Here is a 72,089-nt window from a genome sequence, read left to right on the forward strand (position 1 = left end):
AGCTTGAACGAGCCAATTTCGAGAGCAAATGGATCACAAGACCAAGTTCTTGAAAAAATGGCCTATTAAGATGTCTATAAGCCCACCCTAAAGTTTGGAAATTAATTTAATTGAATATCAAGCCAAATTATCAAATTGGCCTAAATTGTAAAATATTTAAACTATAGGGTCCAAATTGATTTTAATAGGTGGATCCTCATGTAAGAATTCAACCCAAGGAGCGCATTTAATTCCTTTGGCCGAATTCCCATTAAAAGTCTACACTTAGAATTATTTTATTTTTTATTTGATGAGTTGTCATATTAGTTATTTCATTTAGGTTAGGAAAACTTATTTTGGGGGCCTATATCTTGCTGTTTCAAATATTCTTGCACAAAATATTTTGCTTTTCTCTTTAAAATCACTTCTAACAAATCTGTTTTGTGTTTTGTTTTCTAGACCTAGTTAGAGCATTTTCTTGAGGTCCATGGATGATTTCTTTCCATCCAAGAAACCCTAATTTGCTCTCTATTGGACTCCTTATCAGCTGGTTTATCTTTCTTTTATTTTAATTTCATTTGATTCTCCTTTGTGAAAGCTAATCTATTTTAAATGTTTCTCATTTCTATTTATGTTCGTCTAGAGATCTAGGATACATCCGCAATTCAGACAAGCTACGATCCTGTTATACATATGTGCTGTATCAGAAAGAGTGCACTTTCCCTTCTTCTTTTAATGCCCACCAATAAACTTTACCATAATTGGTAGATTCTTACAAAATAACAGTGGAAGAATGTGGACTTTTTGGCTAGGCCTCCAAAGACATTTAAGTGGAAGTGAAGCTAAACGGGCTGAGCTCGAGAAGGGCCTTAATTATAGTGAACAAGCACTTGCCCAACTTTGCCAAACCCACAAGGTCATAGTCTGCCAGAACCAAGAGCTCACCAAATTCGTCTCCAACTAGGAGACTAAATACAATTCCATTAAGAATGAATTTGAAGAGAGAATACCTGAACTAGAGAGGCAAATCAATTCCTTAGAGGAACAACATTTAGCGACCTTAGAGTGGGTGCAGAAGAAAAAAAATGAGGGCCTTGAATGTTACAAGGTTGAAACCACAGCAGGGATACATGATTATATTCCCAAGCTGAGATCCAGCTACAGACTACATGCCCAAGTCACCATGCGACCATTTGATGTGAGCCAAGTAAAATTTAGCTGTATGTGCAAGCTTACCAATATTAATTTGGGCTTCGATGTGCTCAATCTTTCTAGGGCTGAATGGGAAGCATTTCAAAAGAAATGGAAGGGATTTGAAAACCTCTTCTTCTCCCCAGAACTAGAGCCAGGCACTCTCACTCCAATTGAGGAAGCCAATAATGAGAGTGAAGAAGAAATAGAGGAGGTGTAATAGCCTTCTAGGTAGAGACTCAATATTCTATTATTGTTTGACGTATAAGTGGTAAATTAAGTATGTAATTGAGTAAGTAAAGTATTAGTTTCGGCTAAGTAAAGAAATTTGTAGGTGTTGCCATTTGGCGAACTCTATGTTTTGGCAAATATTAGGGCTTGGCAAACTCTTCTATTGAGTATTCGCCCATCTCAGATGTTTTGTGTAATATCTCGTTTTTTAGTGGTGTCAGAAATTGTGGTTTCGGGTCCACAATTTCTACAAGTGAGTTCTTATTTTATCATTTAATTAATGTTTATGGAGTTACATTAGAGTTGTTTTAAATTTTGGTTAATAAATTTTAATGCTTGTTAGTTAATTAATTAAAAAGGACTAATTTGTAAAATACGCAAAGTCTAATAGTTATTGAATTCTAAGGACTAAATGGATTAATTAGTAGATGTAGAGGGACTCTTGGGGTAATTAGACTTTGGTAAAGTTGTGTGGGTGGTTACTGCTTCAATTTTTTTAAATAAATTAATTAGTTTTAATTAAAATAATATAACAAATGATAAATCATAAAATAAGTAAAAAAAATAAAAGAAACATTTTTTTTATTCTTATCATCTTCTTCAAACCACTGAAACTCCATGGGAGAAAAATCTTGAGCATTCGATCACTTCTCAAGCTTTGCATGTAAGTGAAATTTATTTCATTTTTAGAAATTTCTATATTTTTAGTATTGTAAATTATTTAATTGGAGGATTAATTTGAAAATTTGTCTTATATTTTGGGTTTTTCCATGGTTGAGTTAAATATTTTTTGAATTTTTATGGTAGATTTATAAGTTTTGTTGATGATTAAGACTACTTTGAAAAGGAATTTTTGTTAGTTTTGAGTTTAGGGACTACTGTGTTAATAATAAAAATTTTAAACGTGAAAATTTTTATTTAATTAAGTCTTTAGGGACTATTTTGTAGTCCCGTAAATTCGGTTTAAAGATGTGAGGTAAATTGTGAAATTTTTAATAGTTTTGGTTTAAAGGATTAAATTGAATAAGGTGTAAAAGTTTGGGGAAAAGTTTTCAAAGTGAAAATTAAGGGTCTCATGCATTGAATTGAAATTTTAATGAATTTAAATTTAATAAATTGAATTTAATTAATATATAGGTCAAGAAATGATTCAAAAAGAATTTAATTGAATTTAATTAATATATAGGAAAAGCAGAAAGTTACTGGAGTAGTCCCTACGAAGAAACCGATAGTGGATAGTAGGTAAGTTCATAGTATAGATGAATAAAATTATATACATTTATAAATTTATGTTGTTTTGTAGTTGTTTAAATTAGAAATATGATTGGATATGTGATATTGATATTTTGATTTTAACTTGGTTACAATTATGTATAATGTGAATGTATATTTATTTGGAAGATGTGAAAATGAGTTGTTTTATCTCAGAATGATCGTAATCAAAATTTCAGTATGTGTACGGATTTTGTGGAAGTGTTTCTAATTCTTTAATGTGATGATGTTGGTGAAATACCCATTTGAACATAGTAAACGATTAGGATACTATTGGCATGCCAATAGGGTTAGAACGTGCGCTTGTACGAGGTTTCACTTCGGTGCCTTTGTTTGCACTTCGATGCCTCTGTTTGTACGTTGGTGCCTCTGATTGCACATTGTGCCTCTATTTGCACCTCAGTTCTTCTGTTATGCATCTTTTATACTTTTGGTATGGTGTAGTTACCCGAGTATCCGAGTCAAGTTACTATCGTTCACCGAGCTATGAATAAAATGTAGTAAAACTTATTTATTTGCTCAATTCTATTGTATATTTAAATTACTACTATGTGATAAATGACATTATGAATTTCTTGTTTATAAAAGGTAATATTTACATTGAGATATGGTGATTGATAGAATTTGATTAATTCCTTTAGAAGTATCATTTACGTTATATATGAATAGATGCTAATGTGGTATGATCTTGCATTTGCTTATAAGAAATTAGAAACTTTATCTTCTTATTTATCTATTTGAGTAAGGTAAGTTTAATGTTATTTAAACTATGAACTCGTTAAGCCTCTTAAGCTTATTTGTTTGTTTGTTGTTATTTTGTAGTTAACTTTTTGTGGACTGACCGGACGTATCAAGTTGGAGCTCACACTATCTAGCCTTCGACAGTAGTGTTTATTTATCGTTTTGGGATGTGGCATGTATATAGATGTTAAGTTGCTGATACACAAAGTATTAAGTTAACATGTTATAACTAGTTAATGTGGTTGATTTTGGATGTATGCTTGCCTTAATTTTGGTTAGGTTTATCCATAATGCCATATATATTATGTAGTGATGCATTGGAATGGTAATTTGGTTGTGAATGAACTTAAATTTGGTCAACTTTTGATTGATGGTTTTAGACATGAATGGTTAACTAATGATAAAGCTTATTTGTTAATTGTATTGTTGGTTGAATGGTTTTTAATTGTGGTACCAATGAGGGCACATTGGTTGTGTTAAGTGGTGTATTTTGACATGCTTTAGATGTCTTTATATGTGATTTTGGGTGGTTAATGTTTTGGTAAACGGTTTGGCTGGGTGTCTAAGATAGGATTGAAAATTTGGCTTGAAAATAAAGTCATTTAGCTGTACACGGCCGTGTGGTGACACACGGTCACACCACACGGCTGTGTTTAAATTTGATTTTAGGTGCAGGTTTCACACAGCCCGGCACATGGCCTGCGACACAACCGTGTGACCATATTTCGATTGTTACATGGTCTAGCACACATCCTGTGACATGGCCGTGTAAGGGTATTTAGAATGTTACACGGCCTGTGACACAACCGTGTAACCCTATTTCGAAAGTTACATGGTCTATCACATGGTTGGCGACACAAACATGTCCCTCGGCCACACGGCCTGATCTTTGTCATACGGCCTAACTACACGGCCGTGTGACCCTTGTTTTTAAAATTTTCTAGTTTTCTATTTTGATTCAGAATGATTCCTGGTAGCTTCTAAAGTTATTTTTAGGTCTCGTATAGTCAATATAAGGCTCGTAAATAGTTGCAGGATATGGATAATGTTTGTTTTGCATTTTTTTAATTTTGGTAATTTAGTGAATGTATGTATAAATGGTGTTATATGTGTCCAATTTGTATCGTAACACTTTATAACCCTAATTCGGCAACAAACATACGATAGGGGTGTTACATTTTGGGCGAACTTGTTAAGTCCACAGTATGGATTAACTTCTTTTATTTAATGTTTGTTGATTTAGTTAGTTATGTTGGGATTTAGTTGAGGTTTAGTTAGAACTCAACTAGACTACTATAGAATGATTAGACTTAAAACTTGATAAGTGCGTTTAATCAGGAGAATCAAGGGTGTTAGTGGGATTATTTGATTTCTCCACTAAACCTTGTCTCTATTGCTTATATCAGTGGCTTTCATAAGACACCTTTAGATCTTTTTATTTCTTGAATTCCTCTGTAAATATTTAAAAAACCTAAGTTTAGAAGAACTTATTCGAAGAGAAGGTTTGCAGTGTTTAGATAACACCTACGTTAGTACCAGCTTATTGGTAATTTCTGGTCAACCCTTAAGTTATTATCGAAGTAATCTATGTGTTTATCGTACTGTATGCATAAATGTTAGAATTGCTTGAGGAAGGAAACTTCCTAATTCTGGATTTTGTGATATTGATTCTTGCATGCATTTTAAGTATCAATAAATTAATGAACAGATAAGCATGATTATCTTTCTTTTAACTTAAAAAGCTAACGAGGGTCTCAATTATAAAGGTAAAGGACTTGCTGTGTAGATTTGTACTAGAATTTCTGGTGAGTTCCTTCTTACTTCCATGTGTTGTAAATTCCATTATTATTATATAAATTGTGTTAGGTAAGTAATCTTCCTTAGTAATGTATGATCGATATATGTGTGGGTAATGGTTGTCCGGTGTAATCAATCAATCTATGTTATGAAGTGAACACCATCTTTCATGCTTAAGCCAGTACCAACAATTTGTTACATGTGAGAAGGGGAGAGATGTTTGTGATGCCTCTGATAGGGCAGCTATATTGCAAACTGTACTGGCAGATCACAATGAAACATCTATTTGGAATGAGAGCGATACGAGGAGCTAAGCGGGAGTATGTATGTGAATGAGACTGTATAATATGCTTCTGACTCTGAATTTTGGGTACATGGCTGGTATGAGGATGGGTTGTCTATATCTTGTTAAGTTGGTGTACAATATTTGCCCATTTTTTATGTTAATTGACGTATTAAGTCTGTCTATGTTCTGTGAACACCATTGGGCATATTATGATCATTATGTGAAACTCTTTCTGGAGGGTTGGATAATATTGTAAGAATTGGTGTGTATGATGTAACGACCCTATAGTCAGGGGTGTTAAAAAGTGCATTCTTGAGACTCCATTCCCGTAAATAGGACTCGTAAATATTTAATAAAAATATTTACGAAGTTAGTTAATGTATTTAATTAGATTTTGATTAAGTCAATTTTGTGAAATTAAAAGTTATTAAGTATAAGGACTAAATCGCATATAAGGTAGAAGTTGAATTATGATAAAAAATAATTAAACGGACTAAATAAGCAATTATACCTTTGTTTCTTTAAATGGATGTAAATGGGTTAAAATAATTAATGATATGAGATATATATATTATAATAGTCAATAAATTTAAAGTATGTAAACATATATTATATAATATATAATATATGATAAAAACAAAATAAATGAAATAATAAAAGAGATAAAAAGAAAGTAAGTGGAAAAGGTGAAGAGAAAGACATGCAAAATAAAAGAAAGAAAAAAGAAAGAAGAAAAGAAGGAAGGACGCACTGCACTTAAGGGTTTATAAGTTTCAACTTCAATTGGTTAGTCAATTTAGTCCATTTTCTTGTAATTTTTATATTTTTGGAATCTCGGTGTTAAGAAATACTCGACCCATGTTGAAATTTTAACATTGATTAATATTTTAAATGTTGTTAATGTTGAATAGTTTTAGTATTAGGGATTAAATTAATAGATTTTAAGCTAGAAATGGAAAAAGGATTAAATTGTAGAACAAATTGTAAATTTTGAGTAATAGGAATAAATTGTGAAAAATTCAAAATTTAAGGATTTAATTGAAAAGAGGGAGCTAAATTTAGGTTAAAGTGAAATTAGTATAAAAATATGAGATTAAATGTGAAGAATAAAAATTAGCATCGGTTTAGGGACTAAATTAGAATTTAAGCAAATATTAAGTAAAAATTGAAATATTCAAGGTGGAATTGAATTGTGTTGTATTGATGTATTTTAATTGTTTTAATTCCATAGCTAACGTCATACCGGAATCCTTGACTAAAAAGGGGAAGGATAAAATCAACGTCGAATAGCTCAGAATCTACGATTTGTATTTCTATAAATCTGAACCTAGTTGTTAATTGTTGTATTTCAATTTAATGCATATGGTAAGTGGTTGAGGTGAGTATTTTTTGGCACTTTGATAGTTGATTGCAATGGAATGAATTGGTATATACATTATGAATGTATTGATTATTTGAATTGAAATGAATATATGTGTAAATGTGATGATGTGCAAATATAAGAATTGGATATTGGTTCTATTTGAAAAGTGAAATGAAAACCTATTAACTGTATTAGGCTGAGTCGGATATAGATGGAATGCCATAGGATAGGAAAAGTTAATGGATTTCTTCGACTTCGAGTCAATTAGGCACTGGGTGCCAATTTGCTTCGGTTTAACCGATGAGACACTGGGTGTCAATTTATATAGCTATTGGCAGCGATTATTACCATTTACGATGAGGCCTTTGGGTGCCAAACTGATGTGTTGGTTGTATCCGTGTATCTGTCTGAGTCCGAGTCGTGTTAATAGGGGTAATTAAATAATAAATTTCTATGATCGATATTGAAATGGAAAAATATGTGAATTGGAAATAGAAAAGTGGATTGATATATGAAGGGTGAAAATGTTGTGATCATAAATGAGATATATGAGTAATTTACTCATGGATTGAATATAGTTGGTTTATGCCATTGTTAAAATGAAATGTTGAATGGTCTATGAAAAGCTATTTTTATATCAAGTGATATTAATTGAGTTATATGTTAAACCAACTAATAGAAGAATATTTGTGAAGTTGAGCTGATCATGATATAATGTGGTATTATGCATGAAATTGAGATGGTGATAAATAACAATTGCTTGTTAGATAGTAATGTGATTTTAAAATTCAAATTGAGCATTCATGTATATTTATGTCTTTAAATGTTTGGATTATAGAAATATCACTAAGTTTTACTCAGCGTACGGTTTTGTTTTCCGTGCGCAGGTTAGGTACTTCTCTTTTGATCACCAACTTAGCATCAAACAACGATCCTGATCTAAAATGTGGTGAAGTTTACCTTTTGTGATGTCATGTACCTAGGATGTCTTAAATTGATTGTTATTTTGTGAATGGTTTGTAATAGAGTTATAAGTATAATGTTGGTTTGAGCATATGTTTGTGTTTGGAGCCATAATTTAGCGTGTTGTTTTGAACCAATGCTTCTTAGGTGTATGTGAATTTAAGTTGATGTTTTTGGTAGTTATAAGCTAGGCTAAAATGATTTATTTTGACATGTTTAAATATTTGATTTGAATGATGCATGGATGAAATGTTTTAATGGTATAACTTGCGGTACCAATAAGGGTGCATTGGTTAGGCACCTAGGACGATTGTTTTGGGATATTTTGAGCATGTTTGATCGTGTTTTAAATAGGTTAAATGATTGGTAATTGATTTACTTAGTGCCCAAGTAAGTAGGAAATGGTAAACTTGAGTTTTAAGGTACTTTTGGGAGCACACGGCCTGGCCACACAGGCGTGTGTCACACAAGGGCAACACGCATGGGCGTGTGACCCAAGTCAGTGAGTTACATGGCTTGAGACACGAGCGTGTGTCTCAACCGTGTGAGGCACACGGCCTGGCCACAAGGGTGTGTGACCCTTACAGTTAAAATTTTTCTAACTTTTTCTTAAAATTTTCAAATGTTCTCGATTTATTCTCGAATTATTTCTAAAGTGATTCTAAGGCCTCGAGGGCTTGAAAAAAAAAGGACGATATGCATTTTTAATGATGGATTATGTTGTGATTATGGAAATGTTCTGAATTGAAAGATTTAGGTAGTGTTTATTTGGTAATGCTCTGAAACCCTATTTCAGTGACGGATACGGGTTAGGGGTGTTATATATGATTTCTCTTTGCTTTTGGGAACTCACTAAGTTTGTATGAACTTACTCTGTTATCTTATCCTTCTCAGATGTGCTATTTAAAGGAAAGCTTTCTATTGAAGGGACTACGCCAGAGCACTGTTGCTATTGTGAGCTGTCTATTTCCTCCTTTATCATGCATGACCTTCGGGTGTGGTGTGTAAATGTATTTTTGAAACTAATCTGTGTAATGGTCTTTTACTCTGTTAAGATGTTTTTATAAGAATCTTCTTAATTTTAATGCTTGGATTTGAATTAATATAATTTGTTCGTGAATCTATTTATTTGAACTTATCCTCCAAATGGTTTGAACCTTGTTTTAAAATGTCAATGATGTACATTGAAACGTTTATAATGTAATAGCCCATTACATGTTTTATACTCATAAATTTGTAAAGTTTTACAAGCTTCCACTGAATGATCTGTTGAAGAATTAGTCTAATTTTAAGTTGTGACACACCATACTCGAATCCAATTATCAAGTCGGGTTTGGTGCAGTACAGGAGGCCGTCACTCAGCTAGGCGAGGAAGATCATTAAATTTTGTTGCATTTACATGCCCTGTTCTGTTCTGTTTCAATGAAAGTTTTCTTTCTTTTCTTCACTTGTCTTTTATATTTACTGCACTTACCTTTCTTTTTGTTGTTCTAAACATGTCTATTACCAAACTCGCAATGATCAGTAAATTTGAACTTAATCACATAACACATAATATCCTTATTGTAACCTAAGGGACTAAACCAGATCTAATGTAGCATGCACATAGGGGATATTTCTCAAATTCCTATGTCCAGAGGATCGACTAAACTTGGATATGATACCACTAAATTGTAACACTCTGTACCTGACCCAATCACCGAGTCTGGGTACCAAATGTCACAATTAACTCAAGTTACTTACTCAGCTTACTTCTAACTTATTTAATTTCCTGCCAGACTTAATGCAACATTCACTTATAGATTTAACCCAATTAATTGACTAACCAAAACATTTCTATATATTCTCATCACAAGAGATCTCTTGTTAAACGAATGACTAATCAATTAGAAGAATTTTCTGTACAACATATCCTTCTAATGAATATTCTTATACACGAAATTTTGAACAAGTTGAATTTTTACTTAATTACATATTCATTCCCTGAGGCGTAGCCTCTAAGGGTGCCCCTCTATATGCATGATATAGTTGCGACGTCATTCGCGTGGATTTGGTAGTCTCTAGTTTGGTCCCTCCACACAAACCTTGGGTCATTCTTGCCCCTGCATTCAAGGTATAATACACGTAAGAGAATCTATACAACATATGGGTAAGTAACTTTTATGGTTTTAGGTAATAAAGAAACTAATGCACATAGTTGAACTTCATAAGTTTCATAAGAAATTCCACAGTTTGGCTAGCACAGATGACGCTCATTTGTTCTTCTTGAACGAATAATTGGCAGATATATTGGGCTGACTTAGATGCAATTGTGCTCTTGCTGATACTCTTTTATGAGACTTGGCTTTGTCTAGCTTTATCTCAGACTTTTATTTTACCTTTTCGGTTTGACTCATCGAAAGATGAACATGTAAGAAAATATGCGAATTGGTGACTACCTTTTGTGGACTTTCAAGTACATTGCCACAAAGGTGGATTCTTACCTTGATGCTTTCATTCCACATTGGACTTAACACATATAACACCCCAAATCCGGTTTAAGCGTTATGACCGAATCTCACAATGTCACATTGTAACACCCCTTACCCGTATTCGATGCTGGAATAGGGTACGAGGCATTACCAGAACACATACACTTATAAACATGTTAAATCGAGTTATAAAGTTTCATTCAAATTTAAACACTTCAAATTTTTAACATGCTTTTATAAATCTTCACGTTATAACTTCAAAATACTATATTTGTAACAAATAGGGTTTCTGGGACCCAATACATACTCATGCAATTCAATACTTCATTTCCGTTTCATTTAATTCACGATTCTCATGTTCAGGGTTCAATTCAATTTCTCAATCCAATATACATTTCAATACCACAATAATTCATTTAATTCAAATCATATCATTTGCAATTTCCATTTAATTCACGTACAATTCAATTTCATTAAGTTCAATACTAATACATATTTATCATTTAACTTAACGTCCCCTTTTTGCATCATTTTAAACTTCAAGCATAAACCTAGTATTTCATTTCCTTTCCACTCCCGTTTCCTATGCATATCACACAAGATATAAACATTACACTCAACCATAGTTGCAAGCTAGTCCTTTTGAAGACTAACCACATGATAAACCATTTTAATAAAGATTACAAACTTTAAATCTTACCACCCTTTTATGATCACAAGCATATTTCCATCTAGATATTTACTATCTCAATGCATAATTTTATAAATTTAATGTTGCGTAATATAGCCACAACTTGGCCAAAGCCTAAGCATACACACCAAACATGCTAGCCAAATAAACATATAGTATAAGCATTATAAGCATGGATAAACACCACATTTATTTATGCATCAAACTTATCAACATGGGTTAATTCATAAGCCATTTCTGACATTTCTACATATCAAATCATATACCAAGTATACCACATACACATACTATGAAACTTTATTTTCTCACATGAACTTTAACTATAACTAACAATGCACAATTATAAACATCATTTCTTTTCAATCGTTTATCGATTATAATCGAGCATATGACCAATTATACACAAATCATTCATATGTTCTTCCAATTTTCCTCCTCCTCCTCTCCATTCCACATCCTTAATGTGTATAACACACTTAAACAACATTAACTACAATTTAACTATTCACTCACATGTATATTCAAAGCTGCCTATTCGAGTCAGAGGCACTAAATTATTTTTACCTAGAGCTACAGAACTCAAAATTAATATCCGTAAATTTTTCCTGAAACAAGATTCACATATCTTCTTACCATAAAATTTTCAAAATTTTTGGTTTAGCCAAATAGTACAGTTTATTCTTTAAAGTTTCCCCTATTTCACTGCTCGACAGTTCTGACCTCTCTTCACTAAAAATTAATTATCTCATTGTACAGAGTCCGGATATTGCTTTCATTTGTTTCTATTGAAAATAGATTCACTGAGGATTCTAAACATATAAACTTTATATCATGATTATTTTTGTACAATTTTTGAAAATTTTCCAAATTCAGAACAGGGGATTCTGAACTGATTCTGACTCTGTCTAACTAAACTTCAAATATCTCAAAATATGTAACTCTTTTGTTTGTTGTGTTTCTTTTATGTGAAAATAGACTCATTCAACAATTAACCATTTTACCCAAAATTGAGCTTAGTCGAATGTTCATGGTATCTGAAACATCCCATTTGTGCAACAATCTCACATTAAATCCTTATAGTTTTATTAATTTAACAATTTAGTCCCTAATCGATAAATTCATCAAAATTTACTTAACAAAATACTTTTAATTATCAATCAACATTCCAAATTCATCATTTAACATAAAAAATCACAATATTCATCAATGGAAACATTTAAAATATTTAACGGTTTCAAAATCGAAGGTACGGACTAACTAGACCTAGTTGCAACGACCTTAAAAACATAACCGAAGCTTGAAGCTTCTCCATTTCTTTCTTCCCATGGCCATTCGGTGTTAAAGAAGATGATGACTTATGTTTGAATTTTATTAACCTTTTTTTATTCATTATTTTATCTTTATCATATAATAATAACATATAAAACATTATAATAAAAAGAAATTTAAGCATCCAACCGTCCCATTATCTTTAGGATGGATAATTTACTCAATAAGTCCATCTAATTATAATTATTTAATCAATTAATACCTTTAAATTAATAGCGGTTGACTTTTCAACTTTTACGATTTAGTCCTTTTCGCTCAATTAACTATCGAAACGTTAAAACTTTTCAACGGAACTTTAATACCACCTCAATGAAACTCTTTAAATATTTATAAAATATTTAGGGCTTGATTTATAGAAATGAGGTCCCGATACCTCATTTTCTAAAACCACTTGACCTTTAGGTCTTACCACTTAAACTTTGTAAATCACTTATATACCAAAATTTACTATGTCAAAAACCTTTTTAAAACCATGTTTGACTCGTAAATATTAAATAGTAATGTTTACAAACCTATTTGTCAGATTTGATGGCCCCGGAACCACTAATTCTGACACCACTAAAAAACGAGTTGTTACAACTCTGCCCCCTTATGAAAATTTTGTCCTCGAAATTTTTCACTTGATAGAAGTCATCACATCAAATCTTTCTGTCATCTTCTTAATGGTAATCCACAAATAAATCATTTATAACTCACCTTGATTCAGAACTCGCATCAGAATTCATACTAAAACTTGATACCTATATCTAAACTTAACTAAGCAGCTATGGTGTTCTCCCGTCATCACTTATCATTAGTAGTATAAGTACCGAGAAATTTCCAATAATCATATGTCGAATCATAATTGAGAAACTCGAATTATCAAACTTTGACTTATGCATCTGACATGTTTGCATCTGTAACTTTCAACTGATATTTGTTCCCCTTTTCCTGGAAAGCGTCAAACAATATCATTTTACACAAGTGCGATAGCTTCAACAATCGAGACGACTTTAACCCATAATAACATTTCCCGATTAGAACTGATCTAATAGATGTATTTCTGTATCATGTCTTTTAGAATATGAATTCTTCATTCAGACTGTCCATTTATTTACCCGTGAATGCACAAAATTTATTCCCGAACCAGAGGATAAACTCAAATGCGTATAACGCAATTAAATTTTGAAATGAATAACCCACTCTGATTAAAAAAATTGATTTAATTTTATCAATTGAATAATAAAATTTCAGAATAACTCTTTCTTCTTGTTGTCGATATAATCTAGATCTACCGTCTATTAGAATTCCTTCAGAATACCAATTAAAGATATTTACAAAATGCATTAACTCAAACGAAACATAACATCTCGTTTTAACTCATTAACATAAATCAAGATTACCTAAGGAATGAGAACCAATATATAAGTTTAAGCTCGATCTTCCACTGTCTACACTTTTTTCGATGCCTAACCCTTCACAAAAGCTAGAAAGGGAATAGAATAAAGTTATTTCAATTATTAACATCGAACTTTGAACCATATCGGAGTCACAACCATTAGATAGATTAAAACCATAGTGCTATAATAAGACTGAGATCTCGACCGTATAGATAGATAATACCCCCAACCAACAATAGTGCATTTTGAAACAAAAGAGAAAAATTGAATATAGTTCCAGTAACAACCAGTGCAGAAGCACAACCTCTAAAAACCTGAGATCTGTATCACCGTGCTCCCAGGATCAAACTAGAAACTATAACCGTAATAAATATAATTATCTCTAGCCAATGAATATCCTTTATAGATGAACCATGTTTGATAAATTAAACAATAAGAATGATAAGAAAACTGAGATAATGAAATCCAATATGTGAAGCTATACTAAATTTTTGAAAATACAACCTATATTAAATGATAAAGAGCTCGACGATTCCTTAGAGAAAATCTAGAAGAAAAACACCGCTCATATGCACTAGAATCAGTTGTGACAGAGAAAATATAATTTGCATATATATAAAGCAGAGCAACAACTAGTAGGAACAAAATAATAGCATCATATGAGTTTTATCATCAAATTTTCTACCAAACATAATGGAATAGAATGCCAAAGAAAGATAGACTAATGCCGATCATAAACCAACCAGCCTAATAATACTTTCATCTAACATTATGATTAGCTAGCGTTGTCATATGATAAGAATCACATCTGAAGATGAACAATTGCTTATCTCTGAAAATAAAAGAACATAAAGAATACCCCGAAGAGTCCTTCATAAGATACTAGACTATAACCGTTGCATTCAAATATCTTTGCAATTCAAACATTATTCCACTGACTATTATAGTCATCAATAATCCCACATTATCCCATTCACTAAAGAAATCAATTCAGAATAAATTTTAGTTAACCCATTCTTTAGATACCATACCTGAATAAGTCGATTAATCAAGATTAAAATTTTCTTTAATAGCGACATTGCGTAATCCGAATGATCTTTAGAAAAATCTAATATCATTTTTAGAACCTTCTTTACTTGCTAACCCATTCTCAACTCTGACTGCATTATTAATTATTCAGCCACTGAACTCTTCGGTTTCACACTTGTGAGCTTAATCAATCTAAATCTTTTGAATTTCATTGTATAGGATTGTACAAGTGAGGTGGTGAAGGTCATAAAGCCTCTAAATTTGACTCTCATATATACACACACATATAACATAACATTTATCATCAATATATATTATAAATAATTTATTCATACCTTTACAAGTCTCTACTCATCATAAGCAACTTTTTAATCAGATACTTGAGTATCGCTTTCAGCATTATCAGAATTAGCTCGGTTGGAAAACATCTCTGTGTATAAGTAAAACGAATCTCATTAGAGCCGGAGATATCAAACTATCACAGGTTATATAATGGCATGTATTTCTAGACTTCACACATGCTACGTTCAGTCCGAGAACAGACTAAATTGTAGCTCTAATACCAATAAATGTAACACCCCTAACCCGTATCTGTCACCAAAATAGGGTTACGGAGCATTACCAGAGTTTATATTTTAAAACTATGAAAAAATTTTAAAAACATTTAATTCGTATCATCAATCACAGTAAAACCAAACAATAACATACGTATTGTCCCTTATACGAGCCCTCGAGGCCCTAAAAACACATTAGAAACAAGTCGGGACTAAATTGAAAACATATAACATTTTTTGAGAAAAAGATGAAAATTTACAAACTGCAGGGGTCACATATAACATATAACATTATAAGTACATTATAAGTATAGATTGTACTCCTAATAGGGAAACAATACTTAATAGTTACATTGTAGTGACAAAACAGATTTAACTATACTAAAATGACTATACAAAAATGATCATACATTCTAAATATAAAATGCAGACTAAATGCACAACACACCCTCAAACCTAAGGGATGCATTGTCCTCAATGCATGACCAGATATATAAGAGAACAATCAAAAGGAAAATTTGTAGAACAAATGCCATAAAAAAACAAATGAAATGTAAGATGCATAAAAGAAATAGAAAACTTAGTTGGCTTGAACTAAAATATAGATACTTCAGTTTGCCCAATGAGTGGATTTTCAGGCACTAACTTTATACTGCCATTTCCTCTTTTTGGGGTTCATCTCTTCCTCCTCCTTATTTGTTTCCGTGAGCTCATTAATCAAACGATCAATGTCACAGTCCTGTGCAGTTATGGAAGCTAGTGGCGAAGGTGGAAAATGGCCCTTACCTTTGGTGGTGGCAGTAGTGGTCGTGTCATATTTTTCTTCTTCTTCATCCTTTAGGGATGTCATCTTTTTGGGCTCTTCAACAGCATGTTGAGTAGGCTCCTCAACAGCAGTTTGAGTGGGCTCTTCGGCAACATCAGATAATGGGAGCAAAGTGGCAGGGAAGATAGGAGAGTTTGGCATTTGCTTTGTAAAATTCTTTTACAGAGATCTCCTAAGAGCCAAATCTCTACTACTCATATAGGTCCAATATTGAGCTTGCTGCAGCTGGGCCTAGACCATCTCTTCAGCTAGGTGAAATTACAAAATTTCAAAACGGGACATCCTCTACTCCAACTGCTTTAAGGAGTGCAATATTTACTGTTCGAGGGAGCTATGAGAAACTGAAGGTACTGCAGTGGGAGAATGCACACTAGTGGAAGTGGTTCTCTGACCATGCTGAGTTGTGCTGGCAGCATCAATTCCTTGAATCTTGGCAAAGATGGTCCTGGATAGTCCACCCTTGTTAAGGGCGATATCCTCATCCTCATTGATAGGGAATTGGGCGGTTTGACATAGAGCAGTAATAAGTAAGTAAAAATGAGTTATCGTCTCCACAGGGGCTATGTATGCTAATCGGTTATTTGTAAAATTATAAATTCACAGTTTGGTATAAAAAAAATAATAATTTGAATGGTGATGTTTAGACCGAGTGAAATTAACTAGATGCAAAGAGTGATCCTTAATGCAATTTTGATCTAGATGCAATTTACCTAAATATATAAATGAATGAATTTAGCAACAAAAACAATCAACATTAAATGGGTTAGGATAATTATATTAATAAATTCAATTTGCTTTATCATGCTTAACAATGTTCAGAAGTACTTCCATGGAAACTTGATCTTTCATGAGTTTGGAAACCAAATTAAGTCCTTTTGAAGCCTTTTACTTAGTTAAATATGCATTTAACTGATCATATTAAACTAAGGGTTTCTTAATATTTATGCAAGGTCATAGGGACATTTACGTTTGCAATAATTTAATCACATAAACCTAAAAACTATGCAACATAATAAAGCTAACTAAAGATATTATGAAACTCAACTTAGTCGGGTTTAATGATATAAATTGAGCATTGCACTTTTCAATTATGTGTCTACAGCCGTCGTCTGGTTAGGATCGCTCAGCTAATCTAAATGCACCCAATCACGTATGAATAAAATGCATCATGATATTAATTGAAAACATGATTGACTGAGTCACAAACATGTTAAGCATGAATAAAATAAATCTTATTGAATTAACATAATCATCCTAGAAAGTAGGATTTAAAATACCATAGTTGATATAAAAAACAATAAACTCAAAGAAAACATAATTAAAATAAATACCAAGAGGAATGAGTAAACTCAATTCAGTTCAGCAACCTTTCAGATTTATTCTGATTGATGTACTCCACTGTTCTGCTCGATGCTTCTTTTGCTAAGGAGTTCCTAAGGTGGTCGGCCAAAGAATTTCTTTGACAAAGCTTTTGTTGGCTAAAGAATGAAAAGGGAGATGGGCGACTATGCAAGGGGGAGGAAAAGGGAAATGGAATGTAGAAAAAAATGCTAATGAGAGAAGAGGAATGAGATATGAGGGATGATTTGAAAAGTGATAGGTGCATGGTATTTATAGGTGAAGGTAAGGGGTAGAGTTTGCCAAAAGTAGAATTTGAATTCCTTCCTTTTTTATCACACATGGCCGGCCATATTTCAAGGAGAAAGGGATGACTTAGTCTCCTCATTTTGAATTCAAACCAAGGCTATTAATAGCCATATGGTGGATGGTTTCAAAATCAAAGTTGTTGGGTTGATTTCTGATTATTTTCCAACTATAAGGACCTTCAATTAAATACCCCAAAGCTTGCTTTTGGGCAACCATCTACTTGTGCCGAAACTGGGCTTTAATTCCCTCTTGTTGGATGGCTTCGTAGTCCAATAATTTAGCAGACATGTCATTCTTTTAGCATATCTTTTAATGGGTCAAATTATCAACCTCATGACCCAAGTTGCATGGTCTTGCCATCCACATAAATTGATTTGTGCATGTCCATGTTTCATTCACAATAATCACATCTTCAATGGTCCTCCTACATAGTGAAAAATCACATATTAATAAATTAACATGAAATAATATAAAATATGTACAAAAATCATATAATTAAACACAATTTCACATACTTTATAAATTTAAGCCCAATATTACTAATTAAGTAAAATTCACTTATTTTATTAACAATTACTCAAGATAAACATATTTTTTAAGTAAAAAGTTGGTAAAAATATATAGAAAAACCCTATAAAATGTTGCTCGTCCCAAGTAATGTTCATGCACATCACAACTTTTGCTAAGGAAATTTTGCAAACTTATACAGTAGCATCAATCTTCACACATAATCATGCTAAAAAATGCTTTTTATTGATAAGTAGCTCGAATGCAAATATTATTTCCAAGGTTTATACTAAGTACATCATCATGTCAACATGAATCATAGTTTGCATGCATTTTCAAAGTCATACATAACATTCACCAGTCAATATGCTTTCGTTATCAACTAAACATAGCAATCCCAATGTTTAATCAATGGTCTTCATAAGTTGAGCTTAGTAATTCCTCTCTACTAATGTAGTCGGTATAATCATCCAATCAATAGGTCTTTAATTAGGTTGTAATGGGGCTAGGCTAAAGGTAGGGATTAAGAGAAGTGAATTTTGAGGTTCAATCATCTTAACCTTAACTTGTCTTGGATCTTTCTATGTCACAACCTTCATAAATTTAGGTCTTTAGAACACCCCCAAACTTATTTCGAGCTCAAACTCAACTTTTATCTTTTTCAGACTTTGGGCAAACTTTTCTTTGCTTTTTATTCTTTTGAACAAACTTACCTTTTTTCATTCTTTCTTTTTTTAAACATAGGAAGAGCATGTACATCTTTTCATATTTTACCTCAAACTTTGACCATCAAGACAAATTTATTTAAGATAGGTGCTAAAGAATTGGATAAAATTAAAAAGATGGTAATGTGGCTTATAATGTAGGTATTTTGCAATAAACAGGCCATTAAGCTCAAAAATTAAGTTTCAAGGGTTAATTTAATAAGGTTGGCTTGAAAGGCTCAAACGATCCAAAGAAGGTGTGCCTATATCATATGAGATTCTTATACCTCCTAGGATTCTATCTCAAGAAAGTTACTAAGTCAATTCTAAAGATTTAAACCTACATACATGTCTATTTCTAAGGAAATCAAATTTTCATGAAAAATACTACATAAGACTAAAGATCATACAAGCATTCCATCACTCAAGATAACATACGAATAACTTAGATAAAATCAAAAGTTATGCTTGCATTTGAACAAAAATTCTTTCTGAACATTCATTTATTTCAGCATAATTTAGTAAAAAGATTGAAACATACTTTAAAAATTCAGGCAAAATGACTTACCCCCTTTAAAAGGAAGCAATCTCCTCATTGCGAAAACAAAGTAATGAATGAAAACTGAACACCAAGTAAGGTTCCAAGAAAAGAGAGGTGAGTCATAAAGATTGCGTAAGTACCAAGTCTTTCTCCACAGTCCAATCCTAGACATGTTCATTCCCATTACCACATCACTTTATTTTTTTTATTGAAGAGGCATTGAGCTTATTTATTCATGCTTATTGTTTATTATGCGAAAGAAAAAAATTCTAACTAGGAAATAAAAATAAACACCTAAAAAGAGATAAAAAAATAAAGACAAGAAATTCCCCATTTTATTTCTTTGACTTATCCTCCTCGTCTTCCTCCTTTGATGTTTCATCCTCGCTTGCGTTCTCATCTTCCTTCCATGTCTCGAAGATATAATATGGGAACTTAGGAACAAAATTGTTAGAGATGTTTCTAAAAGTATTTCTTAAAGAATCATCTCTAATCTTTGCATACTTCCAATAGGCCTGTTGTTGGTTATGCATAAATTTCATCATATCCATCATAATTGACAATTTCGATTTCTTCACAGTATTTGAAGAAGTGGGCCCGTTTTTAGTAATATCAGAAATAGTGGTTTTTGGACTATAATTTTGATGATTAATTTGTTATTTTAATGCTTATTTAATGTCTACGGGATTATGGTAAGGTCGTATTAAAAATTTGTTAAGAAATTTTGAAGTTTACTTAGTTAATTAAGTAAAAAGGACTAAATCATAAAAGGTGTAAAAGTTGAGTTCTATTAGTTAAAGGGGTCTAATGGCTATGAAACCTTAAGCTAAAGGACTTGAATGGTAAATAGACCAATTAAATGAGATAGTGGATGTGCACGGAAAGGTTTTAATGAAATTATGATAGTTTTTAAAGGTTAAAATGGTAATTAAACAAATTAAACTTAAACTAAATGAAAGAAAATTTTCTTCATCTTTCTCAGTTAACCTCAGCACCAAAAATTGAAGAAGAAAACACTCTTTTTAGGGTTTGAAGATTTGATCAAGCTTGCTTCTTGCATGTAAGTGATTCTGAGTCCCGTTTTTAATGATTTTTATATTTTTGAGTTTGTTTTAGCTTAATCTAGCTAGCCCAGAGGTTAACTTGCAAAACTATTAAAGGTTGAGGGACTTACCATGATTGCTTTTGAATTATTTTTTATGTTAATTAATGGATTCTGAATCTTTGTTGAAAAGTATACAAGTTTTGTCAAGTGATTTTTGATGAATTTTAGAATTAGGGATAAAATTGTTAAAGGTGTAAATCTATAGGTTTTATTGTGAAATGATGGAAAATATGGGTGGTTTCAAGGTCCCTTACATCTATGGTTAACATGGATTTAGGTTAAAATGGTTAGATTTTAAGTTATGAGCTTAAGGACTAAATTGTGAAAAGTTAAAATGTTAGGAGCAAATTTGTATTTTTTCATAAACATGAATTATGGATTAAATTGAATTCTAGAACTACTTGATTGATTGAAACTATCTATATAGATCAAGATAAACCATGTTAGGACTTAGATTGAGGAAAAGCTACAGCCTCAGATTAGCTCGATCTTACTTCTACGCTGTAATTATTGAGGTAAGTTCGTATGATCGGTAATTGTGTTAATGTTATTTAAATTGAATATTTACTATGTTATCTTTAATGTAAATGGATCGATATATAAACGTATCAATGCTATGCTGAATTGACGGATATTAGGTCCCGGTTGAACCTTAAGAATTCTTAGGATACGAATGACATGTCATTAGGGATTTCATGTTTTGAGTGTTGGTCTTGAATGTCCTATCGATGGCTGAGGTCTTGTATTTGTTGTGGATTCTCTATAGCTCGTGTGAGCAGCATCATGTATCTTACATTCCAACCCACAACTCATGTGAGTAGGCCCATTTCATATCTCGTGTAAGCATTGATGTAAAGGAAAGGTTACGGTTATATGTAAAGGCACACTTCGTGTGAGCTTTCCCGTATATTCGATGTAATTCTAGATGGTTCAGTGGGTAAGAAAAGGAAAAGCAATTGGTAAGTATGCAAATGCAATGAATCATTACATTATGGTAACATTGATGATGTAAAATGTTATGTTTATACATGGTAAACCACATATCTTATGACTGATTTTACATATATCATGAATAAGTACAATAACTTTCGAGTTTGGTGGTGTTGTATAGGCTCAAACTAAGCATATGGCATTGATTTTGGTTTATACTTATTCTATGAATTGTATTATAGAAATGGTAAGTTATGTTTAAGGTTTATACGGTCTTACTAAGCACTCGTTATTTACGTAGTTTCTTTCCTTTGTTTTATAAATTATCGAAAGCTTGATTGGTTTGGAAACTCGTCGAAGATCTATCACACTATCTAGTAGTTAATTCGGTAGTTTTTAAGTATTTTGGACAAGGTTTATAATGACATGTATAGGGTGATTTGTAATGGTGTTTTGATGAATGTGTAGATGTTATTTTGGCATGTATCAGCTTTCGAAAACTACGTTGGTTTGGTGCACTTTGAAGCCTTTCCAAGTTATATCATTTTGGGTACTTTAATATGCTTGTTATTATGGTCCTTTTTGGTATGTTGATGTTGTCTTGAGAATGGTCTATTGTGTCATGTTTGGTGCCTTTTTGGACTAGGTTTGTATGCATGAAATGAAGCATATGGACATGTTTAGGTAAGTGATGTTTGGATGCAAATTGTGGTGCCTTTGAATAACATATTGGTTAGATGAATTAGGTTGTTTGAAATGGCATTGTTAGGTCTATTTGGATGGTGATTTAGTCCCTTGAACGTGTGCACAAATGGATTGGTTAGTAAGGAATGGTTTGGTTATGAAATGACTTGATTTTAGGTGAATTTTGGGTTCACACGGTCAGAGACACGGGCTATCACACGACCATGCGAGCCATATAGCCTGGCGACACGGTCGTGTGTCATCTGAGGCTGTTTTTAGGGTTTAAGTTAGTGAGTTACATGGCCTAGCACACGGGCGTGTGGGGAAACTTAGAGAGTTACATGGCATGGCATATGGACGTGTGACATGGCCATATGACCCTACTCAGTGAGTTACACGGGTGAGGACACGGGCTGAGACATAGTCGTGTGTCCCTTATTCAAAAGTTACACAACCTGGGGTGATTAATCTGGTACGTGCATGATTGCATCATGCATCAACTCAAAATGTGAGTTCCAATAAGGTGTAACAATTATTGGGGCTGAAGTTAACAGATTTTTTAATTTTTCAAAAGCTTTTAAACATGCTTTGTTAAAATAAAAAACAATATCTTTTTCTAAAAGCATACATAAAGGTTTAGAAATTTTTGAACAATCCTTAATACATCTACGATAAAAATCGGCATGGCCTAAGAAACTTCTAACTCTTTTAACACTAACTGGAGGTGGTAATTTTTCAATTGTGTCCACCTTTGCTTTATCCCCTTCAATTCCATTCTTTGAAATCTTATGTTCTAAGACAATTTCCTCTTTAACCATAAAGTGGCATTTCTCCCATTTAAGGACAAGATTTTTCTCCTCGCATCATTTAAGTACTTTAGCCAAATTATTCAAAAAAACCCCATAAGTGTTACCAAAAATAGAAAAATCATCCATGAAAACCTCAATAAAATTTTCAACCATATTAGTGAAAATTGCTATGATAGAGGGTTGCGCGTGAACCAAGATCGAGTTGTCAAGTCACGAAAAAGTCCAACGAGAGCTATAAACACTTGGGCTGAAACGAAAACAGAAAACAGAAAATTAACCTCAAAGATCAAGAAACCCAAATCGAGATAGAAAATAGAATACTTGGGCGGCAAGAAATCTGGAAAAGAAGAATAAAAGGACGTTTCTTGATGCCAAAGAATGTTGCAAAACAGATCCTTGAAGCTTGGAATGGCTTGAAACGCACAAGAACAATTAAATGAAGTTAATCCACAAATCGACAAAAACAAAAACAATTAAATAAGGACAAACAACAGGAAAGATGAATAAAGTCCTAAGAAGCCTTGAAACCAAGAAAGATTTCACAACTCCCTTCAAACGGCTCTAATCTCCCCTCCAATGTAGAACAATGGCAAGAAGAATGCTAAAGATGGCTTCCACAATCAAAAAGATTGTTAAAACTACGTCTAAAGAAAACTCAAGAGAGAATTCTTAGAGAAAACTCAAAGAGAATTTTTCACTTAATAAAATATGATTTCAATGTATCATGTATAAGAGTGGCCGGCCAAGCCATATATATAGGCCTCCTAACTACTTTCCTATCCCTACTAGGAAAACTAAAAAAACCCTAATTCTTGCCTTTCAAGGGAATTTCGTCTAAGGCCTTTAAATGGGCCTCTTGGACTGAATTCTTACATAGAAATTTATTCCTAAAGTCTAAAAATTAAAACTAATTATTTAAAGAATTAAAATTTTACAAATTGGGCCACTTTGACAATTTGGCCTGATTTTCAACTAAGTCTAATTTAAACTTCTTGGTTGGGCTTGGAACATTTTATTAGGTCGTATCTTCAAGAACTTGGGCTTGTAATCCGTTCTCTCCCAAAATTGGTTCGTTGATGCTCGTAACTGAGATCCAATACGCCTTAGCTGCAAGATTCAGTTTCTTGGACCAAGATTTTCAAGATTTGAAATCTTGATTTTCTTGATTCTTGAAATCGCTCAAAACAGCAAAATTGGACCAAGATTCGGTTTCTTGATTTTCTTGAAAACAAGAAAGTGAATCTTGATTTTCTTTTTCATTTGTATACGCATCTAAGGCCTTGCTAATGAAGTCTTGAATGGTTCCATTTAGTTTCATACGTATTTGCCTAGCCTTTGATCTCGTTATTGGGCCTTGCGGTAATTTGAGCCCATCACGTTCTTGAGCTTGAGTTGGGCCTTTGTGACTCTTATCATTCCCCCTTCCTCAAAAAGATTCGTCCTCGAATCTAAAAAATCAACGACTTGACCAATTCTAGACATCTTTTTTTTTTGGAATACCTGCAAAACAAACACTCAACACTCAAAAATTAACAAACCTCACCGTTAATCACTCAAAAAGGAAAATCAAATTCTCAAAGAGGTAGAATTCAGTCTTGTGAGTTATTTAGTAAAGTCTATATCAATCAATTAGAAAGTGTATGAACCGTAACTACCAAAGAATCTTAATTGCACTATGAGTCCAAAAAGTGACGAGACACCAATTGATTTGTGTCGCACCGAGGAAGAATTGTGCACACTTTTAAATCCTCCTAACACAAGAAACAAGAAGGTGTCAGATAGTGTAAAGGAAGAATAAAAGCAAAACAAATGAAAACCTACAACTAAGAATCAATAAAAATTACTGACACCCGAAAATCCGAAAGAACTGCGGAGTAACTTGACAACTTCGTTCGAGGTGTTCCCGATCTCCAAAAATCAAAATATTTAAACTGGAATGTCCTTAAATATTGTACTAAACTCAACCCGCTGAATATTTTTTTTAATGTTTATTTGATTTCATCTTTTTCTTTTTTTTTTGACTTTTTCTACTGATTTTTTTGCAGGAGATATTTTTTAATATTCTATCACAGTGCCACAAATATGCATATAAAATTTCAGACCAATCGGACAACGTTTACCCACTCAAATGATTTTTTTTCCAAAAATTTTTCCGGGTAAAAACTGCTATATGCTGATTTTTTAAAAGAAATCAGTTTAGAAATCAACCAAGAACACCCAAAACGCCCAAAATCTGATACCAAATGATAGAGGGTTGTGCGCAGACCAAGATCAAGTTTCAAGTCACGGGAAAAGTCCTACAAAAACTATAGACACTTGGATCTGAAACGAAAATAGAAAACAAAAAATTAAACTTCAAAGACCAAGAAAACCAAATTGAAATAGAATGATACTTGGGCGGCAAGAAAGGATAAATAAAAAACGTTTCTTGATGCGAAAGAATGTTGCAAAATAGATCCTTGAAGCTTGGAATGGCTGGAAACGCAACAAGAACAATTAAACCAAGTTAATCAACAATTCGACACAAACAAAAATAATTAAAAAAGAACAAACAGCAAAAAAGATAGATAAAGTCCTAAGAAGCCTTGAAATCAAGAAAGATTTTACAACTCCCTTCAAACGGCTCTAATCTTCCCTCTAATGTAAAAACATGGCAAGAAGAAGGTTGAAGATGGCTCCCACAATCAAAAAGATTGTTAAAACTACTTCTAAAGAAAACTCAAGAGAGAATTCTTAGAGAAACTCAAAGAGAGTTTTCACTCCACAAAAAAAATCTGAATTCAATGTGTAATTTCAAAAGGTAGCCGGCCAAGCCATATATATAGGCCATCTAACTACTTTCCTAGTACTACTAGGAAAACTAAAAAAACCCTAGTTGTTGACTTTTAAAGGGAAATTCGGCCAAGGCCTTTAAATGGGCCTCTTGGACTGAATGTTTACATAAAAATTTATTCATAAAGTCTACAAATTAAAAACTAAGTATTTAAAGAATTAAAACTTAACAAATTGGGCCACTTTGCCAATTTGGCCTAATTTTCAACTAAGTCTAGTTTAAACTTCTTGGATGGGCTTGGAACATCTTATTGGGCTGTATCTTCAAGAACTTGGGCTTGTAATCTGTTCTCTCCCGAAATTGGTTAGTTGATGCTCGTAACTGAGATCCAATGCGCCTTAGCTACAAGATTCAGTTTCTTGGACCAAGATTTCCAAGATTTGAAATCTTGATTTTCTTGATTCTTGAAATCGCTCAAAACAGCAAAATTGGACCAAGATTCGGTTTCTTGATTTTCTTGAAAACAAGAAAGTGAATCTTGATTTTCTTTTTCCTTTGTATACGCATCTAAGGCCTTGCGAATGAAGTCTTGAATGGTTCCATTTAGTTTCGTACGCATTTGCCTGGCCTTTGACCACGTTATTGGGCCTTGTGGTAATTTGAGCCCATCACGTTCTTGAGCTTGAGTTGGGCCTTTGTGACTCGTATCATGCCATCATTAAAAATGGTAAAATGTGTCAGGTGCATTACATAAGCCAAAACACATTCGCCCAAAAGAAAATGTACCATACAGACAAGTAAAATTATTTTTATGCTGGTGTTCTAGGGCTACAACTATTTGGTTGTATACCTAATATCCATCTAAAAAGTAGTAAAATTCATTACTGACCAGTCGATCTAACATTTTATCCACAGAAGGCAATGAAAAATGATCCTTACAAGTGGCTTTGTTCAACTTTCTGTAGTTAATACAAATTCTCCAACCCGTGACAGTTCTCATCGGGATTAACTCATTTTGTTCATTTTTGACAATTATGATCCCACCTTTCTTTGGTACGCATTGTACCAGACTTACCCAAGAACTATCTGAGATGGGATAAATAATTCTCGCATCTAGCCATTTGATCACCTCTTTCCGTACTACATCTTTCATGAGAGGGTTAATTATCCTTTTCCCATCAATTTTATCTTTTTCAATTTCCTTTAAAATAATTTTATGCATACAAAATGAAGGGCTTATACCTCGTATGTCAGCTATTGTCCAACCAATTAATTTTAATTTTTTTAAAACAACAATCAATTTCTCCTCTTGATATTCTAGAAAGTCTGCTGAAACAATCACAGGCAAAGTAGAAATATTACCATGATAAATGTATTTCAAATGGGACAGAAGCACCTTTAGTTTGAGTTTAGGCGGTTCCTCGATTGACAGCTTGGGTTGTGTAATTTCCCGAACTTCCAACTCTAGCGATTTGATTCGCAGTGGTTGAACATAACCCCTCGGATTGGCTTCCATCAAAACCATGTTTTCATTACCTTTTTCATCTTCGAAGGGTTTAGACCCTAAAGTGTTCTCCAATGGGTCTTCTTCAAAATTGCTCTCTTATTGCATAAAAACTAAGGTTTCTAATTCCTCCATTACTGAACATTCTTCTGACAGATCGGGAAATTTCATGGCCTTCAAAATGTTAAATGTTACCTTGTCATCTTGAACTCACATTGTGAGTTCTCCTTTTTTCACATCTATCAACATGCTTCCTATGTCTAGGAAATGTCTCCCAAGGATGATTGAAACTTCTTTATCTACTTCGAAATCTGATACAATGAAATCAACAGGAAAAATAAATTTATCAACTCTTACCAAGACATCCTCGATCTTTCCCTCGGGATATGCTAACGAATGATCCGCAAGTTGAAGTATCACAGTAGTGGGTCTTTCTTCACCTATTCCCAACAGTTTGAAAATAGGTTTGAGCATCAAGTTGATGCTTGCTCTTAAGTCACACAAAGCTTTACCGCAATATGATTCACTAATGTTGCAAGATATCGTAAAGCTTCTAGGGTCCTTCAGTTTCGGAGGTAACTTGATCTGTAAGAACGCACTACACTCATTCGTCAAAGTGACAGTCTCATATTCACTAAGTCGTTTCTTCTTAGACAACATATCCTTCATAAACTTCACATAGTTGGGCATTTTCTCTAAAGCCTCCACTAATGGGATGTTGATGTGTAATTGCTTTAAAACATCCAAGAACTTCTTGAATTGTACCTCTTGTTTCTGCTTATTCTTCTAAATTCTTTGAGGATATGGAATCTAAGTTGATATGGGAAACTTTTATGATGAGGCAAATCTACAAAAGTGGGTGTTAGATTTCTAGAATTCACTGGTTTAGGGTTTACCTCATCAGATTATTTACCATCTGATTATTCTATTGCAAGGAGTTCAACTGTTGGTTGACCTCCCTTCTTTTCAGTAGGTCCATCTTCAACTGAAACCTCCTTAGGTTCCAAAATCTTATCACTTTGTAACTCGACTACCTTGCAATATTCCTCACCTAAATTTCTCAAATTTCATGTATCGCTTGGCAAGGCTCCTTGTGGTCTACTACGAAGCTCAGTAGCTAATTTACCCATCTGGTTCTCTAGATTTTTTAGTGTTACTGCTTGACTTTGGATCAAGGCATCGTTTTCTGCCATGTACGCTTTCAACAAGTCCTCCAAACTATTTGGTGACTCATCTTGAGGTGGTTTTGGGGCTTGTTGGTTAAACCCTTGGGTTTGGTTGGGTTTATGTTGCATCTGATTATTGTTCGGTCCATTTCTCTGGTTACTTTAGGAAAAGTTTGGATGATTTCGCCATCAAGGATGTAGAAGTTGGACTGTGGTCCTTGTCTACTTCTATTTTTATTTGGTTCTGTACATAATAAAATGATTCGGGATTTAAAGGGAAATTCTCAAAAGAATGACCATCCCCACAGTATATGCAAGAAACAACATCATATTGACTTGGTATTGAGTTGTAAAATTATTTAAACCATTAGTGGTAAACTGTTTTAACATAAAGGAAATAGAAGATACCTGAGCAGAGAGTGAAGTTAGTGCGTCCACTTCATGCACGTCGGCTACTCGTTTTCTTAAACTGCTCGATCTATCGGCCATTGGTAATTTTTGTTTGAGATCCTTTCGGTGATCTCATAAGCCTCGTTGTAAGACTTAGATAAGATTGCACCGTTCGTAGAAACATCTACCATTAATCTTGTGTGCGTGTTGATACCGATATAACACATCTCCAACTGGATACAATGAGGAGTCGCATGATGATGACACTTATAAAGTAATTCCTTGAATCTTTCCCATGCTTCATATAAAGACTCATCATCTAATTGTTGGAAAATAGTTATCTCATTACGGAACTTTGTGTTTTTTGTCAGTGGAAAATAATTAACCAAGAACCTTTCTACTAATTCTTCCCAAGTAGATATTGAACTTCGTGGCAATGAATTCATCCATGCTCGTGCTCGATCTCACAACAAGTACAAAAAAAATTTTAACCTCAGTACGTCTTCAGCCACACCAGCTAACTTAAATGAATCACTCACCTCCATGAATAATTGAAGGTGTAAGTGTGGATATTCCGTGTGCATACCACTGAACTGACCCACCCTTTGGAGCATTTGAAACATCACTAGTTTCAATTCGAATTGGGTTGCCTTGATATTCGGCCTTCTAATTCCCGAATTTAACTCATTGAAGAGTGGCACAGCGTATTGTCTGATGGCATGATCCTTATCATCAGCAGTAAGGATTGGGTTGTGCACTTGTTCGACTTCATTACCTTTTCCATCATTTTGATTTCCAAGTTCCATCTCGGTTTGTCTTTGAGTAGATCTCTCACGTCTTCTTTGTCTAAAAGTCTGCTCGATTTTAAGGTCCATAGGTAATAGATCAATGATTCAATCTATGCTCATAAAACACTTGAGAATATATCACAAAAATAAAGAATAAAAAACTAAATTAGTAGAGTTAAAAATTAAATAAAAACCAAACTGTAAAAATAATTTCACAAAGAATGATTAAAGCAACAGTTCCCGGTAATGGTGCCAAAAACTTGTAACGTGGTTTGTGTAAGTGTACATAGTCGTTCAAGTAATAAGTAAGTAAAAATGAGTTATCGTCTTCACAGGGACTGTGTATGTTAATCGATTATTTCTAAAATTATAAATTCACAATTTGGTATAAAAACACAACAATTTGAATGGTGATGTTTAGACTAAGTGAAATTAACTAGATGCAAAGAGTGATCCCTAATGCAATTTTAATCTAGATGAAATTTACCTAAATGTATGAATGAATGGGTTTAGCAACGAAAACAATCATCATTAAATGGGATAGGATAATTATATTAATAAATTCAATGATCTAAATTAAGTATTGCACTTTTCAATTATGAACCTCAACTTAGTCAGGTTTAATGATCTAAATTAAGTATTGCACTTTTCAATTATGTGTCTACTAGCCGTCGTCTGGTTAGGATCGCTTAGCTAATCTGAATGCACTCAATCATGTATTAATGAAAAGGGTGGATTTTACAGGTGAAGGTAAGGGGTAGAGTTTGCTAAAAATAGAATTTGAATTCCTTCTTTTTCTATCACACATGGCCAACCACATTTCAATAAGAAGGGGGTGACTTAGACTCTTCATTTTTAATTCAAACCAATGCAATTAATAGCCATAGGGTAGACGGTTTCAAAATCAAAATTGTTGGGCTAATTTCTGATTATTTTCCAACTGTAAGTATCTTCAATTAAATACCCCAAAGCTTGCTTTTGGGCAGCCATCTACTTGTGCTAAAATTGGGCTTTAATTCCCCCTTGTCGGACGGTTTCTCAGTCGAATAATTTAGCAGACATGTTCATCTTTTAGCGCATCTTTTACTGGGTCAAATTATCAACCTCATGACCTAAGTTGCATGGTCTTATCATCCACATAAATTGATTTGTGCATGTCCATGTTTCATTCACATCAATCACATCTTCAATGGTCCTCTTACATAGTGAAAAATCACATATTAATAAATTAACATGAAATAATATAAAATATGTACAAAAATCATGTAATTAGGAACAATTTCACATACTTTATAAATTCATGCCCAATATTACTAATTAAGTAAAATTCACTTATTTTAATAGCAATTACTCAAGATAAATATATTTATTAAGTTAAAAGGTAGTAAAAATATATAGAAAAACCCTATATAATTTTGAGTTTACAGAGTGTAGTAAAAGCATTCTCTCTTTTGAAATTGTTGTATTGTGCGTAGACGACATAAGTGGGCTCCTCTGAAAATGATACCATATTTTCCCAATAGGCTTCAACAAAACCCACTCAACAGTATAACACTCTTGACTGGAAACAATCTATCATGTTCTCTCGATACATAAATAATCCAAATCCTGGGCTAAACCCTTAGTAATGATACTGTCAGCAAACGGTATCTGGATAAAAGGGGAATCTGGATAATAGACATAGGCATAAAATTCTCGAACAATTTTCCCTAAAACGTTTTCGGGGTGCAAACAGAAAATATTCCACTCATGCTTTTCTACTACGGAGGACACATATTCATCGTATCCCATGTATGGTTCATCTTTAAATAAGAACCCTTGCTCAAAATAGAAAGGGTGCTTAACGATGTTGTTATTGTATCTCGTGGATTTCAGACTTTAAAGAATGTCTTTGGCTGAGCAACACCAGCCCTTGATGGTTTAGCAGTTTGACGCAAGCCATTAGAGAAGACTGGAAGAAATCTTGGGGAATGTAATGGAATAAAAGATAAGAGAGATTAAAGAGAAAGAGTAATAAAAATGAAAATTTTAGGAGAAACTTAAATAGACATAAGCACTTGAGAAAAGGAAAATAAGGGAGTTAGTGATGACAATTTAGCAAAAATTAAACGTGCTAGGGAAGCTGCGTGACGTGGACGAGAAAATAAAGGAATAAAGAAGATTTTGGAAGGAAAAATGTGAAGTGCCATAATCATTAAACAAAAAGTTTAACTTCTCTTCCATGGGCTTGACAAGTAACAAAATTAACCAGAACTATAAAAAAAATCTCTCCCCTTGGACTTATCTACCTAATCATCCTCACGTTATACATTTACCTAATTTGTTGTAATGCTACGACAAACTCCTCTTAATATAGAAATTGTTCAGTTCACATTCTTTATTTTGTCTCTAAAAATCATAGAAACTATTCAAAAATAAGAAAAAAAATGGAAACAATATTAAATGAGTATTAAAAATAATATTAAAGTGAACTAAGTAAGGAAAAGAGAGATAAAAGAAATTGTTATCTCAAACATCTCAGAGGTCAATAGAGTGTTTGTCTCGATCCATATGGGCACCCTAGTATTACCTTAAGCGTTGCCTATTAACCTTAAATGTGGCCCCTGTTTTCAAGTCTTTGATATTAACAGCTCTATGAGGATACACTTGAGCTACTTTAAAAGGACTTGACTAAAGAGATTTTAATTTACCAGGGAACAATTTGAGCCTAGAGTTGAATAACCATACCAGTTGTCCTGGTTCAAATTGTTATGGCATGATTCCTTTATTGTGCCAATACTTGGTCTTTTCCTTGTACAACTTAGAAACCCAATTCTAACAACCTTTTATGGTCAGCAGCGACCCAATCCATGTTCAGCTTCTTAATAGCCCAAAATGTTTTATGCTCATGTTCAATAGGAAAGTGACGTGGCTTGCCATAGACAAGCTTAAAAGGTTACATCCCCAATGGTGTTTTGTATGCAATATGATACGCTCACAAAGCTTTATCCAATCGGGTAGACTAATCCCTACGAGTAGGATTCACCACTTTTAGTAATTTTTTTTAATTTCTCTGTTAGAAATTTTAGCTTGTCCATTTGTTTGGGAGGTGATATGCTGTGGAAATCTTATATTTCACCCCATATAGATGCAAAGCATTAGCTACCAACTTGCAGTCAAAATGACACCCCTCATCACTAATAATGGATCTATGTGTACCAAATCTTGTAAAAATGTTCTTATGTAAAAACTTCATTACTAACTTTGCATCATTAGTAAAAAGGGCAACAACCTCAACCCACTTAGAGACATAGTCCATTGCTAACAGTATGTACAATTTTCCCATGATGGTGAAAACCCATAAAGTCTATTCCCTATACATCAAACAACTCAATCTCAATTATACTTTGCAATGGCATTTCGTGTCTTCTAGATAGATTTCCCATTCTATAACAATGATTGCATGACTGATAGAATTCATGAGCATCCTTGAACAGGCCAATAAAATCCTGTCTGAAGTACTTTAGCAGTTTTCATCCCTCCAAAATGTCCTTCGTGCGAAGCTGAATGAAACTACTACAGAATGATATGTATTTCGTCATTAGGGACACATTTCATAATTATTTGATCAACACAATATTTAAACAAGATAGGTTCATCCCAATAATAGTGGTTGGCATGATGACGAAATTTCTGTCATCTTTAACTGTTGAGATTGGGTGGCACCACACCACTCATTAAATAGTTCACTATGTCAGCATACCAAGGTAATGCCGTGGCAACTAACAGTTGTTCGTCTAGAAATTCTTCTTTGCTAAACATGTCATGATCACCTTTACTTATAGATTCTAACCTCGACAAGTGATCAGCCACTTTATTATCAGCCCCTTTTCGATCTCTAATTTCCAAGTCAAACTTCTATAGCAAAAGTATTCACCTAATAAACCTTGGCTTAACATCTTTCTTGCTCATTAGATACTTAATAGTAGAATGATCTGTGTAGACTATGACCTTTATACCAACTAGATAAGAAAAAAATTTATCGAACGTGAACAGCACAACCAATAACTCTGATACACTCTCGTATTCATTTTGATGAATTGAGTCGCTTGAGTTCTCGATCATAAATTAAGAAGTATCAGATGAAGTTCTAGGTAATGTTGAAAATGAAAGTGGTTGGTTTTAGCAAAGGGCTGTGTTTGGTTGGTAGAAAAATGTACGAGTTAAGTATGGGCTTAAGGCTGAAGAATGAACCAATATTAAAGGGAATATTGACCCAATTCCTATGTTAGCTCTTAAGGTGGAAATGGAGATGATAACTTGAACTGTGACCCACTATCTATAATGAGATAGGAACCAACCGGTATAAGGGTGAACGCCACACTTCGAAGAAGTGATAAGTTCAAAGAGAAACAAATTGTTGCCACAAGAGGTACTTGATAAGTCAATTTGAGTCAAGAAAGAACAAAGAGAGTTGAGCACTCACAATAGTTATAAAATTCATCAAAAGTTTAAGTAACCTTCAAATGTCCTTTTACAAGCTATATATATAAGCACTACGAATGACCACTTAAATTCGGCATCTATGTGTTCACACAACAATTAAAATGTTCACACTTTAAACATTAAAAATGATTTTTAAATTTAGAAAATTCATGCACTAGCTGAATGGTCACTTTCATCCCCCTTGGTGTCTGCATGCATGCTTAGCCATGAAGAATTCTTTAAGTTCCATGAATGATCAACCTTTAATTACCCGTCAATCCCCCCGGCTGAATGGTAGATGCACGAGAAATGCATCTCCTTTAATTGAAGCTTTCATGCATTTTGAACACATGAATGGGCAGTATGCATTTTGTTGGTTCATCCCCTAATTTCAATGCATGTATGTACTGGTACATTGGCTGAATTAATGAGGCTTGACTCCCTTAAATATTGTAATGAATTCTCCCATGCATGAAGTAATTGATCAACCACATACTCCTCTTTTTGCCACTTTCCATGCATCTCCATTGAGTGTCAAGATTCCTTCCACCTTAAGTAATGCATAAGACATGTATTTGAGTACCATATGATCGGTCACAATGAACCCACATTGAAGGCTGATTCTTGGTACACCAATCGGTTATACATGTAAACATGAATTGATGCTTCTTTAAAAATCGAATGTGCATGTAACTCATTATTACTGTTGGTGTTGTATAAAGAGTCTTCAAGTGTGAACAGCAAAAATTGAATGGTCCCTTGGGTGTGAACTTGGCAGCCAACCGATTGGTCAAGTGTGGACACACTTGATGCCATGGCTTTTCACGAATAGGTGCTAGGAAAATTGTATTCAGCACTTTCCACATGCATGAACGTCCTAGTGCACGGAGCTCCTTAAATACGGTACATTAAACTTCAATTATGTATACATTAGCTTGAATAGAAGTTTCCTAACAGCAGCCAATGTGAACAACCTGGTAAAACATTAAGATAACGTTTAAATGCAATATTATGACAAGAAATTAAACATGCTTTAATGTGTATGAACTTTGACAAACATTAATAATGCCAGAATTAAGACACATAATTAAAACACATATTAATGGTGTTCAAAATAAGACATAATTAAAGTCAATATTAATGATGTTCAAAATAAGACATAATTAAAGTCACATATTAATGATGTTCAAACTAAGACATAATTAAGACTCAAACTAAAAATAACTAAATGGATAAACATCCTTATTTTCTAGCAACCAAATTAACAAACTAAAATTAAAACTTCATTTTGCACTTGAGGCCCTCTTTCTTCGGCCAATTTTGATGGCGTCGAATTGCATCATAACATGATGTGGTCGTGCTCACATCAAACTTCTTTTTCGTGGTGGTGTAATTAAGTTGCGCTTATGATAAAGTTTTGCTAGCATAATATATTACATGTAGTATTTTGCCTTTCCTTTGCCCCAAAATGGCTGCCATAACATAATCACTAGTGTCGCACATGAGTTTAAAAGGCAATGTCCATTCTAGAGCTACTACAATTGGTGCTGCTACAAGTTTTTTCTTCAACTCTTCAAAGGCTACCAAACAATTTTTATCTAAATTGAAAGGTCTATTTTGCTCCAACAAAGTGCACAAGGGTTTAGATATCCTTGAAAAATCCTTTATGAACCTTTTATAAAAACCCGCATGACCTCAAAACCTTCTAATACCCTTGACACTGGTGGGAGGTGGCAATTTTTCTATCACTTCAATTTTTGCTCTGTCCATTTCAATTCTTTTATGCAATATCCATGCCCTAGGACAATTCCTTCACGAACCATGAAGTGGCATTTTTCCCAATTTAAAGTAAGATTCATTTTTTTACAGCGACATAAAACCAATTCCAGATTTTTCAAACAATCCTCAAAATCATTCCCAAACACAAAAATGTTGTCCATGAAGACTTCAAGAAAATTGTCCACCATGTCAGAGAATATAGCCATCATACAATGTTGAAAAGTTGTCGGGACATTACATAACCCAAACGACATCCATTAGAATGCAAACGTACCATATGGACATGTGAAAGTTGTCTTCTCTTGGTCATTGGGAGCTATGGCAATTTGATTATATCTTGAATAACCATGCAAAAAATAGTAGAAAGCTTCCCAGCTAATCTATGGTAGGGAAAATGGTCCTTCCTAGTTGCCTTGCTAAGCTTGTGATAATCCATACAGACTCTCCAGCCCTTGACAGTGTGAGTTGGTATGAGCTCATTATTATCATTACTTACCACTGTGACACCTCCTTTCTTGGGTACACATTGTACAAGACTCACCCATGACCTATCTAAAATCGGGTAAATAATGCCAGCATCAAGGCACTTAATAATCTCTTTCTTGACAACTTCTTTCATACTTGAATTTAGTCTTCCCTGTTGTTCAATGGAATTGCTAGGGTAATCCTCCAATAAAATTTTATGCATGTAGAATGTAAGGCTAATTCCCTTTATATCAACTAGGGTTCATCCCAATTCATTCTTAAATCACCGAAGAACTTCTAACAACCTTGCCTCTTACTCAAGTGTCAGGTCCATAGAAATTACTATCGACAAGGTACTATTGTCGCCCAAGTAAGTATATTTCAAAAGCTACAGCAAAGGTTTTAACTCCAGTGTAGGTGGTTCCTCTATAGAAGGTTTAAGAGGATTGAAGGATCAGTTTGATAAATCCGAGGATTCAAACTTCTTCCTGGTCTATCAACTATCTTCTTGGCTTCCATAAATTCACTGAATTTCCAAAAACTTATTATATCACTCTGCTCAAGTGAGTTTTTGTCATTGTCAGAATTATTATGGAAAAATCTAGTGAACTCTATCATTGTTTCTATCAACCCAATGGCATAAGATTCATCATTAGCATCAGCACATTTCAAAGCATGAAATACATTGAAGGTAACTTATTGATCATTTACCTTCATGGTCAGCTCACCTTTCTACACATCAATTAACGTCCTACCAGTAGTAAGAAAAGATCTTCCAAGAATAAGTGGCACATCTTGGTCAACTTCACATTTTAAAATAAGGAATTTTGTAGGAAAGATAAACTTATCTACTCTTACCAGCACATCTTCAATTTTACCTTCTGGATGTGCTCAGGATCGATCAACCAGTTGCAACGTAACTGTAGTAGGTCTTGCTTTTCCAATTCCCAGTTTCATGAAAATAGACATAGGCATTAGATTTATACTTGCTCTTAGATCAAATAACCCCTTACCAACATAATGATTTCTAATTGAACATGGGATAGTGAAACTCCCTCGGTCCTTCAGCTTCGAAGATAATTTATTCGTCAACATTACTGTGCACCCTTCAGTGAGAGTGGAAGTATCAAATTCTCCCAATTTGCACTTTTTTGACAATATATCTTTCATAAATTTCACGTAATTAGGTATTTGCTCCAACGTTTCGACCAATGGTATGTCGATGTGGAGTTTCTCCAATACATCGAAAACTCATTTGAACAGAATATTCTGTTTAGAATTGTGAGATTGATGAGAAAAAGGTATAGGTGGTTGTCCTTTAGGTTGCTGGTATTGTTTTGCCCTGGCATTCTTGTGGACAACATGATCTGCTTCTGCCACATCATTTTGTTGCTTACCTTTATTAGGTTCAGTATGTTTTTCAAATGACTCTAGGATCTTTACATGGTAGTTATTTGAGTTAACCTCTCCTGTCATAGCATATTGAGCAACGTCATCAAGATGAGTTCTACTTCTAAGAGTGATCGCCATGCATTGTTCCTTCCTATGTGATCTCGAATTATCGGTATCACGTAGCAATGCTCCTTGTGGTCTCGAATTCAAAGCATTCACTATTTACCCCACTTGATTCTCAAGAACTCAGAGAGACACAACCTGACTCTAAATTACGACATCATTCTTGGCCATATATTCCTTCAATAAGCCTTCAATAGATGATGATGAAGAAATCGATGCCTAACCCTGCTGGACATTTTGCCTCGGCATAGGATGATTATAACCAGGCGGTGCACTGTTGCCATTTTATTTTGCAGTATTGTTAAAATTCCCCACACCTTGATTATTCTAACTAAAGTTCGGATGTTGCTTCCACCCTATATTAAATGTGTTGGAATAAGAGTTATTGTTCAAGTTGAAATTACCCATATAACACACGGATGTTGGGTTTGATGGTCATTCCTCAAACACATGGTCTTCACCATAATAAACACATGAAAGCTCGACTGATTTCATCTCTTGATTTGTAGTAGGATTCTTCATTGTTTTGATCATATTATCAAAAAAGATACCTGGGCTATTAATGAAGTGATAGTATCTAGCTCCATGGTACCAACAGCTCTCTTACTCGTCCCAACTCTTATGATAGGATATTGATAATTGTTATTGGCAGTCTTCTCTAGACTTTCATATCCTTCATTATAAGATTTATCCAACAAAGTACCGTTGGCAAAAGCATCAACTACCATCCTCATATGTGCATTCATCCCATTATAGAATATCTCCATCTGAGTCCAGTGCTGAAATCCATGTTTTAGACATTTCTGAATTAAGTCTTTAAATTGTTCCCAAGCTTCATATAGTGTTTCATCCTCTGATTTCCAAAAAGATGTGATGTCATTTCTAAGCTTGACATTCATATTTGGGGGATTATAACATAGCAAAAATCTCTGGCAAAGATCATTCCATAATGCCACTGTTCCTGAAGATAAAGCATTCAGCTACACTCTTGCACGATCTCCTAAAGGATATGGAAAAAGTTTAAGCCGCAAAACATCTCCAGGAGCACACTTTTGTCTAAACGAGTCACAAGCCTCTAGAAAAAGTCTTAAGTGCAGTCTTGGATCTTTAGTGGGTAATCCAATAAACTGTCATACTGTTTGTAACATCTGAAACATTACCAGTTTAAGCTCAAACTACTGAGCCTATATTTGTGGTCTGACTATTCCTGGATTCAGGTCATCCAAAATTGCCACAACATGCTCTCAGATTGGTCTATCTCGGTCATCTATTACCCTACGAACATGAGGATTGGCGTTTTAACCATTCAGATTATCATTCAAATCTATCACCCTACTAAAAGGACGATTAATATCTTAACCATTCAAATTTTCATTGAGACCAGAATCATTCCCGTTTCTAGCAATTTTTCGTAGTTATTTTGATCTCTGGGTCAAAAGGATACTCTTTGTTAGCAGGAATGCCTCTTCTCATGCACTGATGGCAAACATGTAGAAATTAAATTAACCTAAGTTAAATAAAACTGATGGAATTAAGTAAAATAAAAAAACTAAATTTCACGAAATTGTCGATCCCCGAAACTGCGCCAAAAACTTGTCGCATCTGAAATGGTATGCGAATTGTGCAAGTATACACATAGAATCAAGAAATAAAGTGATAAGTGAGATCGTCTCTACAGGGATCAGATTAGGTATAAAAGTGGTCAAATTATTATAACGAATTATGATTAATGTTATGGCAAAGCCAAGTTAAGTACGCAGTGGTAAATTAAAGTATTAAGGATGTGTGTAGACTGTATATTGACTAATATCGAAAAATGTTAATGCAAAGAAAAAGTAAAAATGCAATGGCAATTACGAGAATAATTATGTAAATAATCTGTGAGCGAATAAATAAATAACCAAGAATGCTATAGAAAAGATACTACGGTAAAGGATTAAGAGTCTACGATGTTGATTTGGAAGGTTAGGATTACTTACTTTTAGTAATGCCTCAGCAAAATCATACTCAATCTACTACTCAAAAGAGACCTAAAGTGGCATGCTTCTTTTGAGAGCTAGATCTCAAGTTACCTTGCCTGTGTCTATAGGCCTTAGCATGATACCCTACACTGTTTTGTCTTCATTCTATACAAACACTGATCTATGTCTAGAGTCTACTACAAGTATTCAGTCAAATACCCGTTTGTATCATTCAATTCCAATCAACCAATCTACCATTTTCAGAACTAGTTTCAGTTTATGGACATACTGCACACTCATCTATGTCTAGAGAATGTATGCATACAATTGGGAAATAAAAATAATTGAATGAAAGAGTAGATTAAATCAAATATATGCTCCAACCATTAACGAAAATAAAAGTTTCATCATGTAATCCCAAGCCTATGAGATTTAGCTCATGGGTTGGAAATTAAAATTGAAGTTCAAAATAACATCCAACATCGTTTCAATCAAATCAAATAATGGGAGAAAAAATTAAGAAATAATGGAAGAACTTAGAAAGATGGTTGTCGCTAAGTCAATCCACAATCCAACATCATAGTGTCATGTGCTGGCTGAGAGGGACTGCTTTTGGTTTCCTCCTTTCGTCTCTACTCAACCATTACCCTCTATTGTTGCCTTCAGATTTTCACACCCTTTAGGGTTTTCTCGTTTGGTTTTTATAAGCTTTTCTTCCTAGGGTAACTCCAATAGCCCACAATATTTTCTCTACTTTTTTAGGTAGATTTTTCTAGTACAAGTAGAGTTGGGCTGAAACTGGTATGCATTGAGTGTTGACTCGGTCATCTTCTTGAAATTACCACGGTATTCGTGTTGGCAAACTATCCAACCTTTTGCCCTGGCAAACATTCACTTCTTTATTTCTTTCTCCATATCCTGCACCTACCAAACCTCCAAACATGACCCTTCTACATGCAATTAAAAGTACCTAACATTTAAACACATTCCAAGCTCCTAATGCAATGATAAAAATACCAATGAAATGTCCTAAAATACAACTAAATGTACCGAGTACAAGCAATTAGCTAGGTCTAAAGGTATGAAATATAACTCTTTTCAAGAGTTATCACAATGGTCCTGTGATGATTGTTCAGTTGGATTGTTTTAATATACAAGTAATCTTTCAAATATCTTGCTATTCTGCTATTTACTTTGATCTCTACTTTTGTTTCTGCAGAATCCCTACAACTACCAACTAAACTCGATACAAGATCCACTTGAATAGTATTAATACAAATCGGGTGTAACACCCAGAGTTGTTGAAGTCTTGAGTTTGGGCTTGTAGGTCAAAGGAAATTTGGTTGGAGATATCCTATTCGCCCAATTGACATTTCAGCGCATTGGTAAGGCGCATAAGCAATAATGGAAAACTAAAGGAAGGAATGTCCTCTATAAAGTATGTGTTTAGTGAGTGGTAAGAGTTGTTATGGGTTTGTGAGTGGTAAAGGATGTTGCCAAGATTAAGGTGTGCCCAGATAGTTTAGTTAATGTGTAGGTTATACACTAACGAGATAGTTAGAAATGAACGATCGGTCAAATAAAAAATATGAAAATATTTGGGATTCTTAGGCATGGTTCCTCACAGTTGTAAGTCATCAATGAGGGCAGTTTTGAAAGTTGAGTGACATTGTCAAGTTTCACAATAAAAGCAAGGATTTTTACCAAGAAAGCTTCTGAAGGAAGAAAATTTTTCTTCTTCTTTCTATTTAAAAGAGTACGATTGCTACCTTCCTATAGTTGTTGGTCAGGAGATTTTTCTTTTACAGTAAGACTAAAGATCGAAGTTCAAGTATAGGGTTATTTTTTAACCCGAGGTAAGTGTTTTAGACTCACATGAGTTTCTCCTGCGAAAGTTAACTTGCTTGAGTGTAAATAGAAAGATGTAGAAGTAAGGCCTTGCATAGAGTTTGTTTTAGGTTTTAAATGAAAATAATAGTTAAGTTTTGACAGCATTCTCATGTCTTACAAACAATGGCCTTCAAGAGGCCGCTTGTGGATGTATGAACTTGGAGCCCAAGTTGCTATTAAGGTTAACAGGTGAGTCTCTAAGACTGACTCTTACATGTATGGTGTAGTTTAGATATTTCTATACTAATTAACTAAAGTATGAAACTGGAACTAGTAAAACATGACTCTATGAATCTAAAAAGGAAAGGAACGGTATTGTATGCACATATGTCTAAAAGCATGAATATGTCTGTCATGAGTTAGTCATAATTTAAATAAGTCTGTTGCGAAAGTATTTGTCATGAGCAAGTCACTAAATGAAGTTTAAGGGGAATGTGTTACATGTCAGGAAGCAAAAATGCATTTTTTATGAAGAAGTCTGAAAGGAATAAGTCTGTCAAGCATGAGTCTGCTTGATAAGCATGTGTTTGTCTCCGGAGTCGTCTAAAGGGGTCTATCAGGACATAAAACATGAAACTCAAGCTAAAGGGGTCTGTCGAGACAAAATACGAATCATTGATAAGTATAATTCCATGAACATGACACTCTCAAGACCATATAGTGTAAGACCATGGTTGGGCGATGAAATCATATGAAATATGTAAAGGACGGTTTGGTGAGTACTAACAATGAGGGGAAAACCTCACGAAGGTGAGTATAGGCGAATCTCTATCGTCAAAAGCACCAATTTCTATAAAAGTAAGCCTTTGTGGCTATTTATGATAACCTTTTTGGAAAATCTCTGATAAGAAATACCTTTTTGGTAATCTGTAAGGAGACGTCTTTATGGCTCAACCTGAAACAAGTGCCTTGAGGCAATTTCTATACAAGGAAGCCTTTGTGGCTATCTCTGACTGAAAGCCATTTTGCCGATCTTTATTAAATGGAAGCCTTTGTGACAATCTCTATCAGTGGATGCCTTCGTGGTGAGACTTTGAAAGGAAAGCCCTCTTGGCTATCTTTGGAAAGGGACGCCTTCACAGTGTAATTTAAAGAAAGGTTCTCATGATGACTATTTGAAGACAACACCTATAGGCAGACAATAAATGAATGAAGAATACAGTATTTTGATAATTGGCATGTGTGGTTTAGCTCTGAAAGAAAAGTCAGTATGGAAGGTTATTATGAAGCTTGTGAAAACGGTAGGGACAAACTTACAATCGAAAAATAAATGATGAAATCCTTAAATGAAGGCTCAGGTAAAGAAGGGTATTCTCACTAAGTTCTACCGAACATACCTCTTTGTTTTTATGTCTCAGGTAAAAAAAGCGTCATGATGGAAGATGCCAGGGTTAGGCCAAAGGAGTAGCAAAGTGGGCACTCATGCATACAGACCGGGGGTTGCACAGACGTGTCGTGCCCAATAGAAACGTTTTTATACAAGTGTCAAAATTTTGTTTGTAAGCATTATAGAGTGAATAAACCATGTTGGTCAATAAATGAAGTGAAAATATTGTTTAGAGGTTAAATAAAGGGGAACATTATAAGTCAATGTGATGTGTAATTATAATTGTAAGTTCTGTATATAGAGTGCGCCCAAATGTAACTTTGATAGGCATTATTATTAAATAAGATGTATTTATTTAGAATTTTATATGTCTTAAGCATGTATATATCTATAATAGTAATGTAACTCCCGTCGTTCGAATCTGGTGAATTGGGTCTGGTTGAGGGAGTTAAATGTTTGGTTTCAGAGCTTAGTTTTAGACAGTCCTTAGACTATGAAAGATGATGGAGCCCCCATATACATAGTGCGCCAAGCCTGGCTTAGTTTCTCAGGTATGGTAAAGTCTTCTTACCATGAAAATTGATGTTTTTTTTTGTACTAGTTAAATGATAAAAAGGTTAAAGATGAAATAAAGGAACAAAGTAAGGACAAAGGGTAATTCCATTTGTAAAAGATGTCTTACAAAAAGAGAAGTACAAAGCAAGATGAAAGAATATCCTAATTTCCTCCCTCTGTGGGTTGATTGTCGGGCTTAGTTGAAGCCTTATTTGGTAGAGGATAACCTTCAAGACCATGCATCACGTCTACTAAGTCCTCTTCCTTATCATCAATCTTGGGGGTGGAAGGGGTAGAGAGGACAAAAAATTTCTTCCACATCTTTTGAAAGGCCTCCCACTACTCACCTTTGGGATTGTAAACATCGAAGTCAAGTGAGTCCATGGAAACAACCTTTAAACACTTGAAACTTACCTTGCTCGGGTTGAAGCGACCTACGGCCACTTGGGCGTGCAGAATCAGATTTTCCTCCACTCAGGCAAGGCCTCAACGAAGTTTCTTTGACTATCTTGCTGGTACTTCCTAAGGACCTCATCAAAGAAATGGCACTAGCTTTTCTATAGTTGCTTATAGGTCACATCCAAAGATTTATGTTTCTCGTCAAAGGTGAGCTTCTTGTTCGTTAAGGAAATGATCTCCTTTAAATGCTCAATTTTAGTATGAGCCTGTTCGTGTTTCTCTATCAAGGTTGAGAGTTGTGTATCCATTTTTCCAATGAGGGTATTAGCTTCCCGATGCCTCTAGCATAGTTCAATAAGGGAGTTTTCACTAGCTTTCACAGTCTTTTCTAAGTCAGACAATTTATTCCTATAGCGCTGGCTGGCATTTTTGTAAGCCCCACCCAAAGACTTTGCTCAATGGATGAGATTTCAAACACTTGGCCCATGATAGCGAATGGATCCTCGTCTAAAACAAAGGTGCGATAAGCGATGACAGTTTCCCTCAATTGTTGTGACAACAAACTCAAATGTTGTTGAGAAAGAACATTGAAAGGCATAAAGCTATACATAGACTCTAGAATGGCACACTAAGGGAAAATGCTACTTGACCAAGCAGGGGCAGCATTAGGAGTTTGAAGAAAGGACACGGCTAGTTGGACCCCAAGAGTCACCTTTACAGGACTCAGAGACTGGAAAGGATCTGAAGGAAGTATATGACATCCAATGCAAGGAATAAATTCCCCTAGAACCGATGGGGCCTCAAGAACAGTAAGAGCTGATGGTGTAGGGATAGTTGTAGCCGAAGGCACCCTACCTGACCTATGCCTTACTACACCCATAACTTTCTGACTCTTGGGTGCTCTCGCCCAATCTGTTTCTCTTCATTGATTTTTTTACTATTGGTTTCTTGGGCGGAATAGCAGTAGTCCTTCCTAAACCATGAATTCCCTTAGGGATTGGTGTGACATCCATCTTCTGAGAACTAGAAAAAGAGGAAGGCCCTGCACCATCAATGAGAGAGTTAGCCCGATGAGAAGAAGCAGAATCAAAAACAACATTAGTAATAATATTCCAATTTCATGGTGAGAAACCGTAAATATAATAAAAGTTGGAAGGTGGCTTTCTTTTGTGCCATAGTAGTATTTTTGCTAAGTCGTCATCTGAGTTATACAGCCAGGCCTCGTAAGTAGAGAGCACCCTCTGACCATCCAACTCTAAATTAGGCTCATTCCCTTCAAAGCCATTGGCTAACTTCTTAAAAGTAGTATCGAAACACATTTCTCACCAAAACCTGTTCCACTAAGTTCAGTACCCGCCTATTTTTCAGCCGCTCAATCTAAATCTCAGAGAGTTCTGAATCGACAGGATGGCATTGTTTACAAGTGCTCTTTTTAGGGAGAGAGCACCTAGTTGGAAAACCAAAATCAAACCCAAAATTATTGATAATGTGTATGTATTTGTCCTTCTACTAATGAAGATGGAGATGCGATTTTGGATTATTAGCTCACACCCTGAACGCACGTTAAAATGGGTGATACCTTCAAAAACATCATGTCTAGTCACTTTCAGTTGATAAAAATTTTGAAAGACCCCCAGTATTGGTGGTTCCTTATACATGCAACAACCAATGTAATAGGCCACCAGAGTCTACCAAAACGTAGCCGATAGTTACCCCAATGCGATAAAATATTAGATTTTTATACACTAACAAGATAGTTAGAAATGAATGATCAGTCAAATCAAAAATATGAAAAGATTTTTTATTCTTCTACAGGTTCCTTACAGTTGTAAGCCTCCAATGAGGGCAGATTTGAAAGTTGAGTGAGATGTGTCAAGTCTCACAATAAAAGCAAGGGTTTTTACTAAGAAAGCTGCTGAAGGAAGGAAAGTTATCTTCTTCCTTCTATTTAAAAGAGCACAATTTCTAACTTCCTATAGTTGTTGGTCAGGAGATTTTCCTGTTACGGTAAAATTTAAAGATCAAAATTCAAAAATAGGGTTGTTTGTTCACCTGGGGTAAGTGTTCTAGAGTCATATGAGTTTCTCCTGCGAAAGTGAACTTGCTTGACTATAAATGGACAGATGGAGAAGTAAGGCCTTGCATAGAGTTTGTTTAGGTTTTAGATGAAAATAAGAGTTAAGTTTTGACAACATCCTATGTCTTACAAATAGCGGCCTTCAAGAGTCCATCTATGGATGTATGAACTTGGAGCCCAAGATGCTATTAAGGTTAACAGGTGGATCTCTAAGACTGACTCTTACATGTATGATATGGCCTAGATATTTCTGTGCTAATTGACTAAAGTATGAAACCAAAACTAGTAAAACATGACTCTATGACTTTAAAAAGGAAAAGAATAGTATTTGTACATGTATGTCTAAAAGCATGAATATGTCTGTCATGAGTTAGTCATTGTTTGAACAAGTCTATTGTGAACGTGTCTATCATGAGCAAGTCACTACATGAATGGTCTATGCATAAAGTTTAAGGGGAATGTGTTGCATGTCTAGAAGCACGAATGCATTTTTATGAAGAAGGTTGAAAGGAATAAGTCTATCAAGCATGAGTCTGTATGATGAGCATGTGTGTATCTCCGGAGTCGTCTAAAGTGGTCCTTCGGGACTAAAAACACAAAACTCAAGCTAAAGGGATCCGTCAGATCTAAAAACATGAATCTCTAATAAGGACATGTCCATGGTCATGGCACTCTGAAGACCATATAGTGTAAGACCATGGCTGGGCTATGACATTATATAGAATATGTAAAAGACGGTTTGGTGAGTACCAGGGATGAGGGGAAAACCTCACAACGATGAGTATAAGAGAATCCCTATCGTAAAATACACCAATTTTCGTAAAAGTGAGCCTTTGTGTCTGTTTTTGTTAAAGGACTGCCTTTGTGGCAAATCTCTAATAATGAATACCTTTGTGGTAATCTGTAAGGAGATGCCTTTGTGGCACAACCTAAAAGAAATGCCTTTGTGGCAATTTCTTTACGAGATAACCTTTATGGCTATTTTTGAATGACAGCCTTTGTGGCTATTTCCTTACGAGAAAACCTTTATGGCTATATCTGAATGGAAGCCTTTGTGGCTATCTCTGAATGGAAGTCCTTGTGGCGACCTCTATTAAAAGAAAGAATTTATGGCAATCTCTGTCAGAGGACGCCTTCATGGTGAAACTTTGAAAGGAAAGCCTTTGTGGCTATTTTTGAAAAGGGACGCCTTTTGTAAACTCCAAAATATATAGATATTTCAACACTCTTTTGTTTATAAATTATGCTAGTTTTGAGTAAAAATATAACACTTTTTATGGTTTTATACTTAATTTCATGATAATTTATTATTTCCGTAGGAATGTGTTAAGTTTACAAATTTTATGCTAAATGCATGTTATTTTGTTATTTTTTGGATTAATTAGGCTAAGGGAAATGGTGAAAAAATTTTGGTCGTATTTGGGTCTTAGATAAGTACAGGTTGAAAGGATGATAAATGTAATCACATGGACTTCAATTGGTGATAATCCAGAATGAGTTCTAAAAATGCCAAATATTGCCTAAATAAGAAGTCCAAAACCAATTTCATTTACCCAATTTTACCAGAAAATAAGTTGGCAAAAAGCACTGCTAAAATTAACAATCCTTAACCAACGTTTCAGACTCCCAAATATAGCTAAAATGACCCAATACTACACCAAATAAAATCAGCATGAAAACTTCCTTAAAAAAGGTCTTCAACCGTCCACCTATTGCTAAAAATTACAGCAAAAATCCACCACATTTGGACTACATATTGGCTGGCAACAAATGGAAAGAACAAAGCTAACTTCCTCGCTAAAAAAAGCAAGGAAGACTCATTCTTCCTCTCACCAAGGGACGAAAACAACACAAGGAGGGAATCAATGTAACTTTCTTGCTAAATTTACCAAGGAAGACTCATTCTTCCACCATACAAGGGACAAAAAAAGCATAAGCATCAAAGGGAGATTTACTTGCTATTTTTGCCGTAGGCTCAAATAGCTATAAAAGGAGGCCTTCATCCATCATTTAAAAGCATCCTACAACATATCATCTTTTACATTATCAACATCAATATCTTCCATATTTCTTCTTAAGTGTTCTTGTCCTATTCATGGCTTCCTAAACACTTAGTTCCATAAAATAAGGCAATCACTTGCCAAAATGAAAGCAGTTAGGAGATTGACTTGAAAATGTTTAGGTGATTTTAAGTTAAAGATGAGGAGAAAAGCCACCGTGGGAAGCCACAAAGAGCAGCTGCAAATAGCCCCCTTCATTCAACTATTTACTCTTCGTATTGTGAAATGGTTGTGGATAGCCCCCATTTTCTACAATTTGTTACCCTTCTCTTTACTGTTAAATTATTATTTACTATGTCAGGAGACAAAACTGTACCTCACCTTTGTATTTTCAGTTGAATATGACATGACTTAATTTTGTTTATTCAAAATGAATATGCATCTTGATTTGAGTTCATGGGTATTTGTGTAACACCCAAACCCAGCCTAGATGTTATGGCCGTATTTGGTATGTCATATTGAAGTGTCTATCAAAATTTACACTTGTTGATAAAACTCGTTTCTTAGGATTGGAAACCTCTTTAATAATGTTTAACGGAACACTTAACCAATTGTTTCCCTTATTAACTGCTATTATTATATTAAGTTAATTTAAATCACGGAAGCATTTGAAAACTCTAACGTTTAAAGTTCGTGTCCTTAAAAACAGTGATTATTTTGAAAATTCGTTTTCACCTAACTAGCAGTATAAAATATGTAAGCAGAAGCCAAATTAAAATTTCAAACCCAAATTAAAGGCCTTATTACAAAACAAAACCCAACTTATAATTTAAAGCAAAATAAAAGAAAATGCAAACATCGACGGTAGTTGTGTGGCCACCTCCGAGTCTCTCGCAGCCCCGAGTCGTCTAAGGTTGAGCATTACCTGCACAATTAAAAGGAAAGGGTGAGTTTACGAAACTCAGTGTGTAATCCCGTACTAGCCAATCACTATACAACATGCAGAATCAGTCTAGGCCTGAGCCCAATACAGTATCAGTACAGTGTGGGCCTTAGCCCATTAGAGTAACAGTGTGGGTCTTAGCCCAATACAGTAATCAATACAATGCAATGATGCAATCCATCCCCAATCCAGCCAACACACCACTCCGTACCACCAACACACCATGTGGGGATAAAATTGACCCATCCAGCCAACACACTAATATCGCAGCAAAGCTACCAGTAATAGTGATGTAGCAAAGTCGCCAATGAATGTCTGCACAAACACGCCAAGAATAAAGATATGTGGCAAAGCCACCAGTACAGTATACTTCCCCTATATCAGAATCCCACCCCATGCAGTAGGCCATGTCATATATTATACGTGTATGCAGTATGTCATACTCAGTAATAGTCATATATATGTATTATAGAGCAAATCGGTCATACACATATTTTAACTGCTAGGGGTATAACAGTCATTTTATCCTATGGGGGTATTTCGGTCATTTTACCCTTCGAGGGTAATTCAGTTATCTTACCCTTCAAGGGTAATTCAGTCATTTTACCTTTCGGGGTTAATTCGTTCATTTTACCTTTTAGGGGTAATTCGGTCATTTTACCCTTCAGAAGTAATTCGAACATTTTACCCTTCGAGGGTAATTCGGTTATTTGCCTATGATTTGTACGTTGGGCTTACCACTCGAGCAATCGCACGCCCATGTGGTCTCAAATGTCGTGTTAACGGCCTTTCGGCTCTTCACCAAACTACAGTTGCAGTGGGTGATTACACATCTGTTTATGAAAATGCACAACGATCCACGAACACTCAAAATCTGCATTCAAACACGTTTTCCATTAGTCGCTAAAAAAACGGGGGTATTCTCCTTCTTTTGCAACCTTAACCAAAAATTGAACTAATACTTGCCTTGACTGGCAATAGTGACTTAGCCCACCTAATCCACTGACGAAAGTTGATTGCACTCTTCTTGACGAATATCTACATTGCAAACGGATACATTAAACAAGATTGGTTAATCACGTGGTTGAAATCCACACATGATAATTTTCAAAACAATAGAACATACGGTCTACACCTAGAAAAAAAGCTAGCCCACCTACTTACCTTGATCTAGTGATGAGAGAGAGGTCTCGATGACTGTAATATCACTTGATACTCCTTCACTCTTCATGGAAATCGAACCATTAAAAAGCTCAAGTCATAACAAAATTGAATAGATGAAGAGGGAGAGAAAAGCAATATTCAACCAAGAGAGAAGAAGAAAGAAAGACAATATTTGGCCACAAGGGAAAGAGGAAAGAACCAAAGGCTATTCGGCCAAAACAAAAAGGGCATAAAAGGAAAGGTAGAAAACAAAACTAACAAACCTGGGAGATACTTTGAAGTCTTTGCAAGGTTCGGCACCAAAAGAAAAAGGAGAAAAAGTAGGAGTACGACACCTACGACACCTACGACACCCACACAAGGTTCGGCACCAAAAGAACTCGCCGTTCGCCTAGCTCAGTCCAACAAGTAAGAGTACAACACCTACGACCATATAACACCGCGTACGGTGCCATTTGAATACTGGACTAGTAGCTATTATTATACACAAACTCTGCTAGCGGCAAATAGTCTTCCCAGTTGCCTCAGAAATCCATTACACAACACCTTAACATATCCTCCAGTATTGGAATCACCCCCTCGGATTGACCATCTATCTGGGGATGAAATGCAGTACTAAAATCTAGACTAGAACCCAAAGCCTCGTGTAATTTCTTTCAAAATTGAGACGTAAATCGAGGATCTCTATCTGATATAATCGAAGCTGGTACCCCATGCAGTCTTACAATTTTAGCCACATACAGTTTAGCCAACTTCTGTAAAGAGTAATCAGTATGAACTGGTATGAAATGGGCAGATGTAGTCAATCGATCTACAATAACTCATACCGGGTCCTTCTTAGTAGGCGTTAAGGGCAGCCCATTCACAAAATCCTTGGTTACTCTCTCCCACAGAAACACAGTACTCCTTCACTATTCAACCTAAAATCTGAAGTTTCCTCATTCTCAACCTGATGGAAACGGGGAACTAGTGACTCATCCAACAACTGTTTACCCTTACTCTATCCAGTCCACGTCGGTTTAACTTTTAGCTCAACCAACATCCTACCATCATCAAACAATCTAAGACGAGCAAACATCAGTCTCAAATCAGATACAGCCCTACGGCTCAGTGCGTCTGCTACCACGTTAGCCCTACCAGGATGGTACTCAATTGAGCAATCATAGTCCTTAAGCAGCTCGATCCATCTTCGCTGCCTAAGATTCAACTCCTTCTGAGTGATGAGGTACTTACGACTCTTGTAATCTGTGTAAATAGTACACTTCTCACCATAGAGATAATGCCTCCAAATTTTCTGTGCGAATACCACTACAGCTAATTCCAAGTCATGAGTAGGGTAATTCGCCTCGTGAGGCTTAAGCTGACGAGATGCATAAGCAACCACCTTACCCTCCTGCATCAGCACACAACCCAAACCAACGTGTGAGTCATCATTGTAGACAGTGAATTCCTTCCCAGACTCTAGCTATATTAAGACAGGGGCCACAGTCAGAACTTTCTTCAATTTCTCAAAACTTTCTTGCTGCTTATCAGTCCAGTTAACGGTACCCTTTTACGTAACAACTTAGTGAGAGATGCAGCAATAAAGGAAAACCCCTCAACAAAACGTCTGTAATACCCTGCTAGACCCAGAAAGCTTCGAATCTCAAATACAGTCTTAGGTGGTTTCCATTCCAGTATAGCTTCAATTTTTCGAGGATCTACCCTAATCCCCTCAGCAGATACTACATGACCCAGAAGAGTCACTTCTTGCAGCCAGAACTCATACTTGCTGAACTTAGCATACAGTTGTTTTTCACTTAAAACCTGCAGGAGAATTCGGAGATACGCATCATGCTCATCCTCGGTTCTTGAATACACCAAGATGTCGTCTATAAACACCACCACGAACCGATCTAAATAGGGTTGGAAAAATCAGTTCATTAGGTCCATGAAGGTAGCTGGTGCATTCGTCAGCCCAAACGACATCACTAGGAACTCGTAATGACAATAACGAGTCCTAAAGGCAGTTGTATACACATCAGCCTCCTTAACTCTCAACTGATGATACCCAGAAGAAAATCCATTTTGGAGAAAACCGAAGCTCCTAGCAACTGATCAAATAAATCATCTATCCTCGGTAAGGAATACTTATTCTTAATAGGTAATTTATTCAATTGCCGATAGTCGACGCACATGCGCATAGTCCCATCCTTCTTCTTAACAAACAACACTGGTGCTCCCCACAGAGACACACTAGGTCGAATGAATCCTCGATCCAATAGTTCTGAGATTTGAGCTTTTAATTCCACCAGCTCCTTCAGTGCCATCCTATAAGGGGCGATGGACACTGGAGTCGTTCCTAGCAAAAGCTCAATTCCAAATTCAACTTCGCGTCTTGGAGGCAACCCAGGGAGCTCACCAGAAAAAACATCAGAAAAATCCTTAACAGCTCTGATATCTCCAACAGAAGGACCCTTAGAATCAGTTACACCAACATAGGCTAGAAACGCCTCACAACCCTTACGAACCAATTTTTCGGCCCTTAATGTAGAGATCACATTAGACAGAAAGTCTCTTCGCTCCCCAATCACAGCCACCTCCTCATCCTCAATGGTTTTTAACACCATACACTTAGTAGCACAATGCAAACTTGCACGGTCTTTACCCAGCATATCCATCCCCAAGATTAGGTCGAATTCACCAAATGGTAGCTCCATTAAATCTGCTAAAAATATAACTCCTTGAACCTCTAGGGGTACATCTTTGAACAACTTGTCTACCATTACTGATTATCCCAATAGACTTAACACAGTCATCTTATTAACAATACTCTCATGCATGATACCCAAGGTGCCAGACACAGTACATGCAATGTATGAATGCGTAAACCCTATATCAATCAAAGCAGTGTAAGGTACATTATGAATTAGGAACGTACCAGTTATAACATCTTGAGTGTTACCATCCTCACAGACGCGGGCAGCATAAACCAGTGTTGGCTGCCTTACCTCAATGCTAGCAACCCCTCTGCCATACGGTCCACGACCTCGTCCCACACCATTTCCACCTCCAACCTGCCCACGGCCTCTCGATGGCTACTGACCACCTCTTACTGGCTAAAAAAAACCCTTACCTACAGCTTGCATCTGAGTAGGCCTCTGAGGACAATCCTTAACTTGATGCTCCATAGACCCACATCTGAAACATGCCCCAATATTCTTCCAACACTCACCCAAATAATGTCTCCCACAATCAGCACAAGGTTGAGGTCTTGAAACAGAAACCCCAGCTCGAACAGGCCCATCAAACCTAGCCTTCTTTTTAGGCATTCTAGAAGAACTTGAGGGCTTAGAATCCCTCTTAAACCTACTCCTATCTTTCTCACAATTCTGGCGCTCAGAGCACTTCACATCCTCGACGATTTTCGCCTTTTCAACTAGGGTAGAAAAATCTCGCTCCCTCTGCGGAGCCACCAGGATTTGCAACTCATCCCGAAGGCCGTCCTCAAATCGCACACAGCGTTCATACTCAGTTGCCACTATCCCCCGTGCATAATGACTTATTCGCAGGAACTATGCCTCATATTTTGACACAGTCTTATTCCCCTAAATCAAACTCAAAAATTCATTTCTTAGGGCGTCCACATAACTTATCCCCACATACTTCCCTTGAAAAGTTGACTTGAAGAAATCCCACATTAACCGGTCGGCCTGAGTACCTTCTCTCACCGTAAACCACCACTGATAGGCTTCATCTTGCAGTAAAGACACTGCACCTTTTAGCTTTTGCTCAGAAGTGCAGTCGAGGTCATCCATTATTCTCTCCGTGGCTTCCAACCAGTATTTAACCACATTAGGGGCTACTCCAGAAACACCCTTGAAAATTTTTGCTCTATTCGACCAGAGTCATTCTGAAATTGATCCACGGCCCACAGCACCAGTACTGGTCCCTGTGACTCTTTCCAAAATGTGGAGCATAGCTTAGGATAATGCATCATCCCTAGCAGCTCAATCGAATGACCCCGTCTCAGTCACCGGTGAAGCTGGTGCCTCCCTAGCCTCAACATTGGACATGTGGCTTAATGCCGAAAACCCAGCCCTAGCACTACCTCGGCCACTACCGCAACCTTGTGTACCCCTTCCACGAGTACCTCTAACGCTCATATCGAATAACGTATTATCTGTTTATGAAGTTTTATGCATTAGTTTACAATTCCAATAATTATTAACAGATGTCTTATGAAAGTAGTAATCAGAGTTTTATTTTCACAAATCAAAGTCTCCCTACAGTTTCCAGTTTCCTACAGTCTCAGTTTACTCTAACTAAAGAGTTTCAATACAGTCCTACTATCTCTCAATATATTTCAGTTTAAGAGTCTAAAGTATATAGAAACTTATAGATTCGACGCTGGAGTATCGGTGTGCTACACTTGTAACCTTCAAAAATAATTCAAACCAATTTTCCAAAATTTCAGATATTTTCAAACCTATTCCATAGTCGAGTTTTGCAACCCGGATCTGTTACCACTAAATATATTACCCCAAACCCAGCCTAGACGTTATGGCCGTATCTAGTGTGTCACATTAAAGTGTCTCTCAAAATTTAGACATGTTGATAAAACTCGTTTCTTAAGTTTAGAAACCTCTTTAGTAATGTTTAACGGAACACTTAACCAAATGTTTGCCTTATTAACTACTATTATTATATTAAGTTGATTTAAATCGATAAAGCATTTGAAAACTCTAACGTTTAAATTTCGTGTCTTTGACAACAGTGATTATTTTGAAAATTCATTTTCACCTAACTAGCAGTAAAAAAATATGTAAGCAGAAGCCCATTTAAATTTTAAAACCCAAATTAAAGGCCTTATTACAAAACAAAACCCAACTTATAATTTAAAGTAAAATAAAAGCAAATGTAAACATCGACAGTAGTTGTGTGGCCACCTCCGAGTCCCTCACAGCCCCGAATCATCTAAGTTTGAGGATTACCTACACAGTTAAAAGGAAAGGGTGAGTTTATGAAACTCAGTGTGTAATCCCGTACTAGCCAATCACTATGCAACATGCAGAATATGTCTGTGCCTGAGCCCTATACAGTATCAGTACAGTGTGGGCCTTAGCCCATTACAGTAACAGTGTGAACCTTAACCCAATACAGTAATCAATACAATGAAGTGATGCAATCTATCCCAATCAAGCCAACACACCACTCCGTACCACCAACACACCATGTAGGGATAAAATCGACCCATCCAGCCAACACACCAAATCACAAAAAAGTCGCCAAGATAGTGATGCGAAGAAGTCGCCAAGAATAGTAATGCAAAGAAAAGCGCGATAACGATGTATGTGGCAAAGCCACCAGTACAGTATACTTCCCCTATATCAAAATCCCACCCCATGCAATATGTCATGTCATATATTATACGTGTATGTAGTATGTCATACTCAGTAACAGTCATATATATGTATAATAGAGCAAATCAGTCATACCACTCAAGTGATCGCACCCCGTGTAGTCTCAAATGCCGTGTTAACGGCCTTTCGGCTCTTCACCAAACTACAGTTGTAGTGGGTGATTACACACCTGTTTATGAAAACGCACAACGATCCACGAACACCCAAAATCTGCATTCAAACACGTTTTCTATTAGTCGCTAAACAAAAAGGGGGTATTCTCCTTCCTTTGCAACCTTAACCAAAAATTGAACTAATACTTCCCTTGACTGGCAATAGTGACTTAGCCTACCTAATCCACTGACGAAAGTTGACTGCACTCTTCTTGACGGATATCTGCTTTGCAAACAGATACATTAAATAAGATTGCTTAATCACGTGGATGAAATCCACACATGATCATTTTCAGAACCATAAGACATACGACCTACACCTAAAAAAAAGGCTAGCCCACCTACTTACCTTGATCGAGTGATGAGAGAGAGGTCTCGACGATTGTAATATCACTTGATACTCCTTCACTCTTCGTGGAAATCGAACTGTCAGAAAATAGTTGTCAAGCCGTAACAAAATTGAATAGATGAAGAGGAAGAGAAAAATAGTATTCGGCCAAAAGAGAAGAAGAAAGAAAGACAATATTTGGCCGCAGAGGAGAGAGGAAAGAACCAAAGGCTATTCGGCCAAAACAAAAAAAGGGCATAAAGGGAAATGTAAAAAAATAAAACGAACAAACTTGGGAGATACTTTGAAGTCTTTGCAAGGTTCGACACCAAAAGAAAAAGGAGAAAACAAAAAGGAGAAAACAAAAATGTTCACCCACACTGAAGCAGACAGAGAGAAAAATAAAATAAAATAAAAACCAACAATCCCTCAAAAGCTGAAAATGACCCCAAAACTCCCCCTAGCTAAATTCTCACACTAAAAAATCCCCAAACGGCATAACTTCCCCCTCCTAATCAAATTCCTTTATTTTTTCCTAAAAATTCTCCCCTTAACCCTCCTTGATTTTCTCCACCAATTCTTCCTCAACTCCCTCTCTATGACCAGTTCAAACTCTCCACTACTGTGTTTCAGTCCAGCACTACTACCTATACAGTTCAAGCAGCAAAATAATTACTTCCTTGCACATCACAAGACTTGAACCTCAAACCTCAAGGATACCTCACATGCCACCTACCACTAGACCAATAGGCTCTTTGTGTCATAAAACAAGTATTAATATATAAAATGCCTAAGTGTCAGTGTCCAGATTCATTTAAGAGAAAAACTAAAAATTGTGCCAAGGCCAAGACTTGAACCCAGGCTTCTCAAACACTCCTATACACACCCAAATCACTTAGCCATTAAAGCAAACAAGCAATTTGTGTCAAAACATGCAAAATTAGAGACTTGAATTTTGGGGAGTTACAATTTGTTTTTTTTGAATATTTTTCACAAATGATTATTTCATTCATTTATGTTTAATTCGTGTTTATATTTGTAAATGTATGGCCAACATTTGTAGGTAATTGATTTAACTTTTTAATTGGGGAAGTGGTAATAGTTAATAAACATAAGACTTAAATGGTGCATATCATGTCAATTTTGAAAGATAATTGTTGTATACATAAACTGTGTAAATGCTTTGGAGGGTGATTTCTAAGTAAGTTTTTTGACATAGGGATATGTTAATTAACTTAGGAACAAAATAGGACTTCAAGATGAGCCTATGCCTTAATTAAATGGGTTTAATGAATTTTCATATTGCCATAAACCATTCGTGATATTCTTTTTGTGACTTCTAATAAATTATTGTTAAAGTGAAATATTTTATTTTAACCTATTCATGTTGTGTTATATTATTCCTTGTGTTCATTTCCTGTTGTGATTATTTCCTACAAAGTATGTTGTTTTATTTTGTGGGTATTTGACAACTGATTACATTCTTTACTTACAATTGCGACTTTCATCAACAATATTCTCTCTTTATTTTTTTAACCAAATTGATTAAAATTAAATTTGCAAATAATTCACTCAATAGTCCCTATGGAGACGATACTCTTTTACTCATTATTTATTACTTGTACGACCGTGTACACTTCCAAGTAATCACACGATGATAAGTTTTGCAGCGTAATATGAAGAACAATTCTTGTTATGACCATCTGAAGACAACGCCTATGGGCCGACTCTAAATGAATGACGAACACAATATTCTGAGAATTGGCAAGTGCGGTTGAGCTCTAAAAGAAAAGCCAGTACGAAAGGTTATGACAAAGACTATGCAATCGATATGGAAAAAGTTACGATCAAGAAACGTGATGAAATCCTTAAATAAGGGCTTAGGTAAATGAGGGTTTTCTCACTAAGTTCTATCAAACTTACCCTTTTGTGTTTCATGTCTTAGGTAAAAAAAGTGCTACGAGGGATGATGCCAGGGCTGCACAAAAGGAGTGGCGAAATGGGCACTCATGCATACAAAGCAGGACTTGTACGGGCATATCGAGCCCAATAGAAACGATTTTGTACAAGTCTAAAAAATTTGTTTGTAAGCTTTATAGAGTGAATAGACTGTGTTCACCAATAAATGAAGTAAGCAATATTATTTAGAGGTTGAATAAGGGGGAATATTACAATATTACAAGCCAATGTAATGTGTAATTATAATTGTAATTGTAATTTTTGTGCCCAAATGTAACTTTGACGAGCAATATTACTAAATAAGATGTATTTCTTTGAAAATTTATATGTCTTCAGCATGTATAAGTTTGTAATAGTAATGTAACTTCCAAGATTCAGATTCGGCAAATCGGATCAGGTTGAGGGCGTTACATTGGGAATATTATATCTTGGCAGTGTTTCACGTTTGGCTTGGTCTTATACAATTAAGTCTCCTACGACTTCCTCATACACTTGTTAGGCTCTTAGTGCTCAAATAAAACTCTGGGGCATACTCTTCTTAGGCACGCACCTTATTGGGCGTAATCTTCTTCACTTGAAAACATCCTGCAATTAATTCCTTAGATACCGCCAATGGGCGGATGCTTTAACGCTAGTATGCACCAATACTTTGACTTGGCATCAAGCCAATAGGGAGGTGGATTATGTTACCATAACGCGCCAAACAATTTACATACATACTTTACTAATCTTTTTGGATTCACTGATTTTCGGGGGTGTAACAGTTTATTTACGTGTATTAGTTCTTATTACTCATAATATCAAGATTATTATTTAATAATTGATGTATGGAATCTCACTTTCATTCGAACTTATGAGTGGTTTGCCTTGACTGGGGGATCAAAGGCTGACATAGATATTGTGGGGAAGGACTAAGCCAGACCTCGCGAAATCCAAGTGGACATTTTGATGTGGTATCTTGCATATAAAGGAATGCCCTTAAAGGCTACCCCTCAAGGTGAGATTAAGCATAGTTAGTAGATTTTAAGATTAGGATGCACATGATATATATATATATATATATTCGAAAATGAAACGATTGTAAGAACTATAATCAACTTTTTTTGTTACTTGTATAATAATAAATTTTATTGGATATTTATTCATAAAATGTGTTCGAGAGCAAAGAAATTGGAATAAAGTTATATGGTAAACATGGTTAAATTTTGGTGAGGTCTAAGTAATGTCAATAGGCCAAGTCAGTAATATTGTTAATTACAACGATTTAATTGTGTCATCCAGTACCTGAACCCAATGGTTGGTTCAGGTATAAGGTGTTACAAATAGGGCTTTTAGCAACCCTAGAGAGATCCATGAAACACACAACAAAAGAAAGTTTAAGGGAATTTTATTCTTTAGCTAGAGAGCTTTTTATTTTTTGAGATTTAAGGGCTTGTTTTGAAATTTTCTCCATCTTGTACTCTTTTTCAGTTATTTGTCATTTAGTAAAGTTTTTTTTGCCCATGGTTTTTATCCTCTTCGGAGGAGTTTCACATAAAGTTTGTGTTCGATCTTCTCTACCTTTTCTATTTCATTGCTTATACAGGTCGATCCCTAAAAATTTTCATGATTTTTAACAAGACTAGGTGTTAGTCTTTACTACTTGAAATTAAGGTTTGTTACTATCAAGCAGTTGAGCCATGCCTATCAATATTGATAAATTCAACTACTCCATCCATTGTGTCAACCTTGCATTTTTTTTGTAGCCACTTTTTGTTGATAAGCAAACCTTTTAGATTTGACTTATGCCTTTATTTGATATCCAAGGTAGAATACAAGTTAGGCCCATCATAATTATTTGAAGATGCCATTTCATGAAATAAGTTCTTTCTTTCATTTACTCAATTCTAGAAGTCTAGGTCTTTGATCTGTCCAATGATATGTAAGAATTTGATATTTGAATATGTTGATCACTATCGCCCAAATTAACGTTTATCCCACAATCCTTATGCTATTCTAGTTTATATTGTCGTGTTTGGTTGAGTTCATTGTATGTCATTTTGTTTCATGTTAGAGTTGGCTTTTGTATTATTTATTTTACCCTGAACAGTTTAAGGTTCCAATCAAACCTTCTTCAAAGGTGAGGCTCACATTGAGTGATCGTAATGTCGTTATTTGGTCTCATCATCCTTGCTTTTAGTAGTATCGCAATCAATTTCACCATGCTCCAACAAACCACGAAAATATCTGAAAATGACATGTCTTTTGTATGTAATTTTAACCCTATGATTATTTTACCATCTTGCCCATCAAAAGATATATAATGTTGAAAAATCCGTTTAGAGAACATTGTTTTTAGGCACAACAAAAGTTTACATTTTTTACTAGAACCAAGTCATGTGGTATTTATAGTAATAAGCCCTATACTAAATCGTTACTCATGCTTTGTGCGAGGCAGTCTAAGCTGGTTCTCGACTTTCTACCAAAAGATCTTCTCTGCTATCTTCAAACGCTGAATTACTTTGAGTGTGGGCTCAAACAAAACAAATCGAATGCACAAAGTGAAAACTTTGACTAACTTTTAGTGGGAAAGTTAATTTCTCTCTATAGGAAATTGAAAACTTTTGAGTTTATTTTTTCAAAAAATAGAATTTATGCTTGTACTATTTTATGACAGAGTAACAACACCCAGGTGTGTGTTAATTAGGTCGTCTCGTAGTTCCTATTTATAGAAAAACAATACAAGAGTTTTACTTGATCAAGGGATAATTAAATAATAATATTTTACTAGAAAAACATAGTATTCCACAACATGTGGAATACCAAAAGGCAACAACATACCCTAAGGGATAATAAGCTTCACCACCCATCTCATATGGGATGGGCTCATTAGGTCTATCTTGTGTATTACGTACAATTGTAAGTGTTATCTGAACTTTTAACCAATACTTATAATTTATCTAACCCAATAACTATTTTTATATTTCCTAAAATATTATTTATTTAATAAAATTAATCAATTTATCCATTACAATTATTTTCTCAATCCAATTCTAATTCCATTAAAGTCATGTTGACTTTCTTGTATTAGAATCTATGAAGAAATATATTTATTTCCCTTTAAATAAAACAAAGATGACTAATTAATTTAATTCTAACTTCAATTTTAGTTGTTTAATTGCAATCAAATAAATACTAATTCGAAGAAATTAATTTAATTTCTATGTCACCTTTTGTACTTCGTGAGAAAATGCATTCACTGTAGATAGCGATACATGCGATCTTTTTCTATTAATAACTGTTTTTATTCATTCCAGAATATTGATTCTCTATGCAATTCATTTCAGGTTATATCGAGCTAGCAGAGGAACTGATTGAACATATATAATTAGGGCTCAAATAATTTATAATTAAATTTCGACTCTTAACTTATTAATTACAACATTATCTAATCGTGGAGTCATCCTACTAAGGTACCATGATTGAACTCTCCCTTATTATAAACCATTATCAAAGCAACTTAATAAGTATTTTTCTAATGACCTTGTCATGAGTGTGTTACCCTATAGGATGTCCTTAATCTTTTTGGGCTAAATCCGTTGACCCAATGTGATCCTATTTTATCTCATGGTAACCATTACATTTTTCTTCATGAAAAATTCAATTACTAACAAATAATAATTAAATCATTTGTCTAAGACAAATGACCCATGGGTCATATTACTTTTTCATATAATCAACTAATGCTAAAGAGAATATATCATTTACCCTTTATTGTGCTATGAATTCCACTATTGTAAATAAAGCTATGTCATGCAAAATTCGTATACCCAATGTACTAGCTTTCGGTTCTTTGGTTATTTGAACTCAAGCTTTTAATACATCAAAGTATATAAGTGAGGCTCATATAGTCAGACACTTACTCAGGATTGAGGTAAGCCACATTATGAACATCACAAGTGTATTAATCCATAAATGAATCTAAGATTAATTCAACTTGGGTCTTGTCCAATGTATTCTCAATCTAGACAATCTCATCTATTTCTCTAGCTTCTTAGAGCTAACTACTCCGATACGCAGGACAATGTATCTCTCTATTTGGACTTGATAGACGATATAATTGTCCTTAAATTGATTTGCTCAATTTCGATTCATTAGACTAGAGACCTTTTAGATTCCTTACTAATACAAGTTGTCTTCTCGCATTATGATCCAACCACGTAATGCAACTTAGTATTGAACTTTAGGTAATCAATGCGCCAATATTTGCTTATATGTGTGCAAAAATTGTCAAGTGCAAATACAAACATTACGTGAATAATGAAATTTTATTTAAACCAATTTAATCAAAAAATTACAAACATAAATTATGATAAAGCTGCACTTAGGCACAAGATCCACATATAACACATCAACGGTTTAGTAACATCTAACTCAACACAATTTCAAATATATCAAGCCCCAGCACAATTCCTTAAGTCTATTATTTGTTGTAGTCAAAAGAAAAAAAAGGTGAATATACCTACGAAGTCCTCTATTGTAAAGACTGAATAAAACTAATTCTTCTACTATTAAATGGGTTGATTTAATCTTTGTACTATTTAAAAGAATCAAATAAGATCAATATTGGAACAAATTAACAATTATTGTACAAAATATTACATGAAAGATATAGTGTAACTTCAACCAATATATTTCATTTGTAAAATTATAAAATAAAAATAAAAACTTTTCAACTATAACTTTATTAAATAATAAATATTAACTCAATTTAAATTTGATTTATTTAATTTATTTAATAATAAAGTAAATAAATTATATATTTAATAAACATCAAGTAATTTTAATATAAAACAACCTATATATTCACCCAAGAAAAAGACTCCTTTGAATGACCCAATGTAATTCCCAATAATTTTTGCCATGTTTGGGCGAAACCATTTTCAATGTATTTCACTTCAGAAGTCCATAGTGCTCCTTCTTGTACCATTGCATGAATTTGAATTTGAAATTGATAAGTGTGATTTCGTCATCTAGAGCCCTGTTTCTTGATAATTTTCTAATATATTTTAGCATGTTTACCATGGCCTCCCTATTCACTGTGTTTTTTCTCAATCTAACTTACACTCTACCTATTTCTTTATATGTTTATCTTCATTCTCATCTGGACTCCTTATATTTAATTTCACATTTTTCCATCCCTTCTATAAATCTCCATTTATCTCTCATTCCCACTAGCATTTCAAACAGTATAAATGAAGAGAAATTACATTTGTACTCCCTTGGATTTTAGAGAAAATCAAGGAAACAAAATTTATATTTAACCAACAAATGTTGAGTGTAATGATAAGTCCCATTGAATTTTCAAGGGGAAGACTCAAATACGGAGATAACATTATTGGGAGAGTTAATCACGGATTCTAAAAAGATTATTTTTTATAAATCGTAAAATGGAATCCAAAAAAAATAAGAATCTTTAAACTTTAGACAAATATGCAAAAAAAAAAGTTAAAGGAAAATGTTAAAATCTGGGCCCGACCCGGCCCGCTCGTATTAATTTTTTATATTATTGTTAAATATATATAATACATCAAAAACACTAAAAACATCAAAATAAATATTTCCCAACAAATTGAAAATAAATTTTAAAAAATATGTAGACTTAAATAACACTAAGATAAATACAACTTAACAAGCAAATGCCTCTAAAATAATAACAAAATTAACAAATGCCTTTAAAATAATAACAAAATTAACAATAAAATAAGTTTTTATACAATATCCAAACAATAACAACAGAATAGTAGCAATATAATAGTAAAATGATAGCAAAATAGGGAGAAAACAATAAGAAAATAACATTAAAAAAAAAGAGTAGATTTTTTTGTCATTCAGTGAATTCGGGCCAGGCTCGGGCTAAAAATGCCTTACCCGAGGCTTGGCCCATTTTTTAAACGGGTCTTATTTTTTTGTCCAAGCCCATTTTTCGGGCCTATATTTTTGCCCAAATCCTCCCATATTTCGGATGGGCCTTCGGGCCGCGCTGAGTGGCCTGACCCATGATCAGGTCTAGTGTCATTGATTATTTTATTTAATTGGATACCGAATATGCATTAGAAAGAAAAAATAACTGAAGATCAAATTGAAATATTAAGTCTCATATTTTGCATATTTTAGTTTATGAATGAAAAAGATCTTCTTTTTCGGTGAATTATAAGAGGATGGTAAAACCCTAAAAGTAATACAACTAGCATGACTTAAATTAAGATCATACTTAAAAAGATGAACAATTAGATCAACACGCTAGATTCAAAATAATATTTTTTAAGAAAGTTTTGTCCGCAAAAAATGAAAATTGGGTACAAGAAATTGTTCCCCGTTCAGGTCCAAAATCTTTTAAAATGAGTAGTAATTTCCTTTTAATGCTGCGTGAATTCAGTAACAAGAAGTTGCACTAATAAAATAGATACGTAAATTATGATATTGAAGGAAATGATTGGGTTCATCCACTAATTGATCCAATATCTCAAAACAAATATTACTATTTTAATTAATTAAAATATCTCTAGTGGAATTAAAATTGTTTATATTCAAGTTTTTAGCTGATATTCATTCCAAGAAGCAATGGAAATCTCCATTATATTGAAAGAAAAAATTTCAACTATTCATCTTTTTAATAGTGTTTAGTACTCCTATTAATTTTTACTTAATACAAAATTTTCAACAAAAAATATTAAGAATAAATAGATGAATAGTTATCGTTATGAAAATATTAAATTGATTTTTTAAAAGATTTTTAAAATTAATTTTTCTAAAAAAATCAAATTATTATATTTAATTTTTATGTAAAACTATTTAAATTAATATAAACTTAACTTTAGGTCAATTAAAAAAAATAATTAAAAAAATTGAGATCGCAGACGAATCAATCCATGAACATAATGAATTGTTTACACCGTTCGGTTACCCCATATTTGTAGAGCCTAGCTTAGGAAGTATGTAACACCCCTTACCCGAGACCGTTGCCGGAGTCGAGCTCGAGGCATTACTTTATTTAACTTTTTAGTTCAGGGCATAAAAGTTTGCTTTTAAAATTTATCTCACTATCTATGATAAAGTTTTCCACTCGCGCAGCAGTCACTAAATCATTTATAACTCTAGATACGGAACTCGAAATTTAAATCCGTAAATTTTCCTGAAATTAATCTCATATATATTCTTACTAAAAATTTTTCAGAATTTTTGGTTCAGCCAATTATTACAGTTTATTAGTTAAAGTCTCCCCTGTTTCACCACTCGACTGTCCTGACCTCTTGCCACTAAAAATAAATTTTCTCATTGTAGGAATTTCATATGGTGTTTTCACTTGTTTCTACAGAAAATAGACTCAATAAGGAATCTATACATATAAATTACAACTCATAAATATTTGTTTACAATTTTTAGTGATTTTCTAAACTCAGAACAGGGGACTCCAAAAATGGTTCTGACTCTGTCTCACCAAAATTCACATATCTCAAAATATAAAATTTCTTTTGCTAAACTGTTATTTTTCCATTAAAATAAACTCAACAAGATTTCATTCTATATATCATACACCCTCTAATTCATTTTATACTATCCTAAGTGATTTTTCAAAATCACGTCACTGCTGCTGTTTGAAATTTGTTTCTTTGCAAATTATTACTCTTTCATGATTTCTATGCATAATTTATCACATAGACATGTATAACAACAAACACCTTCATACTTAACCATTTTGACAACCATTCATCTTTAGATATTTACACATCATTCTTTAGCAAAATCATAATACAACATTCAAAATAAGTAAGTCCCTATACATGCCATAGTTCAAACATAGTTCATCATAAAATACCGAGTCGTTGTGGTTGATAGTGTGGACGATCTCTGACATCTTTAGGATCCTCGACTTTGATTAATAATGCTATATAAAAAGAAAATAAACAAAGTAAGCATAATGCTTAGTAAGTTTACAAGTAAATAAATAGTAACATTTAACACAATTAATAATACTCAAGTGACATAATCTTTAATTTCCTCTTTACTTACTTCCTTACTTGTTCTCTTGCTTGTTTACTTAGATAACTCATAATTATGACTTACTTTTCTCTTGCTGAAACGTTTATTTTCAATGGGTAACATAATATACTCTTAAATCTTATAACTCACTTGAACTTGCCATTTATGCTTTGAACTGAACTTTCATGAACATAAGTTATTTACTAGCCCATTGAGCCACATTGGAACAATAAGGATACTTGGGTCTCTTTCTAATAATAACATGCCAAAGCCATGTCCCAAACATGGTCTTACATGGGATGTTTTATATACTACCAATGTCATATCCCAGATATGGTCTTACATGGGAGTTCTCATATCGGTTCCCATGCCATGTCCCAAACATGGTCTTACGGGGGACCTCTCATCTCGGTGTCAATGCCATGTCCCAGACATGGTCTTACATAGGACCTCTCGTCTCGGTGCCAACGCCATGTCCCAGACATGGTCTTACATGGGACCTCTCATGATCTCAAGGATGCCAATGCCATGTCCTAGACATGGTCTTACATGGGATCTCTTTACCAAAATGTCATGACATTTGTATCCAATACCTTCCTTATGTTTCAACGGGACTTTTTAATATCAATTCTCTATAGTCTCATACTTGAGTCAACATTAAATAAATTCATAAAATAAATACATAATTACTGGAAAATAGCAGCATTAATAATAATTATTAAAATATTACATTTATTTACCGTAAACTTACCTCGGTACCAAATATAGTCAAATCTACCACTTAGTCTTCAATCTTATTCTTTCCTCAATCTAACCAAGAATTCCGTTCTTCTTGATCTATAATAGCAAATTTAACTTATTTAATACTCACATTCATTAAAATAGCCCTTGATTCTAACTTTGGTAAAATTACAATTTTGCTCCTAAACTTTTACATAATTACACTTTTACCCCAAAGCTCGGAAATTAAACTTCATCTCTTATTCTTATGTTTTACAACATGCTGAACATTTTTCTCTTCTATGACAACATCAAATTTTCACTCTAACATCTACTTATGAACATTAGGTATTTTACCGATTATGGAGTTTTACTCGTTTTCGCTTAAAATCGACTAGCAAAAGTTGTTTAACATAATTTCTAGCTTCATATTATACCTTAAAATATCAAAATAAACACTTTTCACCTATGGGTATTATTCCAAATATAAACCCTAGGTAAAATTATTGCTAGAATAAGCTAAATTAAGCTACCGAGATCTCAAAAACGTAAAGAACATTAAAAACAGGGCTTGGAGTCACTTACTATGAGCTTGAGAAAGCGTGAAAACCCTAGCTATGGTGTCCTTCAAATTTTGGCAGCAATATTTTTTGGAGAAGATGATATTTTTGCCATCTTTTTCCCTTTTTATTCTTTTTATTATTCAATGACTAAAATACCATTCATTAAAACTTTAGTTATTTTTATCTATGCATGCCTATTTTTGTCCATGGAAATTTTATGGTCTAATTCTATTTAAGGACCTCTACTTTGATTATGCACTTCAAATAAATCCTTTATCATCTAAAACTCATATTTACCCACTTTTGCAATTAAGTCCTAATAGGCAATTTAGGCATGCAATCAATAAAATTTCTTATCAATACTCTAGTACTTATATCTAATCACTCGATAAATCATAAAAATTAATAATAATTTTCTCTTTAAATTGGATTTGTGGTTATGAAACCACTATTCCGATAACCTTAAATTTGGGTCATTACAAAGTAGATCCACTATCTCTAATCCCAATTCAATAAGTTATTCAAGTCCTATCACACCATGATATAGTGTGCTTCATATTTTCTAATCGACGTCCCGATGATGCGAAGAATGGCGTCCCAATAAGGGACATACGATTTCCCAATTCAACCGGATTTTCTTCTCCTAGTTAAACTCTGATTATTTAACCTATAAAAGGGGTTGTTGTAACCTAGATTAATTATCTTCATCATCTTTGAGATTCAGAGAGTTTTGTGAGTTTTAGGGAATTTCTGGTTTTAGCCAGAGTGCCTTGTTCTTTCGGGGTTTAGGGTTTTTATTGAGATTATTTTCATCTTGTACTCTTTCGATTTTGCTAATTTAGTGAAGTCTTTTTTGCTTGTGGTTTTTTATTTTCTTCGGAGGAATTTTTCAACCTAAATATTTGTATGTTTGATCTTCTCACTTATAATTTTATTTTCTTGTTGCATACATGAGTCGATCCCCAACAAATTTCAAGATTTGCTAACATACTAGACCAATTACCCTATTGACCAACAGTTAAAATAGTAAGATAAAATATAATGGTAAAGACCAATATAGAGTAGACCGCTAGGGATGTGACTTCAATGCTATCCTAATTCAAATCTCTACAATCCAAAAGATTCGATTGCTTGATTCGATATTATCTAATCTCTTAATTAAGTATAATTAAATTTATATACCCAAAATAGTAAACTTGTAAATAAATTAAGGATAACTGATAAAAAGTTCAAATACAAAGCTTATAAAAAAAATCATTCATTTAATTTAGTTAAAAGAAGTGTAAATTTAAATTTAGGTTATTGTAGTCCACATTGTTTATCCTGCAACGGCAACTACATTTGTATACATATATACCATCTTATTTTATTTTATATATTATGGCAAGAGAAGGGGAGACCACCGACAGTGGAAAAAGTTAGAAGAATAAATTTCCAACCAACCAGAGCTAAAGGCACCTCAAACACAGCTATTTTTCTCGCTTAAATTTATATTAAAATCTGAGTTAGTTGGGAAAACAATAATATCCAAACCCATGCATGCCCATCTCTTTTAATTAACCCAATTCTCTCTCCATTACTTTCTTTCCTTTCCTTTTCTTCACTTACCATTCTGCTTAGCTTCTTCTTCGCTTTTCTTTTCAAATTTCATCAAATCTTCTATTTTTTCTCTTATTATTTGGTATGTTGGTACGACGCTATTTAAACGAGAAACAAAAATATAGTTTGAGATCAACATAAAGTTTTGCTTGGAATTAGGAAAGCCTTTCCTATCACATGAAGTTGATTGAGACACGGGGTTACTTGCTTTATATATATAATCTAAAAATATTATTTAATTATTTCAAAATGCATAAAAAAGGCCCTCAAACTTTTTCAAAAAAACAAATAAGCCCCTGCTTTTTTTCACTCAATTGGGTGCTTGAACTACCAAAATCCATCAAAAAGGCCCTTTGACCGTAAAAGTTAATCGCCCCTAATTTTTTTCAGTTAAAGCCACCATATGCCACAGTCATGGCGTGACATGTGACAAAAATGATAAAATAAAAATAAATAAAAATTATTAAATTTTAATAAAAAATATTAAAAATTGTAAAATTTTATAAAATTGTAAAAATATATAAAACATATAGAAATATAGGAGAAAAAATTATAAAAAAATGTAAAGAAATATAAAATTTATAAAAAAAACTATAAAAATTATTCTACCAAAAGAAGCATTTTATAATTTTTCTATAATTTTTCTATAACTTTTATTAATTTTTATTTTTTATCATTTTTCGCCACATGTCACGTTGTGTTACAACACGTGATGGCTTTAACTAAAAAAAACTGGGGGTCATTAACTTTAACGGCCAACGGTTAAAGGGCCTTTTTTATGCATTTTATAATTTTTTTATGATTTTTTTTAAAATTTTACAATTTTTATAATATTTTTACGATTTTTATATTTTTTTCTAATTTTTAGTAAAATTTAAATATTTTTACATTTTTATTAAAATTTAATAAATTTTATAACTTTTATATATTTTTATTTTTTATAATTTTTTTCTACATGTCACGTCGTGGTTGTGAAATGAGGTGTCTTTAATTGAAAAAAATTAGGAGAAGTTAACTTTAACGATCAACCGTTAAAGTTAACGATCAAAGAGCCTTTTTGATGATGCATTTGACAATTCAAGTACCCAATTGAGTGAGAAAAAAGTAGGGGCTTAATTGTTTTTTCTTTTTGAAAAAGTTTGAAGGCTTTTTTATGCATTTTGATAGTTCAAGTACCCAATTGAGTGCAAAAAAGGCAAGGACTTAATTGCTTTTTTTGAAAAAGTTTGAGGGTCTTTTTGATGCATTTTAAAAGTTCAAGTACCCAATTGAGTGCAAAAAAAAAAGCAAGGGCTTAATTGCTTTTTTTGAAAAATTTTGAGGGTTTTTTACATACTTAAATCTTCAATTAAAGAGTAAATGATATTCTTTGACTAGCATTGAATGAATTATGAGAAAAGATCGGTCGCAGATCATTTGTCAGGGATGAATGAGTATCATTACTATTACTATTTGTTAGCAATGGTCTTTTCACCATGAAATATGCAATGATGACTATGAGATAAGATATGATCGAATTGGGTGAAAGAATTTAACTTAAAGAAATTAAGGATATCTTATGTGGGTAACACATAAATGACAAGGCAATGGAACAAAAGCAGAAAATCTAAGTTGCTTTTATAATGGAATTTAATGAGGAGATCAATCATGTACTTGTAAAAATAGAATGTCGATAATGACAAGAAAAAAATAAAAATAGAACCTAAACCTTAATCTGAAAAATAAATCATATTAATACATATTATGAAATATATATATATATATATATATATATATATATATTCAATGGTATTGTAAAAAAGAAACCATCGTTTTTGCAATTTAATTTTGAAACATTGATTGCAGGTGAAAGAAGAAAACTTCCAAGTTACTCATGCTGAATGCAGATAATTGCTTAAAAAATCGTGTTAGGAAGTGCTGCCATTGACCAAATTATGAAAAGTGTGACAATCATTTTCATATATTAATTGTTTGTTGATAGGAATTTAATTAATGTAGAAAAAACCTTGTGACAAGAAACAAATATGTATCCAACAAAGTAAAAATGAAAACTCTTTCTTTTCTATTACTCATTTTGATTCCATTATTGGAGTCGGTGGTAACTGAGAAGAAACACTCCCTTCCCTATGAACACAAGTTACAATTTAATTTCTGTCAAAAAAAAATACAATTTAATCTAGCTCTAGAAATCTTAATCAAAACCATAAAACTCAAAATGCTCACACTTGTAAAAGAACTTAACTTAAGATGAGGGAAGAAGAAAGAAAAAAATATAAAGTAAAAAGAATATATGTAAAGAAAATAATATTTTATCTTTTTGTCACATGGTAATTTTTAATTGGTTATCTTTTTTTAAAATAGACTTAATGGTTTGACTCATAATTAAGGTAAGTACAACTTGAGGAAAAAGTAGTTTAGGTACTATTTATGACAAAAAAATATTTAGATACCAAAATAGAAAAATGGAATCGTTTAAGTACCAATTTGTAGGTTAAACTTTTCTTTTTTAAAATAGACTTAACCTTTTACTAAAGGTTGGAGTCATGGAGATACCAACTTCGAAAAAATAGTTTAGGTATCATTTGTGACAAAAAAGTTAAAAGTATCAAAATGATAAAATGATTTAATTGAAGTACCAATTTGTGAGTTAAGCCTTGATTATATGATGTAAAACTATACTGTACATTGAATATGGTGAAAATGCTTTAACTATGATTTGCAAATATTTATTAGGGTAAACTAATTAGTTAGACAACCAACTTTTAAGACGCTTTCATTTTAGTCAACCTAAATAAAATCCTTTCAATTTGGTCACCAACTATTAGGGCACTTTCATTTTAGTCATCCAAGCATTAAAACTCTAATGAGGCGGTTAATTGTATATGTCACATCAGATTTGCACTTTCATTTGGTAACCTAACTTTTAAGTTGCTTTCATTTTAGTCACTTAAAAAACATCTTTCTTAAGTATTGATTGTTGTAAAAAAAAAAACAACGGTTAAAGTGAAAAGAGGTAGAAACTAAAAAATACATCAAATTGTCAAATTGTACTTGTTTATCCCATTTCAGTAAATTTTAATTTTTTTAATATTGAAAATTTAAATATCAAAAATAAATTGAATAAATTGTTGAAATTTTTATCTATTAATGATGTC

General features: G+C 34.0%; 1 protein-coding gene and 2 non-coding genes across 3 annotated transcripts; 2 read left to right on the plus strand and 1 right to left on the minus strand.

Moving 5' to 3' along the window:
• The first annotated feature begins 29,109 nt into the window (after positions 1-29,109).
• Positions 29,110-29,218, plus strand: LOC128040154 (small nucleolar RNA R71). Its single transcript, XR_008194814.1, has one exon. It is a non-coding gene; the product is annotated as a small nucleolar RNA R71 (small nucleolar RNA).
• A 9,438-nt stretch (positions 29,219-38,656) lies between these two features.
• LOC128040097 (small nucleolar RNA R71) lies at positions 38,657-38,763 on the plus strand. The gene has a single exon (XR_008194757.1). It is a non-coding gene; the product is annotated as a small nucleolar RNA R71 (small nucleolar RNA).
• A 12,426-nt stretch (positions 38,764-51,189) lies between these two features.
• On the minus strand, positions 51,190-54,334 carry LOC105795827 (uncharacterized). Its single transcript, XM_012625483.1, has 8 exons — positions 54,206-54,334; positions 53,890-54,046; positions 53,309-53,709; positions 53,110-53,245; positions 52,365-52,956; positions 52,184-52,275; positions 51,705-52,084; positions 51,190-51,549 (listed from the first exon to the last, which is right to left on the minus strand). The coding sequence occupies exons 1-8, from the start codon at positions 54,332-54,334 to the stop codon at positions 51,190-51,192; spliced, it is 2,247 nt and encodes a 748-aa protein (XP_012480937.1).
• Positions 54,335-72,089: the final 17,755 nt, after the last annotated feature.

Source organism: Gossypium raimondii, chromosome 3, assembly GCF_025698545.1.
Source record: "Gossypium raimondii isolate GPD5lz chromosome 3, ASM2569854v1, whole genome shotgun sequence".
Taxonomy (NCBI): Eukaryota; Viridiplantae; Streptophyta; class Magnoliopsida; order Malvales; family Malvaceae; genus Gossypium; species Gossypium raimondii.

Coding starts and splice junctions, on each gene's coding strand:
- LOC105795827 (XM_012625483.1), bottom strand. CDS start 54,334: ATGAGCGTTAGAGGTACTCGTGGAAGGGGTACACAAGGTTGCGGTAGT. Junction 53,710..53,889: donor GTGGTTTACGGTGAGAGAAG/GTACTCAGGCCG, acceptor CACGGGGGATAG/TGGCAACTGAGTATGAACGC. Junction 52,276..52,364: donor AAGGATGGGACTATGCGCAT/GTGCGTCGACTA, acceptor ATCAGTTGCTAG/GAGCTTCGGTTTTCTCCAAA.